Source organism: Scatophagus argus, chromosome 13 (genome assembly GCF_020382885.2).
Source record: "Scatophagus argus isolate fScaArg1 chromosome 13, fScaArg1.pri, whole genome shotgun sequence".
Classification (NCBI taxonomy): domain Eukaryota; kingdom Metazoa; phylum Chordata; class Actinopteri; family Scatophagidae; genus Scatophagus; species Scatophagus argus.
This window is the reverse complement of record NC_058505.1, coordinates 23528065-23589012: the sequence shown is the minus strand read 5'-3', so window position 1 is coordinate 23589012 and position 60948 is coordinate 23528065. Positions and strand designations below refer to the sequence as shown.

General features: G+C 44.2%; 1 protein-coding gene, 1 long non-coding RNA gene and 1 pseudogene across 2 annotated transcripts; 1 reads left to right on the top strand and 2 right to left on the bottom strand.

The window, feature by feature from the left end:
• Positions 1-576: 576 nt before the first annotated feature.
• On the bottom strand, positions 577-1932 carry LOC124069486 (annotated as a pseudogene).
• A 12052-nt stretch (positions 1933-13984) lies between these two features.
• LOC124069569 lies at positions 13985-23953 on the top strand. The gene is made up of 3 exons (XR_006845067.1): positions 13985-13996; positions 22892-22897; positions 23821-23953. It is a non-coding gene; the product is annotated as an uncharacterized LOC124069569 (long non-coding RNA).
• A 6226-nt stretch (positions 23954-30179) lies between these two features.
• On the bottom strand, positions 30180-35745 carry LOC124070036 (proenkephalin-A-like). Its single transcript, XM_046409645.1, has 3 exons — positions 35321-35745; positions 34764-34910; positions 30180-31053 (listed from the first exon to the last, which is right to left on the bottom strand). Exons 2-3 carry the CDS (start codon positions 34905-34907, stop codon positions 30454-30456), a joined length of 744 nt encoding a protein of 247 aa, XP_046265601.1. The 5' UTR covers positions 34908-34910; positions 35321-35745; the 3' UTR covers positions 30180-30453.
• Positions 35746-60948: the final 25203 nt, after the last annotated feature.

Below are 60948 nucleotides of genomic sequence, written 5' to 3'. Positions count from 1 at the left end.
ATCCAGACTTGACTACTGTAACAGCATCCTATACGGCACACCATCCAAACTCATCCACAAACTCCAGTATCTTCCTTTCGTGCACTATCGGTACTGCGAACATCCAATACACCCGGCAGATGCTTTTGAACATCGGGAACCTACACCAGATACCTGTTTCTGGTGACTTTCATCACACGCATAACATCTCAGACAACTCAAAGAGTTAAAGGAATGCATCTGGACTTGTGAAGATTTGGCTTGAGGACGTTTCACTGCTAATCCAAGCAGCTTCATCAGTTCTGAAAAAACTGTCTGGTGAGGAACAAATACATACACCTCCGTGGGAGTGACTAACTAAAACAAAGGATCTGATAGTCCTGCAAATTTGTCTATGTAGTCTGACTGCCAGTGATGGCCCTCTGTGTCTAATAACTGGCTATCTGCGTCTAACGACTGGCTAATGGCTGTGAGACTGTTATTGAGTTCGGGTATGACCGGTTAATGACCTATTGTTGTTATGGCTTTCGTGTGAATTGGGGTGAAACTTCCTAGGTATGGATGGGAGGACAGCATTGTAAGTGCAAGAGAGTTAAGTGAAGGTTTTTCCAACTTAACATAGATGGCTTCCTTGACCCCTCTTTCGTACCACCTGTCCTCTCTGTCAAGAATGTGGACATCACTGTCATCAAAGGAATGTCCCTTTTCCTGATGTAAGTGGACTGCTGAGTCTTGTCCTGTGGAGGTGGCTCTCCTGTGTTGTGCCAATCTTCTATGGTGTGGCTGTTTTGTTTCACCAATGTAAAGATCAGAGCATTCTTTACTGCACTGGACTGCGTATATGATATTGCTTTGTTTTTCCCTGGGGATTTTGTCCTTGGGGTGGACCAGTTTCTGTCTCAGTGTAATCATTGGTTTGAAATGGACCGGGATGTCGTGGTTGTTGAAAATTCCTCTTAGTTTTTCTGATAATCCTGATACATAAGGAATAACAATGTTACTCCTCTTCCTGTTATTGTCCTTTTTATTGTTGGTGGGTCTTCTTTTTGTGGCTTTGGTGAGTCCCAGTTGGGGTAGCCACATGATTTTAGGGCTGACTTGAGGTGTTGTTGTTCCTTCATCTGTCCTGCTGAGCTGGTGGGGACTGTCTCAGCTCTGTGATGCAGGGTTCTGATGACTCCCATCTTGTGTTTCAGTGAATGGTGTGAGTCAAACAGTAGGTATTGCTCTGTGTGGGTGGGTTTCCTGTATACTTCCACATTAAGGCTTCTGTCATCTTCAATGTGAACAGTACAGTCCAAGAAGGCTAGATTGTTATCACTGGTGTCCTCCTGTGTGAACTTGATGTAGTGGTCCACTGCGTTAATGTGAATCGTTTCACTTCCTGGGTCTTGATCTTGACCCAAGTGTCATCCACATATCTGAACCAGTGGGAGGGAGGTGTTCCAGGAAAGGACATCAAAGCTCTTCTTTCATATAAAGGTTGGCCACAATGGGAGACACAGGTGATCCCATGGCACAACTATGCTTCTGTCTGTAAAAATTCTCCTTATAATGAAAGTAAGTAGTGTTCAGGCAAAGGTCTAATAAATCACAGATGTGGTCTGGAGAGAGATTGGTTCTGTCCTTAAGTGTGTTATCCTGTGAAAGGCATCTTTTTACCATCTGTGTGGCTTCTGAGGTGGGGATGCAAGTAAACAAAGAGGTGACATCAAAGAAGACCATGGTGTCCTCTGGGTCCATGATGATTTCCTTAACTTTGTTCACAAAATCCTGGGAGTTGTGGATGTGACGAGGAGTGTGTCCCACCAGTGGCGCCAAGATGTTGGCCAGGTGTTTGGCCACCTTGTATGTGACCGAGTTAGTGCTGCTGACGATGGGTCTGAGGGGGACTCCGTTGTGTATCTTCGGGAGTCCATACAAGCGTGGAATGGCCTCTCCGGGGTAGATGTATTATTATAATGTATTATTATTCAAGGATTCAAGGAGCTTTATTGTCATTTCACACACGTAGAACATGAGTGGAACGAAATTAGTTTCCCCGGTCCCAGTATAAGCCCAATTGCCTAACAAATAAATATAAATATAAACAATGCTATGTAATATAAAAACAGTAGAATATAAAAAAAATGACTGACAGGGTAGTGCAAAAGACAGTAGTGCAATGAGAGAACATGAGTAGTTTAAGAGTTTTGTGCAAATGGCTGCATTGTGCAATGTTCCGTGGGTATTTGTTGGTGTGTGTGTGTGTGGGGGGGGGGGGGTTTGGCAGCAGGGGCTACAGAGGGCCTCCAGAGTTCAACAGTCTCACAGCTTCTGGAAAGAAGCTGTTCCTCAGTCTGGTGGTCCTGCTCTTGATGCTCCGCAGCCTCCTGCCTGAGGGGAGAGGGGCAAACAGTTTGTGTGAGGGGTGGGTGGGGTCCTTCATGATGCAGGAGGCCCTTTTCCTGCACCTGGAGGTGTAAATGTCTGTGGTGGTGGATAGGCTGTGTCCCACAGTCTTCTGTGCAGCTTTCACCATCCTCTGCAAAGACTTTTTCTCTGCTGCAGAGCAGCTGCCGTGCCACACAGTGATGCAGGAGCACAGGACGCTCTCCACCACACATCTATAAAAAGATGTCAGGACTGAGCTCCCCAGTCCGGCACGCCTCAGCCTCCTGAGGAAGTAGAGGCGCTGGTGTGCCTTCCTGATGAGACAGGAAGTGTTGTTGCTCCAGGTGAGGTCGTCCATTATGTGGACGCCCAGGTACCTGAAACTGGAGACCACCGCTGTCCCTCCGATGTACAGGGGAGGAAGGGGGAGATGTCTGCCCCTTCTGAAGTTCACGATCATCTCCTTGGTCTTTTTCACGTTGATGCAGAGGTTGTTCTCTCTGCACCAACCCTCCAGGCGTTCCACCTCCTGCCTGTAGTCGGCCTCATCACTGTTGGCGATGCGTCCAACCACAGCTGTATCATCCGCAAACTTCACGATGAGGCAGCTCGGATGTTGCGCTGAGCAGTCGTGTGTTAGCAGGGTGAACAGGAGGGGGCTCAGCACACAGCCCTGGGGAGAGCCGGTGCTGAGGGTGATGGAGGAGGAGGAGATATCATGGATCTTCACTGTTTGCGGCCTGTCTGTCAGGAAGTCCAGGACCCAATTGCAGAGGGTGGAGCTCAAACCGAGAGCACTGAGCTTGTGGATCAGTGTTTGCGGAATGATTGTGTTAAACGCAGATGTGAAATCCACAAAGAGAAGGCGGACATAGGAGTCTTTATTCTCTAGGTGGGTGAGAGTTGTGTGGACCACAGAAGATATGGCATCCTCTGTGGATCGGTTCTTCCTGTATGCGTATTGGTGTGGGTCCACAGTGACGTCGATGCAGTCTTTGATGCGGGCCATGACCAGTCTCTCAAAGCACTTCATGACTATCGGAGTGAGGGCTACTGGCCGATAGTCATTCAGGCTCGTCACTGTGGAGGTCAATGGGGATGATTGTAGCGGTCTTCAGACAGGTGGGGACCGTCGCTTGTTGGAGAGAGGTGTTGAAGATGTCCGTCAGTACCTCTGTGAGCTGATGTGCACAGCCCTTCAGCACCCGCCCCGGGATATTATCGGGACCTGCAGCTTTGTGTGGGTTTATCCTCTGGAGGGTCCTCCTCACTTCTGCTGAGGTCACACTGAGGGGCTCTTCACCAGGTGGGGGGGTGAGTCTGGTGCTGAGGGGGGTGTCCGGGTCCTCAAAGCGGGCAAAGAAGTTGTTGAGAGCTTCAGGCAGAGAGGGGTCCCTGGGGCATTGTGCATCTTTGGTGTTATAGTCTGTGATGCACTTAATGCCCCTCCACATGCTCCTTGGATCGTTGGATTCAAAGTGTCCCTGGATCCTCTGGGCGTATGCGGTTTTGGCCCTCTTCACTCCTGCCGTCAGCTCTCTTCTTGCCGCCCTGAGTGCCATTCTATCACCTGACCTAAACGCAGCATCCCTGGCTTTCAGCAGAGACCGGACCTCCGTGTTCAGCCAGGGTTTTTGGTTTGGGTAGGTTGTTACTGTCCTGGTACTGGTAACATCCTCTGCACACTTGTGGATGTAACTGAGGACAGCAGATGTGTAGTCCTCCAGGTCCACCTCTCCCTCACAGACAGCTGCTTCCCTGAAGACCTGCCAGTCTGTGCGCTGGAAACAGTCCTGTAGTGCAGGGACTGCATCGCTGGGCCACACGGTGATGGTCCTCTGTGTCGGCGTGTGGCGTCTTATTATTATTATTATTACAGTATCATATCCCGATATTAGTGAATGTTACAACAATCCCTCTCAAATTGATCATTTAGGCTGTATAGGAAGGCCCTACGTACTGCCAGAGCAGCCTATTACTCGAATTTAATTGAGGATAACAAGCATAATCCCAGGTTTCTCTTCAGCACTGTAGCCAGGCTGACAGAGAGCCATAGTCGAACCTTGTATCCCTGTGACTCTCAGCAGCAATGACTTTATAACCTTTTTTAATGACAAGATTTTAAATATTAGAGACAAAATTCAACACCTACTGACCTCAGCTGGTACTGATCTACCATGAAACACTGGTGCCTTAGAAACAGCAGTAGAAACAGATAATCATCTTGACTGCTTTTCTCCTATTGACCCCCATCAGCTACATTCACTTACAACATATTCATCCAAGCCAGTGCTTCTCAATTATTTTCTGTTACGCCCCCCCAGCGAGAAGAAAACAATTCGCACCCCCCCCCACACTCTCCGCTGCGACTATAAATAATAGTAATAATAATATGTAATAATATTTAATAACATGTAATAATATGATGCTAACAGTGCTCGCTGGTTTACTGAAGTAGCATTCACAAAGCGGGATGGTTGTTGGCAATACTCGGCACGTTTTCGCTGAAAAAACTCCAGCGGCTTATCAGCACGATTGGGACCTAATGTCTTCAAGTGGCCCCTTAATTTATTTGGCTTCATGCTGTCCGCTGCCAGCATGTTTAGACACAGTAAACACACCAGTCTTTCCTCGTCTCCCACTGCAGTCACAGTGAAGCCAAGCGCTACATATGCTTCGTCATATTTCCTCGAGTTACTTTTGTCTCATTATCTTCGTCTCTCTCCGCCTTTCTTTTCATCCCTGTTAAAAATTTCTTCATGTTGTCTCTTAAGGGTTCGTTTACTGCACTTCATATTGCCTGCTCGGTGCAAAAAAATGCTACACCTGCCCAATACTCCCTGCGCACACTCTGACAATGAGAGCGCCACTGCCAACTACTGTAGTGGATGTGCAATTACACTTTATTCTAGTACGGCAAAAAAAGCATGTTCCCCAGGGTCACACGCGCCCCCCTGGCATCGCCCCACTATTTGAGAAGGACTGATCCAAGCCAACAATATGCCTCTTAGATCCCATCCCTGCTAAGCTACTCAAAGAAGCTTTACCCTTACCTAGTACCTGTCTATTAGACATGATCAATCTGTCCCCAATAGGCTATGTACCCCAGTCATTTAATGTAACTGTAGTCAAACCTCTCCTTAAAAAAACACACACTTGACCCAGAGGTTTTAAGCAATTATAGACCAATATCTAACCTTCCAAGATCCTTGAAAGAATGGTCGCCACTCAGCTATGTGACTTTCCTCAAAATAATAACTTTGATTTGAGAAATTTGAGAATTTTCAATCTGGCTTTAGAGCTCATCACAGCACAGAAACGGTATTGGTCAAAGTCACAAATTACCTCCTAATGGCATCAGACAAGGGACTTATCTCTGTCCTTGTACTGTTAGATTGTTAGCTAACAAGTTTTAACATGTTAGCTGCATTTGACACCATTGATCATTTTATCTTATTACACAGATTGGAAAATCTAATTGGCATCAAAGGAACTGCATTGAGCAAGTTTCAGTCCTATTTATCAGATAAGTCTCAATTTGTTCATGTTAATGATACATCGTCCACACTCACAAAAGTTAGTCATGGAGTTCCCCAAGATTCTGTCCTTGGGTCAATATTATTCACCCTTTCATATAAAACGGTCAGGCACCAACCTATCCCAACCTATATAGCTCCCTATTATCCCACCAGAGCTTTGCATTCCCAAAATGTGTCACGCTGTGTGTTTAGGTTATGTTATGTCTTTTGATTTCTGGTCCATGTGTCGTGTTTCATGTGTGTCTTGTCATGTGTTTCCATGTATTATGTTCCAGGTTTTTGTCATGTCCTGTTTTATTTTGAAAGTGTTACTTCCCCTGTGTGTCTCTCTTTTATGTAGCTTTGCTTTTGGTTTATCATGATTGCTTTCTCCTCCCTTAATGTGTTTCACCTGTCTATTTAGTCCTCCCATCACAGTAAGTGTGTGCCTGTTTTGAGTTTCTTTTCTTAAAAATGAAAGAATATTGTTTTGGACCTCAGCCTGCCTGCTGATTTTTGAGATTCTGCATCGGGGTTCAGCCCTCTGCGTCAGCGACGCCGCTTCTTTCTGACAAAATGCAGGACTACATGTGGTTCCTAGAGTCTGCAAAAGTGGATTGGGAACCAGAGCCTTTAGTTATCAAGCTCCTCTACTATGGAACCATCTTCCAGTTTCAGTCCAGGAGGCGGACACCCTCTCTACATTTAAGAGTAGACTAAAAACTTTCCTGTTTGATAAACAGTTTCATAAACTGTCCTTGTGCTTTCTTGTCTCGCAGGTTCCCATGGATCGTGGTTGGAGCTCCTGCTGCGGTCCTGCTTGAAACTCAGTGATTACTACTGTTTAGTGATAATCTAGTTTAATACTACCATTATTACTGTTACTAATACTGCTATCATAATCACCGTAGTACCCCCTGTATACTTCATTATCATTATCTACAGTTCCAATATTTCTAGTATTATTACTTCTCTCACACCCCACCCCCTCTCCCTCTCTCTCCTTATCTGTCTATCTCTCTCTCTCTACTGCTCTCTATTTCTACCCAATCAATCAAGGTTGAGGTCTGCTCTGAGGTTTCTGCTTTCTAAAAGGCAGTTTTTCCTTGCCACATTCAATGTATAAGACAGGCGAACTACCGACTCATAAAGTCGAACCGAGACACAAGGCTTAGAAGGCTATAGGGCTCGAAAGTGTGACGTAGTGGAGTGGGAAAACTGCAATGTATTGTGGGCAACTGAAAAGTGTGTTTACACCAGCTTCATGCATGATGCTGCTCTTGTGTTATGGTGTTTTGTTTAATCAAGTTAAAACATGGTGCAAACGTGTTGTGTCGTTAACTGCCACAATCGTTCACATGATCGCTTCGATTAAAAAAAACGATGGGGTGAGATTTTTCTTATCTCCAACGTGGAAGCAAAGCCAAGGACCTCACCTGATACTGGTATCTCCATGCAACTGACCAGTGTTTACATTCTTAAAAGTCTTTTTGCTGGAATTTTGCTACATCACAGCCTAACATAATGAGTTCATTACAGTAAGTGGACTTTAGAATATTTTATGCAACGTAAGATTGTAGCGTTGTCATATATTCCCACCAGTGTATGATAAAGAATATTATCCATATCCCCATATGGTTGACAAAACAGTAAGGACGTTCATTCTAGAAAAAAACACTATGCAAAACACTTGAAAACACTATGCATAACATAACAGATTTAAAGGTACAATTACTACATTTTTGGAGCTTTCAACTACATCTCATATCTGTAACAGGAAGTGGAATAAGATTAAATAATCAAACAACCTAATGTCTTACAGCTTATCAGCGTCAGGTTTGGACAGAATGGCTTGGACCCACAGAGCAGACCAGATTCAAATAGGTGTGGAGGAAGGTTTATTTCAGTCCAAGGTCGATGCACAGAAAGGTGGTCAGCACAGGCAAAGGCACAAAAACGCTAGGCAAAAGGTAAGTCCAAAAAACAGGCAGGAGTCAAAAACACGGATCTAGGATACTAGAGTGAAAGTTTTAACACAAAGACAAATTGCCAGAAAGCTACTCACGAGGATGCAGGCGATCTGACAACAAACAATGGGCAGGGCAGGTCTATAAAAATACACATGAGGGAAGGGCTAATGAGACACAGGTGAAAACAATAGACAATCAAGGAAAGACACCAACAATGATCACAAACAGGAAATGATCCTAAAAAATAAAACAGGAAATCAAACAGAGAGAGACCTGACAATTAGACTGGACGGATAAATGTCAAGTGAAGTCAAGTCAACTTTATTTGTATAGCCCATTTTTACAAGCAGTTTGTCTCAAAGGGCTTAACATAACATCAGCAACATCCTCTGCCCTTCGACCCTCACATAGACTAAGGAAAAACTCCCAGAAAAACCTTTAACAGGAAAAAATGGAAGAAACCTCAGGGTGAGCAACAGAGGAGGGATCCCTCACCCAGGACGGGCAGACGTGCAATGGATGTTGTACAGGCAGGAAAGCAATTTGCAACATGAGAAATGACATAGTAATGAAAATTATAATGAACTGCTGTAACATTCATGTATTCTTTTTTTTATGTGATGCTGAGAATCACTATCCTATCAGTTCGATTTCGGCCCGTAGGGAGAACCACCCCGCCGATAGTCGGTGCACAGAGGAATGACAGGCAGATGTCAACAATACATATTGGGTTGGTCATAGAGCCGGCTACAGTTCAACTTGAAGATCTGGATGGAGAGATACCTGCAGAAAGATACAGAGAGAGAGAGAGAGAAAGGGAGGGAGAGACACAAGACTACGAGGAGCACTGGACACACAGTTAGTGACATAAAATAATGAACTGCATGTTAATCTGATGAGGGGAGAGGATAGAAGAGGAGAAGGAGGAGGGGAAACTGCTTGGTGGATCATGTTTGTGTCCCCCGGCAGCGTAGGCCTATAGCAGCTTAGCTATGATAGAGATTTAAAGATTAACAGTTAGTCAGACCTATTCTACCTGTGGCTATATAGCATGAGGTGAGTGAAACTATGCCTACCAGCCCTACACACTTTATTTGGTGCTAACTATATGCTTTACTAAACAGAAAGGTTTTAAGTTTAGTCTTAAAAGTGGAGATGGTGTCTGCTTGTCGAACCCAGATTGGCAACTGGTTCCACAGAAGGGGTGCCTGATAGCTAAAGGCTCGTCCTCCCGTTCTACTTTTATGAATTCTGGGAACTGCAAGTAAACCTGCACTCTGTGATCTGAGTGATCTATTGGGAATATATGGGACTATTAGATCCTGCAGGTATGATGGGGCTAGTCCATTTAGGGCCTTATATGTAAGTAGAAGAATTTTAAAGTCTATTCTGAATTTTACCGGAAGCCAGTGAAGAGAAGCTAAGATGGGGGAGCTATGATCCCTTTTACTGATTCCTGTTAAAACTCTAGCTGCTGCATTTTGGATCAGCTGCAGGTTATTAATAGAATAATTTGGACATCCTGACAATAGTGAGTTGCAGTAGTCCAGCCTAGAAGTAACGAAAGCATGGACAAGTTTTTCGGCATCACTCTGAGAGAGGACACTCCTAATCTTAGCAATATTACGGAGGTGAAAGAAGGCGGTCTTAGAGGTCTGTTTAATGTGATGAATAAATGACACGTCCTGATCAAAGATAACGCCGAGGTTCCTCGCAGTCGTACTGGAGGCCAAAGTAATGCCGTCCAGAGAGAGAATATTATCAGCTATTCTATTTCTAAGGTGTTTGGGGCCTAGAACAATGATCTCAGTTTTGTCTGAGTTTAATAATAAAAAATTGGAGGTCATCCAGTCCTTTATGTCCTTAAGACATGCCTGGAGTCTGGCTAGCGGCTCTGTTTCTTCAGGCTTTAAGGATAAGTACAGCTGAGTGTCATCAGCATAACAATGAAAGTTTATGCCATGTTTCTGAATAATATCTCCTAGAGGGAGCATGTATAAGGTGAACAGGATCGGCCCAAGCACTGAACCTTGTGGAACACCAAGGCTAACCCTTATATATGAAGAGGAAACATTATTAACTTGAGCAAAGTGAAATCTATCTGTTAAATATGATTTGAACCAGCGTAGCGCAGTCCCTGTGATCCTAGTCTCATGTTCTAATCTGTGAAAGCAGCACTGAGATCTAGCAAAACAAGTATGCAGACAAGCCCGCGGTCTGATGCCATGAGGAGGTCATTTGTGACTTTAACCAGTGCTGTTTCTGTGCTGTGATGGGCTCTGAAACCAGACTGAAACATCTCAAAGAGACTGTTCCTGTGTAAGTGATCAATCAACTGATTTGCAACCACTCTTTCGAGTATTTTAGATAAGAACGGGAGGTTGGATATGGGCCTATAGTTTGCTAAGATGTCTGGGTCAAGTGAAGGTTTTTTAAGTAAAGGTCTAATGACAGCGGTTTTAAACGCCTGTGGTACATAACCTGTTGTTAAGGATAAGTTGATCTGATCTAAGAAGGAAACGCCAATCAAGGGAAAGAGTATGTACATGATGCAACAGCAGAGCGGCACTGTTGTTGCATCATTTACTTTTTACACCTTTTTCACTATGCAGTCCCACATGGAAAGAAAATATATTCTTATAAATATATATGTTTTTTATCTTTGCCACATATATTTTCCAACATATGCGCACATAGGTGAAATTGGTCCCCTACCTACATGTCTTTCAACTATATGTGCATATATATCCATACATGCACACATATATTTACATATATGCTATACATACATATGTAAAACCAGTCTAAAGTTTGGACACACCTTCTCATTTAATGGTTCTTCTTTATTTTCATGACTATTTTCATTGCAGATTCTCACTGAAGGCATCAAAGCTATGGATGAACACATATGGAATTATGTAGTAAACAAAAAGTTTGAAATTACTCAAACATGTTTTATATTTTAGCTTCTTCAAAATAGCCACCCTTTGCTTTGATTACTACTTTGCACACTCATTCTCGCGATGAGCTTCATGAGGTAGTCACCTGAAATGGTTTTCCAACAGTATTGAAAGAGTTCCCAGAGATGCTGAGCACTTGTTGGCATTTTGCCTTCACTCTGCGGTCCATCTCATCCCAAACCATCTCAATTGGGTTCATGTCAGGTGACTGTGGAGGCCAGGTCATCTGGTGCAGCACTCCATCACTCTCCTTATTGGTCAAATAGCCCTTACACCGCCTGGAGGTGTGTTTGGGGTCATTGCCCTGTTGAAAAATAAATGATGGTCCAACCAAACACCAACCGGATGGTATGGCATGTCACTGCAGGATGCTGTGGTAGCCATGGTGGTTCAGTGTGCCTTCAATTTTGAATAAATCTCCAACAGTGTCACAACAAAGCACTCCCACACCAAGACACGGTGGGTGGAACCAAAGATCTCAAATTTGGACTAATCAGGCCAAAGCACAGATTTTCACTGGTCTAATGTCCATTGCTTGTGTTTTTTGGCCCAAACAAATCTCTTCTGCTTATTGCACTTCCTTAGCAGTGGTTTCTTAAGAGCTATTTGACCACAGAAGGCCTGATTCCCGCAGTCTCATTTGAACAGTTGATGTAGAGATGTGTCTGCTACTAGAACTCTGAGTGGCATTTATCTGGGCTCTAATCTGTGGTGCTGTTAACTTGCGATATCTGAGACTGGTGACTCGGATGAACTTATCCTCAGCTGGGGCGGTCCTCATGTGAGCCAGTTTTGTTTGATGGTTTTTGCGACTGCACTTGTCACAATTGGGACACATTCAAAGTTTTTGCAATTTTGTGGACTACCTGGCCTTTTAAGAACTAACTGTTCTTTAAATAATAATGATGGACTGTTTCTCTTTACTTAGCTGATTGGTTCTTGCCATAATATGAATTCACAACAGCAACAGCAACAGTTGTCAAATAGAGCCGTCAGCTGTGTACCAACCTGACTTCTGCACAACACAACTGATGGTCCCAACCCCATTAAGAAGAACTCTGACAAGGCTAGGGTTGGGCGATATTGGCAAAAAATGTATCCCGATTATTTAGGGCATTTACCTGATAACGATTAATTTATTTAATGATAACTCCGTGAACAGATGCATTGCACAAAGCACAAATCGCTTTAAAACAAAGCAAAAAGTTAATAACTTTAAGTTAATAAATTTTCTCATCTAAAGGTCACAAAGGAGTGCATATCCACATTAAAATTAAACAGGACAGTTAAGTTCAGAAAAAAGTCACATCGGTTTTCCTGCTACTAGAGGCATAGAACTCGACTGAAGACGGCTCTTTTTATCTCTCTTCTTGTTTATTCATAGATCGCGTGTATGACTGTCTGGGAGAAGTGCTTTCGAGATGGTAAACTTTATCTTGGGTCCATTTTTGTCATTAGATGTTTGAAACCCACCTTTTCCACTGTATGGAGTGGCAGCATATTTTGTAAGGCAATATGCCACGGCCCGCGTTATGTCCTTCCAGTGCTTACTTTGCTGTCGTACAGGACAGAATGACTAAACGCATCGTGGATTTTCGGCTCAGTGGAATTCTTTGCAACATTTACCGGAGGAGACTTCAGCTGTAGCCGACATTGTGGCCTCGTTGCGCATTTTTTGGCTTTCATCATACTCCGGCTTATGGTGATGTTTCAGATGATTAAACAAGTTTGTTGTGTTACTTCCTCTGGTTTTCACTGTGTTTTTGCACACCTTGCAAACAGTACTACTCTGCTCAAGGTTCCATGGGATGTGGGATATTGGGTGGGTAACTGTTCTAATGGAAGCGCAGAGAGGCGTGTAGGACTGCAACTCTGTCTCCTGGTCTCAAATCTGGGTTATCAGGGTTTTGGTTTAGTAAGAAACTCCCGTCCATCTTGTCTGTGCGCATGCGTCGATACGTGTGCAGTCTGTTACAGATGGTCCCGACTTTCTTCACTGTTTTCTATTGTTTTTTATTATATTACCGTGTGGCCCAGCGATGCTGTCCCTGCACTGCGGGACAGTTTCCAGCACACAGACTGGCAGGTCTTCAGGGAAGCAGTTGTCCGTGAGGGAGAGGTGGACCTGGAGGACTACACATCTGCTGTCCTCAGCTACATCCACAAGTGCACAGAGGATGTCACCAGTACCAGGACAGTAACAACCTACCCAAACCAGAAACCCTGGCTGAACGCGGAGGTCCGGTCTCTGCTGAAAGCCAGGGATGCTGCGTTTAGGTCAGGTGACAAACTGGCACTCAGGGTGGCGAGAAGAGAGCTGACTGCAGGAGTGAAGAGGGCCAAGACCGCATACGCCCAGAAGATCCAGGGACACTTTACAGCCAACGTTCCACGGAGCATGTGGAGAGGCATAAAGTGCATCACAGACTATAACACCAAAGATGCACAATGCCCCACGGACCCCTCTCTGCCTGATGTTCTCAACAATTTCTTCGCTCACTTTGAGGACCCAGACACCCCCCTTAGCACCAGACTCACCCCCCCCCCCCACCTGGTGAAGAGCCCCTCAGCGTGACCCCAGCTGAAGTGAGGAGGACCCTCCAGAGGATAAACTCCACCCTCTGCAACTGGGTCCTGGACTTCCTGACGGACTTCCTGTTTTTATATTTATATAGTGTTGTTTTTATATTTATAGCATTAGTATTTAGGTTATTGGGCTTATACCGGGACCAGGGAAACTAATTTTGTTCCACCTCATGTTTCTACATGTGTGAAATGACAATAAAGCTCCTTGAATCCTTGTTTTTGTTCATTGCTGAACTACTCTTTTCAGTGCAGCAATGCAACTCCTCACTGCCCCGCATTGTTCACACTAGGGATCAGCATATGTACCTTAAGCCAGCCACCGTTCCAGGGAAAACAAAGAGAGTAATCGCTGTTGAATGCTGGATCAAGACTCACAGAGGATGTAGGGGAAATAAAAAGCTACGGAGAAGGAGGGAGGTTTTGAGACAACGGAGGCTATAGGTCGTCATAGGAAATGTGAGGTCACTTGTGAACAAGATGGACGAACTGACAGCACTGCCTCAGAGTCAGAGAGAATAGTGAGAGTGCAGTTTGATGTGTTTTATGGAGACATGGCTGCACCAGGATATACCTGACGACAATACGACAGTAAGGGGCTTCCATATGGTCTGTGTGGACAGAGACTGCACTGCTAGTGGAAAGAACAAAGGGGGGGGGGGGCGCTTGCCATGCTCATTAACAACCGGTGGTGTAATCCAGCTCACATCACAGTGAAGGAGCGCATCTGCAGCCCAGATGTGGAACTGTGTGTCAATAGACTATGTCCATACTACTTGCTCAGGGAGCTTGCGTCAGCTTGCAACTTCAAGTACAGTGAGAAGTTGAACAGATGAGTGCATCACTGCCTACATAAATTTCTGTGTGGACACCACTGTCCCAACCACGACTGTAAACAACAACAACAACAAGCCGTGGGTAACCAAGGACATCAAAGCCATCCTCAACGACAAGAAGAGGGCTTTCAGAACTGGCAATAGGGAAGAGGTGAGAGCTATTCAGAGAATCCAGAGATTAAGGATCAGAGAGACAAAGGAGAGAGCAAGGACCAAGGAACTGGTGGTGGACCTGAGGAGGACTAAGGCTCCAGTGGCCCCTTTGATGTTGATAGGGGCCACTGGAGCCTTAGTCCTCCTCAGGAGGTGGTGGAAGAGTACAAACACCTGGGAGTACTTGGATCACAAACTGGACTGGTGCAAGAACGTGGACACTGTTTACAGAAAGGGCCAGAGCCACCTCTATTTTCTGAGGCGACTGGGGTCCTTCAACATCTGCAGGATGATGTTGAGGATGTTCTATGAGTCGGTGGTGTCCAGTGCCATCACATATGCTGTTGCCTGCTGGGGCAGCTGCCTGAGGGTGAGGGACACTAACAGACTCAATAGAATCATTAAGAAGGCCAGCCATGTTGTGGGAGAGGAACTGGACTCTGACAGTGGTGTCTGAGAGGAGGATGTTGTCCAAAATAAGGACTATACTGGACTTTCCCTCTCACCCTCTTCACAATGTTCACCTGGTCTCTCAATACCAGTTTCATCTCCAGGAAAGCCCAACAGCATCTCTGTTTTCTTAGAAGGCTGAGGAAAACCCATCTTCTACCCCCCATCCTGACATTTTTCCATAGAGAGCATTCTGACCAGTTGCAGCACTGTCTGGAGGACCACAACTCCCTGCAGTGGCTCGTGAAGACAGCTGAGAAGATCATCAGTCTCTCTCTCCTCCATGACAGACATTTACACCACACGATGTATCCGCAAAGCCAGCAGAATTATGAATGACACCGCACACCCAGCACAGATGCTCTTTACCCTCTTGACGTAGGAGGTACCAGGGCATTCAGACTCTCACATCCGTTTTCTTCCTCCAAGCCATCAGACTCCTCAACTCCCAGGGACAGGACTGACACAAATACACACATACACTCACGCACTATTCACACTGACTTGCACACAGTCCAAAACTTACTAGCACACCACTCACTTTAACTCTCATGCTGTCACCCTGTATTTTATTTATTTATTATTGTTAAAGGATGTAGTTTTTCTTTGATTTTTGATGTTTGACTTTTTATTTTATTTTATTTTATATATATATATATACTCAACAATGTGTACTCCTTTATGTAGCACTATGTAGCATCCTGGAGGAAGATGACACTGGAGGTTGTTTCATTGTTCAATGTACTACATCTACATGGTTGTAATGACAATACAAACTCTTTGTATCCTTATAAGTGGCATCCTGAATGCCCTGCTTCCACTTTCTGTTTTCTGTAGCAGTCCAAGGCTACGTAGACTGTTCAGAGTGGCCGTGCCTATGGTGTCTAAGCTGCTCCTAGGATTTCCTGGTACTTGAATGAATCCATCTTGCCTTCACGCGCACACGCTGCAGCTTTCCAGTGCCAGAGGAAGCAAAGCAGTCCCAGAGCATCACAGAGCTACTACCATGCTGATAGACAGGGTGTTTTTTTCAGCATATGTTTCATTCTTCCTGCTCCAGACATACTGCTGTTCCATGGGCCTGAAAAGTTCCAGTTTTGTTTAATCGCTCCACAGAACAGAATCCCAAAACATCTATGGCTTATTTATATGATATTGAACATATTGGAACATATTCCCAAGATGCAGGGTTACTTGTTCCCAGAGTCTTCAAAAGTAGATTGGTAACCAGAGCATTTAGTTATCACGTTCCTGTACTGTGGAACCTTCTTCCAGTTTCGGTCCGAGAGGCGGACACCCTCTCTATATTTAAGAGTAGACTAAAAACTTTCCTGTTTGATAAAGCTTATAGTTAGGACTGGCCAAGGCCGGCCCCTAGTTATGCTGCTATAGGCTTAAACCGCCGGGGGATCTCCCACGACGCACTGAGCTCTCTGCTCCTCTCCTCCTTCTGCACACATTTATATCCCACGAATGCATGTTACTAACTCAACTTCTTCCCCGAAGTCCTTGTGCTTTCTTGTCTTGCAGGTTCCCACGGATCGTGGTTGGAGCTCCTGCGGCGGCCTTGCTTGAAACCTACTGCAATTACTTCTATTTAGTTATAATCTATTTTCGTTCTATTACTACTCTGTACAGCTACTACCACTATTATTGTTACTACCATTGTTATCATAATCAGTAGCTTCTAAAGAAACTAAAGAAAATGAGCTTTAACCAGTTCACCTCTAGACCAATCACACTGATCAGTGGATCATATGTTTTATGACAAAGGATTACCAACCCCCTAGGTGTTCTGTCACACACTTATGTTCCCTTGCATAGATCTGTTGTAGTCTTCCTTGCTCCATGGAAATCATCAATAATATCATGAAGCTTATCTATGTCTTGTGTAGCCAATACGTTCTCTTGTATACACAAAATGTCATCCTTTTACAGGCGCTTGAAAATAACATTGTGGTTTGTCCCCAATACTCAGTTCTAGGCACAAGTCACACAAGTTACATGGCAAAATTCTGCTAATCCCTTCAATACAACAAATGCCCCAGCCTCAGACACACACACGTTTATTGCATTAGTTAGTGTTTGTTTTTTGTTTTTTTTTACTTCCATTGGCCCTGTGGTAGTTCAGGTTCACCCACGTTGCTATATAAAAGTGCATTCTGGCCAAAACTGTGATTTGTACATTGCACCCACCTCATTGCACTGTGGGGTTATTTTAAAGTAGTTAAACCAACTGAAAACCAACTTTGAGCAGTGTCCAACAAGTTTCAGTACAACAAAGTCTGTCTTTTTAATAAGCCAGTATGTCCAAGAATTTTGCAGAAAAACACTCACATTCACTTGGGGGTGAATGCTCCACACACTGAGCTTGCATCCCAAATACCATAAAGATTTTGCTCAGAGCAGCAGCACCTCTACCAGATGTCTCTGCAATCTTGCATTTGGCCATCCATTTGTTGGAGCCTATTTGAAAGGGACTATTTTCAGTTGCAGATTATTCAGATTGTGCAAGTTTAAAATTCAGTTCAGTTTATTTATATAGCCCCAAATCACAACAAAGTTGACTCATGACACTTTCCAGTTAGAACAGGTCTAGACCAAACTTAGAAAAGGACCAAACTACAGTGAGTGTTTATTCTAATGCAATTTAGGATAACTGAGTTCTACAAATCAAAAGTCATAACCTTGATTTGTTCACACACTTGGCTCTATGTTTCTCAAGGTTGGCAAAGAAGAAAAACAAGGATAATAATACCCTGCCTGTAGGGATACTGGGGCCCCACCTTGAAGCCAAGTCTAGAGAAGGGGCCCCATTGGTGAGCACCCAGTGGCGAGGAGTCAAAGGGTTCAGGTGCAGTGCAGACTGGGGAGCAGACAAAGGCAGGGACCTTGGTGGTCCAATCCCCAGTTATTGAAGCTGTCACCTCCCTTATGGAGAAGAAGTGTGAGCTTGTTTTTGAGGTCAAGACATACCTGCCAGATATAGTTGAGCTCACCTCTAGGAGGAGTTGTGTTGGAGCCACATTTGCATTCTCGCATGCTTAGATGTTAGTTCCCCAGTTTGCCCAGTAGGTGGGGCTGCAAGTACAGAAAAGCTATAAGTAGGCAAGGAAGTAATCAGAATCAGAATCAGCTTTATTTGCCAAGTATGTGTGACCATACAAGGAATTTGACTCTGGATTTTTTCTCTCTCCTGTGCACCATACAAAATAACAATAATAATAATAAAAAATGAAGAAAATGAAGAATAAAGTATTTACAAGAAGAAAAAAAAACCAAGATAAATATATATATACATGTAGTGCAAACAGTGGAATGATGTAGTGCAAACAGTGTGATGGTTCATACAGTGGCAGGTGGATTATGGGGAGATCAGGGAGACAGCCTGGGGGAAGAAACTGTTTTTGTGTCTGGTAGTCTTGGCATACAGAGCTCTGTAACGCCTACCAGAGGGAAGCAGATCAAACCGTTTGTGTGCAGGGTGTGAGGGGTCTGCAGTGATGCTTCCTGCCCGTTTTCTGACCCTGGACTGGTATAAGTCCTGAATGGAGGGCAGGTCGGCCCCGATGATTTTTTCTGCAGACCTGATTGTCCGTTGCAGTCTGTTTCTGTCCTGTTTGGTGGCCGATCCAAACCAGACGGTGATGGAAGTGCAGAGAACAGACTGGACGATGGAGGTGTAAAAGATGGTCAGCAGCTCCTGAGGCAGGTTGAACTTCTTCAGCTGTCGCAGAAAATACAACCTCTGCTGGGCCTTTTTCCTGATTAGGTCTACGTGGGACTTCCACTTGAGATCCCGGGCGATTGTAGTTCCCAGGAACTTAAAGGAGTCCACAGTAGACACTGTGTTGTTGAAAATGGTAAGAGGAGGTAAGGTGGGTGGGTTCTTCCTAAAGTCCACTGTCATCTCCACAGTCTTGAGCGGGTTAAGCTCCAGGTTGTTCTGACCACACCAGAGGACCAGCTGGTCTACTGGTGTGGTCAGTTGTGTCGTCCGCAAACTTAAGTAGTGTAACGGACGGGTCCCCTGAGGAGCAGTCGTTAGTGTATAGGGAGAAGAGCAGCGGGGAAAGAACACACCCCTGGGGGGCGCCGGTACTGATGGTTCTGGTGCTGGAGGTGATGCTCCCCAGCCTCACCTGCTGCCTCCTGTCAGTGAGGAAGTTGTAGATCCACTGAGAGGTGGAGGTCGGCACTGTGAGCTGTGAGAGCTTCTGGCGGAGGATTTCTGGAATCCTGGTGTTGAACGCAGAGCTGAAGTCCACAAACAGGATCCTGGCATATGTCCCTGGGGTGTCAAGGTGATGGAGGATGAAGTACAGTCCCATGTTGACTGCGTCATCCACCGACCGGTTTGCCCGGTAGGCAAACTGCAGGGGGTCAAGCCGGGGGCCTGTGATGAACTTCAGGTGGTTCAGCACCAACCTCTCAAAGGATTTCATGACCACAGACGTCAGGGCGACGGGTCTGTAGTCGTTCAACCCCGTGATGGTGGGTTTTTTGGTGACTGGGATGATGGTGGAACGTTTGAAGCAGGAGGGTACTTCACACAGCTCCAGAGATCTGTTGAAGATCTGGGTGAAGATGGGTGCAGCTGGTCGGCGCAGATTCTCAGGCAGGAGGGGGACACTCCATCAGGTCCTGGAGCTTTCCTGGTCTTCTGCCTCTGGAAGAGCCGATGCACCTCCTCCACATTGACCTTCAGTGCTGGTAGGAGGTCTGAGTTGAGGGGGGAAGGATGTGAAAAATGGCAGTAGAAGCTCTGGCTCCTCTGCCAGTACCTTGTTACCCACAGGGTGGGGGGATGGTCTCCTGTAGTTGTTGATGTCTTTCAGGCCCCTCCACACTGAAGTAGGGTCGTTGGCTGAAAACTTGTTTTTCAGCTTCTCAGAGTAGCACCCCTTTGCAGCTCTGATCTCCCTTGTCAGTGTGTTCCTGGCCTGTTTGTACAGGGCCCTGTCCCCACTTCTGAAGGTTTTGGTCTGCACACATGAGTCCTCACAAAAACTGATGTAGGATGTCACAGTGTCAGTCAGTTCATCCAGGTCTGTGGCAGCAGCCTTGAAGACACTCCAGTCAGTGCAGTCAAAGCAGGCCTGTAACTCCAGCTTTGACTCAGCTGTCCATCTCTTAATTGTCCTCACTACAGGCTTTGCTGATTTTAACTTCTGCCTGTAGGTTGGGATGAGATGGACCATGCAGTGGTCAGAGAGTCCCAAGGCAGCACGGGAAACAGAGCGATAGGAGTCCTTTAAAACAGTATAACAGTGGTCCAGTGTGTTAGCATCCCTGGTGGGACACTTTATCTGTTGTCTGTATTTTGGGAGTTCTTGGCTGAGGTTTGCTCTGTTAAAATCCCCAAGAAAGATGAGCAGGGAGTCTGGATGTTTTGGCTCCATGTCTGATACCTGGTCAGCTAGGTGTTGTAACGCCTCCGTTACACAGGCCTGAGGTGGAATGTAAACACTGACCAGGATGAACGAGGAGAACTCCTGCGGTGAATAAAACGGTTTACAGTTTGTGAATAAAGACTCAAGATGAGGACTGCATGATTTCCTTAACACTGTAACACCTTTACACCAACCTTCGTTGACAAAAAAGCACGTTCCACCTCCCCTCGTCTTTCCAGAGAGCTCTGAGTTACGGTCCGCATGGAAATGCTGGAAGCCGGGCAGCTGGAGAGAAGCGTCCGGGATGTGTTCGTTGAGCCAGGTTTCAGTGAAACACAGGGCGGTGGAGTTCCTAAAGTCTGAGTTTTTGGAGATTAGAAGCAGCAGTTCGTCCATTTTGTTTGCCAGGGAGTGAACATTTGCCAGGTGAATAGACAGGAGCGCGTAATCCCCGCTGCCTCAGCCTGACGAGCGCTCCTGCGTGCTTCCCCCGACGGCGTCTCCATCTCCGCGTAATTCCATAGAGAGCCGCCGCTGCGCCTCTGACCAAAACCCCCGGAAAACTTCCAGAATTGAGGAAAAGTGGTGGAAAATTGGGTAGAGATGTATCTCTTATGCTCAAGAGTTCTTCTCTGGTGTATTGGAACTACCGGAAAACTAACAAAAAGCACAAAAAAAATCGTCCACAGGGCGGAGAGAAACTCCGAGGCGACTGTCTGCGGCGCCATCGTGTTAAACATCACAGGAAGGTGTTTGGTAACTGTAGGAAGCACACAGTTTTGAAAATCAAAGATTGTCACAGCTGCAACTCTGAATGCTCTAGAGGTGTCTGGTTTGGACATTGATTACTTTTACAGTCTCCCACAAGTCCTCACACAAAGGAAACTGTGACCACCAACAATAAAATCACCACATGGATGGGCAGCTGCACAAAGCAGGACCTCTCGGCCCTTAGGAGGGTAGTCCGCTCAGCTGAGCGGACAATCAGAACAACTTTACCCGACCTGCAGGACATTTACACCAAACGATGCAGGTCGAGAGCTGAGAAGATCCTCAGGCAGCCCCATCACCCCGGACACTCACTCTTCTCCCTGTTGCCATCAGGCCGTCGGTTCCGCTGCCTGAGAACCAACACTGAGAGGATGAGGAAAAGCTTCTTCCCCCAGGCCATCCGCCTGCTCAACAGTGAGCATTAAACTGGACAATCCTACTCCCACTTGCACTACATGTAAATACTGCACATGTAAATACGGCACTTTCTCACATTTTTAATTTTATTTTTAATAAGGTTTCTATTTTACAATATTTAATTTTTAATTTTTACTTACCTATTTTTTGGTAGGGACATAAAAAATTTCACTGCACATTGTACCGTGTATGATTGTGTATGTGACAAATTAACCTATCTTGTATCTTGTATCTTGTAAAATCACACAAAGGGAGTTGGAAAGATGACCATATCTCTCAGAGGTCCAAATACCCCGCATAAAGGCTGAAGCTGATTTGTGGATTCTACAAGGAATACACCAGTTTTTTTAGTGACATGGTCAGGAAAGGCTATACAGATTAACTGTCCCAACATCAGTTGGGTCCTGGAATGGAAAAGTATGGTATATTCCCCATCATGGAGTACATCATCAAAGGAAGGGTACTTTTGGTGTTCAACTGTGGTTGCTGGATTAAAGGAAACCTCCTTTAATAGTCAACTTTTGCAAGGTCCTCACCAGTTTACCTCTGGGAGTCCTTACAAGGTTCAGGAAAGAGCCTTTAGCATTCATGGTGGGCATACAAGCTATGTTCTACCAGATGAGGGTGGCTGTTTAGGATAAGGATTTCTTTAATTTCCTGTGGTGGCCTGAGACTTGAAACTTGAATGACTTTTGGAATATTGTATGACTGTTCATTTGTTTGGAGCTGTGTCATCTCCAAGTTGTGCTAGTTACGCACTTAGGAAAACAGCTGAGGACAGAGCGTAATCACTTTCCAGAAGAGGTGGTTAAAATAGTCAGACGAAACGTCTATATGGATGACTGCTTGAAGAGCATGCCTTCAGAGCAGGAAGCAGTCCTTATGGTCAAGGATGTAACAGATATTTGTCAGAGAGGAGGTTTCAATCTGACCAAATGGATCAGTAATAGCCGAGCTGTATTGCAGAAGAGCACAGAGCTAAGGATTTGAAGGAGTTAAATTTGGATAGAAACAAGCTTCCAGTTGCAAGAGCTCTTGGGCTACAGTGGTGTGTGGAAACATCCATCCATCCATTTTCTATACCGCTTATCCGTCAGGGTCGCGGGGGAGCTGGAGCCTATCCCAGCTGACTACGGACGAGAGGCGGGGTTCACCCTGGACTGGTCGCCAGTCAATCGCAGGGCCAACACACAAAGACAGACAACCACACACTCTCACACTCACACCTAGGGGCAATTTAGAGTAGCCAATTAGCCTAAGGTGCATGTTTTTGGTATTGTGGGAGGAAGCCGGAGTACCCGGAGAAAACCCATGCAGGCACAGGGAGAACATGCAAACTCCACATAGAAGGGCCCAGACCGGGATTCGAACCTGGAACCCTCTTGCTATGAGGCGACAGTGCTAACCTTTGCACCACCGTGCCGCCCTGTGTGGAAACAGACTCTTCAAATTCAAAATGATACTGAAAGAGCAACCTCCTACTAGGAGAGATATGTTGTCTGTAATCAGCTCTGTTTATGGGTTTCCTTGCACCAGTCACACTGCTAGCCAAAATCATGTTGCAGGAGCAATGTAGAAGAAACAGTGCATTGGATGAAAAGATACCCAAAAATATTGAAAACAAATGGATAAAATTGCTGGGGGACATGGAAAGGATGGCATTATTTGAAGTCAAGAGATGTATCAAGCCCAAAGCATCACTTTTCTGACGGAAGTGAGCAAGGATATGGCACTGTTCTCCTACATCAGGATGTAAAATGGAAGGAGTGTTCCTGTCTCATTTCTGCTTGGCAAGTCCAGAATCACCCCGCTTAAGCAGATAACCACTCCTTATCTGGAATTGGCTGCTGTAGTTCTTTCTGAGTGGATCAAATGTTGAGAGTAGAGTTGCATCTGACATCGGAGCACTCAGTGTTTTGAGCAGACAGCGCTTCTGTGCTGAAGTACCGTATTTTCCGCACTATAAGCCGCACCTAAAAGCCTTCAATTTTCCCAAAATCCGACAGTGCGCCTTATAATCCGATGCGCCTTATCTGTGGATCAATATTGGTCAATCGTGGCTACCGTAGTCAGGGGGCGTGGCCGAATTAACAGATTTAAGCGCCGGTACGGCTAAGAGGAATTCCAGTACAACACCATTTGTGTGTGTGTGAAGACCCCGAGATGGCTCCTTGCAAGAGACACGCTTACGACGCAGAGTTCAAGCTGAAGGCTATCAGTCATGCAGTAGAACATGGGAACAGAGCAGCGGCGAGACACTTCAACATTAACGAGTCAATGGTGCAGAAGTGGAGGAAGCAGCAAGATGAACTGCGCCAGGTAAAGAAGACTAAACAGAGTTTCCGAGGGAACAAAGCGAGATGACCACAGTTAGAGGACAAACTCGAACAGTGGGTTGTTGAACAGAGAGCAGCAAGTAGAAGTGTCTCTACAGTCACTATTCGAGTGAAGGCAACAGTGCTAGCACGCGAACTTAACATCAGTGAATTTAGAGGCGGTCCTTCCTGGTGTTATCGGTTTATGAAAAGATGTAATCTCTCCATCCGCGCACGCACTAGTGTTTCGCAGCAACTACCGAAAGACTACCAAGAAAAGCTGGCCATTTTCCGCGCATACTAAGAATTTCCCTCCAGGGATTAATAAAGGAATTCTGATTCTGATTCTGATTCTGATACTGCAAAGACAAGATCGCTGAAAAAAAGATCCGGCCAGAGCACATCATCAACATGGACGAGGTTCCACTTTTGATATTCCTGTGAACCGCACTGTGGATAAAACGGGAGCACCACCAGGTGAATGTTCGCACCACAGGGAATGAGAAGTCGTCCTTCACTGTAGTTCTCGCTTGCCAGGCTAATGGCCAGAAACTACCACCCATGGTTATTTTCAAGAGGAAGACCTTGCCCAAAGAAAACTTTCCAGCCAGCGTCGTTATCAAGGCTAACTCGAAGGGATGGATGGATGAAGAAAAGATGAGTGAGTGGCTGAGGGAAATTTACGTCAAGAGACCGTGTGACTTTTTTCACACAGCCCCGTCCCTATTGATCTGCGACTCCATGCGCTCCCATATCACCGATGGTGTCAAAAAACAAGTGAAGCACACTAATTCAGTGCTTGCCGTCATTCCGGGTGGATTGACAAAAGAACTCCAACCGCTAGATATTGGTGTCGAGAGTTACTATATTGTTATTGCACTTACGTTTGAGTTACCGTAACGGTATCGGACTGTTTCTTTTACGTGTTTATTGATTCGAGGAAAAGTTTCCGTCCACTACGTGTTAAAAATGTTGCACTACCTGTTATACCTTGCTCCCGGGTTTAAGCCCTTTTTGAAGATCCATGACATCTCCTCCTCCTCCATCACCCTCAGCACCGGCTCTCCCCAGGGCTGTGTGCTGAGCCCCCTCCTGTTCACCCTGCTAACACACGACTGCTCAGCGCAACATCCGAGCTGCCTCATCGTGAAGTTTGCGGATGATACAGCTGTGGTTGGACGCATCGCCAACAGCGACGAGGCCGACTACAGGCAGGAGGTGGAACGCCTGGAGGGTTGGTGCAGAGAGAACAACCTCTGCATCAACGTGAAAAAGACCAAGGAGATGATCGTGGACTTCAGAAGGGGCAGACACCTCCCCCTTCCTCCCCTGTACATCGGAGGGACAGCGGTGGAAGTGGTCTCCAGTTTCAGGTACCTGGGCGTCCACATAACGGACGACCTCACCTGGAGCAACAACACTTCCTGCCTCATCAGGAAGGCACACCAGCGCCTCTACTTCCTCAGGAGGCTGAGGCGTGCCGGACTGGGGAGTTCGGTCCTCACATCCTTCTACAGATGTGTGGTGGAGAGCGTCCTGTGCTCCTGTATCACTGTGTGGCACGGCAGCTGCTCTGCAGCAGAGAAAAAGTCTCTGCAGAGGGTGGTGAAAGCTGCACAAAAGACTGTGGGACACAGCCTATCCACCACCACAGACATTTACGCCTCCAGGTGCAGGAAAAGGGCCTCCTGCATCATGAAGGACCCCACCCACCCCTCACACAAACTGTTTGCCCCTCTCCCCTCAGGCAGGAGGCTGCGGAGCATCAAGAGCAGGACCACCAGACTGAGGAACAGCTTCTTCCCAGAAGCTGTGAGACTGTTGAACTCTGGAGGTCCTCTGTAGCCCCTGCTGCCAAACTCACACCTCACACACCAACAAACACACAAACAACCACCCATGGAACATTTTGCACAATGCAGCATTTGCACAGAACTCAAACTGCTCATGTTCATTGCACTACGGTCATTTGCACTACCCTGTCAGCCATTTTGCACTACTGTTTATACTGTGTACACTGGTGTTTATATCATCTACTGTTTTTCACTTATATTACACTGTTTTTATACTATATAGCATTGTTTATATTTATATTTATTTTGTTAAGAAACTGGGCTGATACTGGGACCGGGGAAACTAATTTCGTTCCACTCATGTTTTACGTGTGTGAAATGACAATAAAGCTCCTTGAATCTTGAATCTTGAATCTGTTGTTAAAAGATAAACTGTGTTGCGAAAATACTACGTCGCCGACATTACATCGGGAAAAATAATAACACAGCTGTTTATTCATTTTGGGAGTAAACGGAGTTGTCAGAACGCTGGTTTGTATTCTATTAATAAAGTTTGACTGACTTATCTGACTGTTTTGTTGACATTCCCTTTAGCGCAGCTCCATCTAGTGGACGCAAAACGCAACCCGAGCCACTGCTGTAGCTTCTATCCTATGCACCTTATAATGCGGTGCGCCTTATATATGAAAACAGTTATAAAATAGAACATTCATTGAAGGTGCGCCTTATAATCTGGTGCACCTTATAGTGCGGAAAATACGGTATATTTGCAATAAAATTTACTTGATGATCGCCCCATGTAGAATTTACTTCCATGTCTAAGTGCAAAAACTTTCCTAGGTTTTCCCAAATAAATAACTTTTTTTTCAGTGCACCTGCACACCTGTCCTGCATCCTGCACTGAAAAAAATGTGGAGTGATATTTACTTAAGAAACCTTAGGAAAGTTTTTGCACTTAGAAATTGCAAATAAATTCTACAAGGGCAATCATCAAGTAAACTTTACTTGCGGATATCAGTTTATTTTACTCACAAAACTCAGGTAATTTACTGTTGATTATTAATATGGCCACTGAATTTTACTCTCTCCTTCTTTGTAAGTTTTACTTAGACAAAAATCAATGTTTTTTTTTGGAAATTTTAAAATACTTCTTTAAGCTTTTATTTATGGACTATAATTAAGTAATATTTATACATTTTACATAGTTTTTCTGCAGTTTTAATTGCCTAAATTTGTTCATAATATTTTGATCATTTAAACAATCACTTTAAAAAAATGAACTGTTTAATTTAACACCTTTATTTATTCCCCAACAGGGTTTGCATTGCAAAACAACATAAAAAACATTTTACATGCACCTTCAGTGCTGTGAGAAGGTGAGCACCCCCCTTCTCACGGTCTCCCACGAGGGACGCGGTTTTGTTAACTTGGCCTGCGAGGCAGCGTTGGAAATTAAAATTAAAAAGACTTTTTGGACTTTGTGGCGCATGTATACGCGGACGCGTGTGCGCACACACACACACACGGAGAAATGGACTCTGTCGTCAGCTTGTATATATTTTAAATGCTTGGTGACATGTTTTGCGTGGCGTACGCCATGGACGCTTCGGTGCTGAAAATTCAGCCCGCTGCGTCTCTCACTCACCACAACCACAACTCACTCGTGTCAGTTTTCTCCCCGGTTTAGCATCCAGGCGTGTGGTGAGGTACCCACTACTCGTCCACCTCTTCATTTCAGTTTGTAAAGACTCTGGTTTGTCATACACTCATAGTCACCTGCACTCCCGGTCCAGCTCCACTGCTCCTCTGCGGAAGCGCGCGCCGCTGCAGGGGCGGACTTTATTGGTCACAGGGCAAGGGGGCACGTCCCATTGCACTCAGGGGGGTTTATATTTTCTTATGGTATTGGCTATGTGGTGTTTGTGAAAAATTATTGTATGGTGTGTAAATATTTGGTGTGTGGATACATTGAATAATGCCTTATTTATTTTTTTTGTATTTATTTATTATGATTAGTGTATTGAATGGACCATTATGTTTGTTGGTAGTCCCTTCCATAATGGTTTGGACCATTTGGGATCAACAAGCAGCCCTATTTAAAGGAGCCTCATTTTGCTCTTGTTGTTCTTTGGGAGAACTACCATGTGCTGCTGTGAGAGTTTGTTATTGGCATTTTTTGGTTCCTGCATTGTTCCTGTCTGTGATAACCTTGTGTTCCGGGAGAATAAAAGGGCTTTTCCTGGCACCTGACGCTTTGCTGCCTCCTACTTTCAATCTCTTCTGCCTCAATCTTGCCGAGATCCCGTTATTCGAGGAGACCACTCTGGTCCCTCACAAGTGCATTTTAAAAGACATGCTTATTTGTGTTATTTTAAACAACAGTGTTGTGTGTATACAGTGGAACAAGTTGAAATAAAAATTACTTTTATAAAACGGGAGAAAAATAAGAACATAGACAAATGGCCACATAAACAACTGTGGCCTTTTGTGACAGCTCTTGGGTCAAACATGTGCACTCAAGCTCTAAGTTTGTTTCGCAGAGACAAGATTTTTGGGGACAGCTTAAGGACATCAAGCTCTAGAAGAAGCCTTTGAAATACTTCAAAAGTGTACTTCATTTTCGGTGGGTAACTCAAGTTCATGGCATAAATGATGCCCATCAGCAGGAGACAGGCCTTTGCAACACTTTCACAGTTGTCAAGTACCTCAGTCCCCTCAACGACAATCGACACATCCACGTGGGATGTACCTTCATCTTCCTCACGTGTGGAAAACACAGACTCTCAGGACTTGCTCAGCCTGGTCCTCTTGAGCTGCCTCTCTGCTGATATCCTGTAAAATATATGTGAATCCATGTTCAGGTGCATAGTACATTGAACATTGCATTGAACGTCTTAAATGAACAAGGGCAATCCTTATAAAGGCAAGACACTGTCTGGCCATGGCTAACCATTCCATGTTTTAGTCTGTAGTGTTTCAAAAGTTCTGTCCGTGTGTCAGCCTCGAATCTACGTGTTTTGCAAGACCATTTCATCTTTTTTTTAAATCTGGAAAAAAAAACAAAGAGAAAAAGATAAAACCTTATCTGAACTAGATTTTCATATCAGTATAAAACTCGACTCCAGATACTTACAATTAGAAAATAAAAATTGTGACAGTTAACCTAATAAATATTACTACCACCACAAAATCATTTTTTTCAGTGTGGCCTATCAACTCAAAGACTGTCTTTGACTGTTTAAGGACCAGTGCTCTCATTCCACCTTCTCTAGATTTTACCATCAGTTTTTGTGGTATACATGTTGTTGGTGTTTTTTGGATTTTGGACTAACCTCTGCTTCTTGTGTTCAGGTTTGCTGCCTTACCTCTGCCTTTCCTGCCCAGTCTGCTCTGGTTTGCTGCTGGACTCTCCGTTTGGGCTATTCAGCTTCCTCGTACTCACCTGCAATGAACCATATGCACTCACTTGCCATCTGGCTCCAGTGTTGGACTCTGCTTTTTGAAAAGCTCTGTGATCTCTTACTTTGTCCTTTATTTTGTAAACGGATTAAAAGCAAATACTTCACCTTTAGTTTACTCCTGTTGTTACTGTCTGCTTTGTGGGGTCCTAGTCTTTTTGGTAAATCTTAACACAAGACCATGCAAGAAGACTGGTTATTTCTATATAGCTATTCTCAATGCCAATCACTAGGTTGGATTCCCTGCAAAATAATATGTCCTAAAATTAAATTAAAGTTAATGGAGGAGAATTGAGGATGAATTAAGGTGTCTCGCAGTCTGGGGAAAAAAGCTGCTCTGTGGTCTTCTGTGGGCACATAAAAGGCTATGCTAAAAAGAAGTACAGCATTAAAATCGTTAGAAATAAGCTGCTTTTCTTTCACTTGCCTCCAAAACAACAACATGCATATACTGGCAGATCGAAATCTTTACCAGTGGACAGTGGTGCCAACACCACTTTTGTACACAGGGGCGCCAAGAATCAACAAAAAACACAGTTCCTTGTAACTACTAACTTGTTCAAATGTGTCATAAGTTTCACTTCCAGTCAACATATTCCAGAAGTTCTGAGTTTTGATATCCATGAAGTTTTAAAGCACCCATCAACTTCCCTTATTACTGTGGCTCCAGCTAATTAAACATTACAAGCAGGAGTGCAGTGATTCTCAACCGCTGCCGCGGGGGGCCTTGTGGCTTCACCTGATTGACACTCTGGGCGGGCGGTATGCAGTGGCAGCCAACTGATCTAGACATTTTTGCCTGGCAATCAGACAGTCTTTCTAATGTATAATATGTGCCACGGCTCTAAAAAGGTTGGGAAACACTGCAATGAATACCTTCAAGACATGTTTGCCCTTGATAGGACTTTCCGGTTACACTGTGAGAGTGAATTTAGATATCAGTCCAGGATGAAGCAATAAAAATATGTCTGAAAAGATAAAAATACAACACGATCCTGTCATTTAGAATCACCATGAAAACAGCCAAGCTAATTGTATGTAATGCGCTATTGTGATACACTTGTTATTACAGCAAATATTTACATATTTGAATACTTGAGTCATTGACTTTATTGTTCCCTTCTTCGTACGCACACCTTCGGGGATAAATAAAGGAATTTTGATTCTTATTCTGATCATTTTTAAAAATCATACACTTGACGAGCACACCTCGATCAACATGTTCATTTAATAAATAATAACATGACAACCAAAAGCAGACCAAAAATGATTTGTGTACATCTGAACCACATGTTTCTCTTTTTTATCATTACAGAATTAATTGAACCAATGAAGTCAGCAGCAGCACATTATACAAAGCCAGATGACACAATGTAATTGGCAGAGCAGATGGGCTATTGATTCAAACAAGTCCAGACTACAAAGTGATTAGTTGAAGAGACGAGACAGGAGGGATGGGAGGAGTGGAGGAACATAGTGGTGTCCTAGTCCATGAACCCCCCATACCTCTTCTGTAGCTCGCTACCATTTTCCCAAGCCCGTTTCAACACCCCCCCACTCTTGCTGCTGTCTACCAACCATTCAGGCCTGCCCACACGCCTCATGAACCCCCCATAGCGCTTCTTGAGCCCACGGTCTAACACTGCCTCCAGCAGGTCGCCCTGCTCCACCCCTTCTTCAGCCCGACGCATGAAGCCTCCATACCTCTTCACTGGCTCCTCTACCTGACCATCACCCTCACTGCCGTGATCAGACACTGCATTGAGAATCTTTAGGATTTCCAGGCGAACATTTTCTTCCTCATCATGGTTTCCAGGATCTTCACGCACCCCCTCTGGAGAGAAGGAACGGCGTGACATGAAACCACCATAGCGCTTCATAAAGCCACCGTATTTCTTGGCCAGCTGGTGCTCTGGTGATGTTTGATCCTTATCGTCAGCTGTCATGGTACCCACTGCTTCCTGTTCCTGCTGTTGAAGGAGGTTAACATTCAGTGGAATGTGGTTTTTCTCCTCCAACAGGAAGTCCCGGCACAGGTGGAACTTCTGGCGGTCCAACCCACCCTCACACTCAAGTGAGCATGCCTAGAAATATAGTAAAATCCAGCATTATAAAAACCATCAACTGACAAAAAAGTTGTTATTTTGACTTTTCATAATAAATGTTGTCAGTATGAGTACAATGTTACAATATACTGCCAGGATTCCATTGAAATATTAGGACTTGAATCACTGGTTTCATCAAGGAAAAATTCCGCTGATTTTCTACAATTTTTCAGCTAACCCCTCAAACATTACAGATTAAGGATGTTGTACTGATTTGGTCACTCAATATGGTGATTTAGTATTGTCAGTTCTACTACTACTACCACTACCACTACTGAATACCCAGTATTGGGGTATCCATTCAAAAGTGAATGCTACCTAACCCTAGGTAATATGTATGCATGCCATGTTGGTATTTTCCCTGATTAGTGGGTCAAAAGCCATTGAAACTGCTGTGCTTGTATCCTAAATATTAATTTGTACATATATTTGACAGGTCTAGTTTTGTGGCTGTAGAAAGAACTGCATGTTAAATTTAATTTCTTGAGTAGTAGAATACAGAAAGATGCAAAAAGGGTCTAATGAAGAGAAGCTCTTGTTATGCCTCATACAAAATGTAGGATCCTTTTTATTTCAATCATCAAGATGTGTTGGCCTCTGCTGCTTCAGTTTCTACCATTCTTCAAGACTTGTCTCTTAAAAGTTGTCGTTTTATGAAAACAGAGCATTATGTTCTAGACTGTTCATTTAATGCACATAAGATTGATGCAAAAAACATTATTTTCAAAGGTACTATTTGGATGACTCACTATCTTTAATTTCAGCCCAATATATGCTGAAGGTATTCAGAAATTTATATGAAAAAATAAATCAGAACTATCAGAATCATAGATAAACAGAAATGTAATTAACATTTTTAGTGAATGATAATTGATTCACCTTTTAATTCATTTTTAACATAATAAAAATCTCATTCCAACTTTGAGTTTTTATATTATTGGTCCGAAAAAACAGTGTGATGGGCAACTTTGATGATTTTGTGGCATTTTATAGACCAAGTATAACTGATCTATTTCTATTAAAGACCAATATCATCAAATTTTTCCGAATACCGATATCTGGTAGGAATGCATAAAATTGACATTCAATAGGGAGGCATATTTTATTTTTGCTGATATGCTGATATTTATATTTTGATATTTTTCAAATCATTTCAGACAGCTGCAGATGCTGACACCAATATATGCACATATTCTTTTTTGCACCTAAAGTTTTGCACCTGTAGAAAACATCAAATCTCTTGTTAAGGAATTAACATAATTATGCCATCTCTTATCATGACAGCACACTGGCAGAGATGCAGACATGCAATGCAACATTCACATAATTAAGAGCTATCAGTCTGACAGATCAGCAGAAATGTACATTTCAGACAGATGTCAATAATGTGCAAATATTGTGGTACATTCTGCAAGTGTGCGGTTGTGTCTGTATCTGCACATGTAGAGGTCCAGCCCTCTTATGTGGCGTTGTGTAAAATGTTTCTGCGATTCAACCTTACATACATGTCTGTTGCCCACAGCCAGGAACTTCACGTCTCCATTTCTCTCTACTAAAGTCAGCCTTTTTGGCTGTATTTATTTGTGCTTTAAGATAAGATAATCCTTTATCAGTCCCATAACTGGGAAATTACAGATTAGGTTGTAATCACTGTGAAACAATCTGAAAAAAACTTTTTATTACTCTGTAGAATGCTTTGTTTGCACTGACATTATTCCCTCTTTTCATTCACTCTCTATCTCACTTGACCCAACTTGGAATAATGCTTGCGAACAGCAGCCCACAAATCCTGCAGAGTATACTCAAATAAACAACTGAAAAAAACAAGACCTAAATGGATTGAAGGCTTTATAAAATTAGTACATATAATTTTTGTGCTTTCATGAACTGAGAATGATTCTCCCACTAACCTGTCTCCTACATCATGGCAAAATCAAACAGCTTAAGTATTATGTAAATGTTTGAGGTAATAGATAGGAAACTGAAATGACAAGTTATTCTTTCACAAAAAAATAAAGACCAAAAACAGATATTTTCAATCATGTATTGCATGTGTGTGCACACCACTCCTACATTGTCGACACAAAAAAAAGCAGAAGAAGAAAAGCAGTCAGTGAGGGAACGATTACAACAGTCGACAGATGGTTTGGAGGGATGCAACAGCCGATTTTATCTATGCGATCTCTCACATATCACCTTAACAACTTAGTAAAACATTATTTCTACTTTAAAAAACATCTGTCCCAGTCTGTTCCTCACACACTGAGTAGTATCCTGTTCATCTAATGAAAGCATCCTCCATAAAAGCTGTGTGCCCCCCCCCAGCCCATTGCCCATTTATCCCAGTCATCCTTTATATATGTGAATCCATATATCCCAGAAGTATAATCAGACTAAAGGCATCTGCAGGCCCTGGGGCATACCGCCAAGATAACCTGCTCCCAACCCCATATGTGTCATTGGATTTTACTTATTTGAGCCATCATAAATTTCTGTTGGATGGCACAGAGGAGGGATTCTTGCTGAGCTTTCAGTGCCGCTGGCTTATGAACACAGAATTAATGAACAGGAAAATTGAACTGAGGACATATTGGCACTGGAGGGGTCTGGGGGACATTAGCTCCCTCTGGTGGCCCTAAAATAGACATACAACAAGTAATAAAGGTGCAATGACCCAAAGGGGACAGGAAAGACCTTATGGCTTGTCAGATTTCAAGCCAAAAGAAAAAATTCAATTTTGATTTCTATTGATATGTAGCTTTTTTGTCTGAATCTTTATATTATCATTTCAAGGAATTTACAAACCTCTGAACTTAAAGAATCTTTTTAATAAACTTAAAGGATGGGCATGCTCTACATCACTGTAGACTGGAATTATGAATTATCTATATATCTATCCCAGTCCTGTGCTATGTTCTAATGTTTAGAAGTTAAGTTAGTTTAAGAAGAAATTTTGTTTTTTATTTGCTCCCAGTCAGACACCACATGGGAAATCTCAAAGAAGTCATGAAACCAACAGTGTGTTCTTTGAAAGCTCCAAAACGTAATATATATGTACATGTTGCAAGTCAGCATATTATTTCAGTTTTGAGAGAACACTGACATGTACTTTTATTTATTTATTTATTTATTGGAATCCCTCATTATTCTGACCTAAAAACTGAGGGTTAGTACAGGAATTTATTGGAAAAAGGAAAAAGAAAAGGAAATAAAATTTCAGAAATGGAAGGGTGGCATTAAAAATGAAAAAAGCGAAAAATTAAAAATGCAGAGCAAACTAACAATAAACAGATTTGGAGTGAAAACAAATTACAGAGGTAAAGGAAAGGAAGGAGAAGTCTCAAGAAAAGAAAAATCCCTAGTACTTAAAAAAGTGGTCCCTAGGTATTTTCAAAATGACTCCACTTGTATTTTGCTTAATGTATTATAATGTTATAGACTTCAAAAAGGAGATACCCAGTTTTACATTTTAGCTGATAAAATGATTTAACAAGCTTTAACAAGGATAAGTAACCAAATTGTTGTGTCTGTCACCCATTTTAGGTCAGTCTATAAAACAATAAATGTAAGACACCATACTGTCTTTGTCACCTTACTGATTCCACCTGATGAAAATTTGTCTCTAAGAATGTTACTAACATAAATAAACTTATATTGCTTATAGTAGTATTCAAATATAGTGACATTACCAGGGAGGAGAAACCAGATTGCTGTTCCAATAGACGGTACACACAAAGTGCACATTCCTTTTCACAGTCTGTTCCAACCACCAGCGACACGTACATGACCAGAAACAACATCCACACGGAGCTGCTGTATATGGGGGCAGCCATGGACTAAGGACAGAAAATCACATATTTTGTCATAAAAATGACAAAAACCAAAAATGTGACATTACACTTCACATTAAACCTGTAGCTCTAAAGATAATATAAAAATTAGACAATAAAATCCATTTTTTTAAAAAAGGTGAAAACCATTAGAGCAATATGTCACTTAGCCATTTCTTTTAGTAATACTATTAGGCTGTCTATTGCCACTATTAGTAATGCTTCTTAATGAATTTGTATGGAAGCCATACATCAAATGTAGATATATCTGCATAGTAAATGCTGTGTACGTCTTCAGTGAATTACTATGATCATTACTAGTTGTATTGACAGCTGTAATAGTAAATTGTGGAAGTAGCAATAGTATTACCAATACCAGCGACTGTTTCTTGTTAATGAAGGGGCTATTATCTTACCTCTGTGTTAACTCAAACGATACTTGAGCGGTTCTGTGCTCTCCTCGTCTGCGTGTGCCCTTGGGGGTACAGGCGGAGTGGGAAACCGTTGAGTGGCGCGAGCTTGTGCACCTAATATATCTGCGCGCGGCTCCCTGTGTGGCAAAGAGTACGATTTCTCTCTTTGTCCAACTATCCACGTTCTGTCCTAGGTTCTACTGGACGCAAAACGAAGTAAACTACCGGAGGTCGTGAGTGTCCCGGTTTGGAGAAAAAACGAACATATACCCGTTTCACTACTCTGGGGTCTGAACAAAATACCCAGTGTAGTTCTGCCAGCTCCGCGGCTTGTTTAAATAGTTTCTGTGGCTTACGTCACTGACAGTAAAGGGGAGGTGGTGGAGAGGTTAATAAGCGTGATGATGTGACGTAACAACCTTCTCCCTTTCTTTACCACACGCACACACCTATTTTTATGTCACATATTGACTCATCATCTTGTTTCTCTTAAGGTCTTTGACATAGGGTAATGGCAGAAATCCATGTAGGCTCTGTGAGGGAATAATATTTTGTGTTCGGCTTTGTGTCTTTAGCCTGCGTGTGCGTGCGCGCGCGTGTGTATGTGTGTGTGTGTACGGGCTTGTATTTCTGTAGATATGGGGACAAAAACCCGATTTAAAAAGGAGGACCTATGAGGACAAAATGCAAGTCCCCACAACGTAGATCTTTAAATATTAGAGTGAAGACTTGTTTTAAGATTAGGTTTGTAAGAGTAATAATTGGCTGAAGTCAGGGTTAGGTTAGGTTAGGTTTAAGGCAGGGGTTGGAATTAGGCAATTCAAATTTATTGTTATGGTGACGGGGTGGTTAAGCATCCAGGAAATTAATAGAAGTCTATAGTAATGTCCCACAACTGTGTCTGTGTGAATGTAAATCTGAGTAAGTCCTGTCTTTTATAATTAACAAAAAATAATAAAGATATACCAGCTTTGGATGCATGCATGAAAACTGTAAAAACCGCCACTGCAGGGTTTGGGGTGAAATGACACATTACTTCATGGATTGTATTTTCATTCCATCCATTCATCCATTTTCTTCCGCTTTATCAGAGACAGCAGCTTGAGCAGGGATGTCCAGACTGTCCAGATTTTTGTTAAAAATCCGATGTGCTCCAGTCAGCACTAGCCTGACGACATCTGTCACCATGTTTTTATGAGTATTATTTTTGCTTTAAAGTCCGATCAAAAACAGGAAAATCACTCATGTCCTCTATAAATCTACTTCACAGTCTGTAAAACTGACATACTGTTCTGTATAGCATATAAATCTTAGCAAGCCTGTTTGTACATGCCTGTAGCATGAATGGAGAGGCAATATGCCAGAAAAGTTTGATAACAGAAAATATTTTCAAATGTAAAAGGGTTTCATTTTTACTGAAATACATTAAATAAGACACTTGAAAGACACATTTTGTAAAGTTTATGTATGTCCATAGGAGTGTCTTTAGAGACTTACTGGGGCAACCTGATGAAAGGGAGTTACAATTATTCAGCCTGGAAGTAATAAATGCATGGACTAATTTTATCACATTTTCTGATTTAGAATGTGCCTAATTTTCACAATACTGCAGAGGTGAAAGAATGCAGTCTTTGAAATGTGTGTTATGTGTGAGTAAAGATCATGTCCTGATCAAAAATGACTCCTAAATTCCTTAGCCATCTGGAGTTGCTATATCATCTGATAACTTGTTTGTTTGGTTTTTAGGACCCAGAACAATAACTTCAGTTTTGTCTGAATTTAGAAGTATAAAATTATAAGTTATCCAGGTTTTTATGTCTTTAAGACACGCCTGAAGTTTGGCCAGCTGATTTGTTTCATCTGGTTTAACTGACAAGTATAATTGTGTGTCATCTGCATAACAGTTAAAATGTATCGAGTGTTTCCTAATAATATCACCAACGGGGGACATATAAAGGGTGAATACTATTGGCCCGAGCACAGAACTTTGTGGGACTCCATGACTAACTTTTATGAGTATGGACAATGCATCATTAACATGAACAAACTGAGATCGATCTCATAAATAGGGCTGAACCCAACTTAACGCAGTTCCTTTAATAATTAATTATTAATTAATAATTAAGTGTTCCAATCTGTGTAATAAGATAGAATGGTCAGTGGTGTCAAAGGCAGCACTAAGGTCTAAACTTCCTCTATGGCAGAACCACCTAAATCCTCAGGTCACCAATAATAAACCATTTTACTCCTTAACCTGTGCAATACCTCAGTTGTACATATGTATAAATCCTTTCCACACAACTGTATATTTTTTGGACTTGTAAATATAAACTTGTATTTCTTTATTTTTACATATTTTTTTTTGTTTGTTTTTTACAATGTTTTATATCTTTTTATACCCTATCTGTTCTTTTTGCACTGTCTTGTCCTGCTGGCTGTAATGACCAAATTTCCTCTTGGGGATCAATAAAGTCTCATCTAAGCTTATTTTTTATCCAATACTCTCAGATCCTTTTCAGCTGCAACAAGTGCTGGATTTCACACATCAATTCCTGGTACTCATGGTATGATGATTGTTTCTACTGCAAAATTTTGAGAGCACATTCAAACAGTTTGGGGAATGCCTTTTTTTATTCCAGCATGACTGTTCCCCAGTACACAAAGCAAGGTCCATAAACATATGGATAAGTGAGTTTGGTGTGGAAGGACTTGACCAGACTGCAAAGAGCCCTGACCTTAAAACCTTCATGATGAACTGGAACAACTGGAACAGAAATTGCAAGCCAGGTCTTTCCTTTCAACGTGAGTGCCTGACCTCACTATTGCTGTGCTGCATCATGATTGGGCAAAAATCCCACAAAATCAGGAAAATAGCCCCCAAAGAAACCTAGCAGTGATGAGGAGGAAGATGATAAACCATCATGGAGGGACAAGAGATAGAAGAAGTGGCTGATATCAAGAAATCCTGCCAATGGCTGGAAAAGGCTGGATTGAAGGACAGGGCAGAAGCAATAATCACACAAGAACAAGCACTCGGTACAAGATCAATAGAGGCTGTCTGTCACACCAGACAGTTTCATATTTATTTAGAAAGGAATTTCCACTGTAAGGCATGTGGCCCAAATCAGCATCAGTAGTCACAATTCCATGTGTAGTATTTTTTATCACTATATTTATTTAACTATAGATATGTGTCACTCCACACTGATCACATTCCCATTACACTGCCTGCTACATTTATGTATCAAATAGATATTTACACGTTTATTTAAAGCACTGCATTATTCTGTAATATTCCTCACACACACAAGCAGTGTCACTCCTTATGTTCCCTGTCATAAACCCCCCACGTCTCACCTTATCTCAGTCAGACAGATAGCTGTTATCAGTGGTGCGTGTATAACAAAGACAAGCTTTTTAATTAAAGGTGGCCTGCTAACATCATCACACTGCCACTGTTTGTTGCTAGCACAAGTTATCAGGAACAATAAAGATTAAACGGCAATGCCAGTCATGAGCTTTGTGTATGTGTTTGAGGGCATCCACACATGTAGTTTGTGTGTCTCAATGTTTGCATAGTTGATGTTTGTCTATGTGCTTATTTATGACAAATTAGGGAACAAAACAAAATTTTAAATTTTATAAAGGCTGCTGAGACAGGTAGAATGTAAAATCATTAACAGTAACAGTAGCATTGCACCAGCTGTTGTTATGATTGTAAATGTGAACCCTAATACAAACTCAGACTTTGGAGTAAAATGAATAAAGAGGATTTATGGAAAGGGAAGGGGTTTTTGGGATAGGATAAGTAGGGAAGTCAGCTAACACAGAGGCCAGCCAGGAGGTGCCGAATGGCAGGACTTGCTGGGCAGGGTGGATGAATGAGGGAGAATGGGCAGGCCAGAGCTTTCAGGTAATTAGTGGGTTGGAGAGCTAATGATCCTAGAGCACAGGAACTAGAGAGAACGACTGGCCGGGAATGTGGCACAAAGAAATAATTCAATAAAAACACGAGAGAAGCTTGAAGTGTATTAATTAGCGCTGTGGTTGAAACAACAATTTGTCAAAGAGTAGGTGAAGAGCTGGAATAAGTATATGGCAAGACGATGAACTTCCATGCAAGTAAGGTGTGTGTAAATAGCGTGCAGTCAGAAACCAGGAGAAAAAGGGAAGCAGTGCCACACCCACAAAGAACATAAGAAGGTGGAGACAATAGACGAAAAAGTGGTGAAGAAAAGGAGTGACAAACAGTTAAAGTGCCAGATAGAGATGTAGAATATGTATTTCATGTTTTTGAAGTTTATTATTATTATCTTTATACTTTTTTATGCTTCTGTACTCGGCACGGTGGTGCAGTGGTTAGCACTGTCGCCTCATAGCAAGAGGGTTCCAGGTTCAAATCCCGGCCCTTCTATGTGGAAACTCCACATAGAAGGGCCGCATGTTCTCTCTGTGCCTGCGTGGGTTTTCTCCGGGTACTCTGGCTTCCTCCCACAATACCAAAAACATGCACATTAGGTTAATTGGCTACTCTACATTGCCCCTAGGTGTGAGTGTGAGAGTGTGTGGTTGTTTGTCTTTGTGTGTTGGCCCTGCGTTCGACTGGCGACCAGTCCAGGGTGTACCCCGCCTCTCGCCCGTAGTCAGCTGGGATAGGCTCCAGCTCCCCCGCGACCCTGACGGATAAGCGGTATAGAAAATGGATGGATGGATGCCTCTATACTGCCAACTCTGTGTAGAGGCATTAAGTTTCACTAAAACCAGTTCAATACCAGTGCATATTTCCACGATTTCACATTATATTCATATATGAATTATATAACATATGGGGCACAATCTCATCTAAATGAAGATTAAGAAAAATGTCAATTAGTCTATTTGAAATATTCACTCACTTAATAATTTCACCCTTTATTCCTGGTAGTTCAACATATCTTTTTATTGTTTCTTTTGTTTCTGTTTTCTATGCACAAAGAAGAAAAATGCAAAAAAGGGTGGATGGACACCTACAAAGAGGCTGATATATGATGTGTAAAAATAAACTGCAATTAAAGTCAGGAGAGGACATTTCTACACAAATAAAATTTAATGTTTTTTTAATGATTTATTTAATTAAATTCAGTTGAATTCAGTTTATTGATATAGTGCCAAAAACAGTTGTCTGATGACACTTTCCAATTAGAGTAGGACTAGACCAAACTATTTAATTTAATTTTTAATACAGAAAAAAAATAACAAAACCCCTATGAACAAGCATTTTGTGACAGTGGCGAGGAAAAACTTCCTTTTAAAAGGCTGAAACCTCGGAGCAGACCCCACCCCACTCTGGGTGGCCATCTGCCTTGTCCGACTGGATTGTAAGAGGGAGAGAGCAAGGGGGGGAGAGAGAGAGAGAGAGAGAGAGAGAGAGAGAGCGCAACATCGATAACAAAAGAGTATTGGAACTATTGGAACTAACTTATTGGAGCAGATTGAGTTGCAAGTGTCCAGCCTGGAGGTAATAAATGTGTGGACTAGTTTTTCTGCATCTTTTTGAGACAAAACCTGCCTATTTTTTTGCAATATTGTTAAAGGTTAAAGAAGGCAGTCCTTGAAATTTGAGCTATGTGTGAGTTAAAGGACATATCCTGATCAAAAATAACTCCAAGATTTCTTACGGTGGTGTTGTGCAGTAGTAGGAGCAATTTGGTTATTGGTAAAAGAGTCAGTGATTATGGGGGATAATCATTAAAGCAAAATCAATGTATGCTTTATACACGCAAACATCGGGGCACCACCCTGTCACCAGGGACCAATAGCCAAATTAATAAGTGGGAAATAACAGTCTCTTAAAAATATGCAGGGTAAATCCAAGCACTGACTGTCATGAATCCAGCTGTTATTACAAGTACATTCGCAATAACCACAGACAACAACAGGTTAAACAATAACAGGATTTATTAACCAGCAACAACCATCCAGTAAGTATCACTTTGTAATAAACACTATTATAATCCAAGTTTTATCAACACACATTAACTATTAACTAAAGATAACACAGGTACAGCAGCAAGAGTATATCTATACATGTATATGCATATATACAGGAGTGTGTGTGTGTGTGTGTGAGAGAGAGAGAGAGAGCAATGGCGATGGAGACCAAGATGGCGGAGGGATGACGCGGGGGGGGGCGTGTCCCTCAAAGTCAAAATGAGTGACGTCAGCAAGACCAAGTTGCCAGCAGAGTGGCACGCAGGGCGTGCAGCTCAGAGCCAAGATGGCGATTGCCCACGTAATGTGGCTAACGTGGCAAACAAAGACTACAAAGGCAAAGACCCTTGAGCGCCACGTGTCTCGCGAGGAGATTCGTGATCGCATACTCAGACCTCTAACTCATGCCCATGTAAAAATGTGTGAGAGAGATAAGGATAGAAGAGGAACTACAGAATTAAAAGCCTAGTAAAGATCACTACTTCAGTTTTTTTGGATCTCACACTAACACCACACAATAGCGGAGTCAGTAAACCGGAGTTTAACTGCTCAGATATTGGTCTTTTAACCGGTGATGCACGAGCTCACTGAACTGATGAACTTGGATGATCGGTAACAGAATTAAACGAATGCAGGACTTACAAGTGAATCAGAATCAGAATTCCTTTATTTATCCCTGGAGGGAATCAGATCAGAATCAGAATTCCTTTATTTATCCCTGAATGGAAATTCTTGTTCTTACAGACATTGCACATGCAGTATTCCCGACCAAGAAAGGAGAAAAGTGCGGAGTATAAAAATAGGATAAACAAATAAAGATAGGATAAACAAAAAACTAAAATCTCAAAGTATAGGTATTTACAGTGTATTCAAGTTTTTTAAGAAAATTTAAAATGCAGGTATGTACATGTCTAAAAAAACCAATATATACATTGTATATATAAAGTGAGTGTGTCCGTCACAGTGCTGAGTTTAACAGTTTGATGCCGACAGGCAGGAATGATTTCCTGTGTCGCTCTGTGGTGCATCGTGGGAGTAAGAGTCTTTTGCTGAACGAGCTCCTGTAGCTGATCAGCACATTGTGGAGAGGGTGAGAGGGAAAGTCCAGTACAGTCCTTATTTTGGACAACATCCTCCTCTCAGACACCACTGTCAGAGAGTCCAGTTCCTCTCCCACAACATGGCTGGCCTTCTTAATGACTCTATTGAGTCTGTTAGTGTCCCTCACCCTCAGGCAGCTGCCCCAGCAGGCAACAGCATATGTGATGGCACTGGACACCACCGACTCATAGAACATCCTCAGCATCGTCCTGCAGATGTTGAAGGACCTCAGCCGCCTCAGAAAGTAGAGGCGGCTCTGGCCCTTTCTGTAGACCATGTCCACGTTCTTGCACCAGTCCAGTTTGTGGTCTAAGTACACCCCCAGGTATTTGTACTCCTCCACCACCTCCACAGTGTCCCCTTTGACGTTGAGGTGGTTTTTCCCGCTCCATGCGACAAAGTTGTCCACTACCGTCCTGTACGCTCTCTCATCCCCCCCAGTAATACACCCAACCAGTGCAGAGTCATCAGAAAATTTCTGAAGATGGCAGGACTCTGTGCAGTGCGTAAAGTCTGTGGTGTAGATTGTGAAGAGGAAGGGAGAGAGGACAGTCCCCTGTGGAGCCCCGGTGTTGCTGATCACTTCATCTGACAGGCAGCATTTCAGGCATACATACTGTGGTCTGCCCATCAGATAGTCTGCGATCCAGGACACCAGTGGGGCATCCACCTGCATCGCTGTCAGCTTCTCCGCCAGCAGAGACACCTGATGGTGTCAAACGCACTCGAGAAATCAAAGAACGTGATTCTCACAGTGCTTGCCGGCTTGTCCAGGTGAGTGTAGACTCTGCTCAGCAGGTAGATGATGGCATCGTCCACTCCAAGGCGGGGCTGGTAGGCGAACTGAAGGGGATCCTGAAGTGGTTGGACCATGGGCCGGAGCTATTCCAAGACTATTCCAAGAGTCTTTCCAGGGTCTTCATGATGTGTGACGTCAGGGCCACAGGCCTGTAGTCCTTGGGGTCGCTGGGACACGGCGTCTTTGGGACAGGAACGAGGCATGACGTCTTCCACACCACGGGGACCCTCTGAAGACTCAGACTCAGGTTGAAGACATGATGAAGTACTCCGCTTAGCTGGGGGGCACAGGCTTTCAGGACCCTGGGGCTCACACCATCTGGGCCTGCAGCTTTGCCTGCACGGAGTCTCTGCAGCTGTCTTCTCACCTGATCAGCTGTGAAGGTCATCGTTGAGGTGGGGGGTGGGGGAGGAGTGCATGTGGTACCATGTGGTATTTGTTTTTTAGCTGATATGTTGTTTAAGTTAGTTATAATAGCACTACATAGAAGAACAACATGGACAGATTTTGATAGTAGACATTGGGTTTGTCAGAGGTGTAGTTCAACATGTAGATCTGGATGGAGAGAGACCTGCAGAGAGAGAAAGAAAGGGAGAGAGAGACACAAAACTATGAGGAGAACTGGACACACAGGTAGTGACATAAAATAATGAATTATATATTGATCTGATGAGGTGGTGGTGGTGGTATTGGGGAGGTGGCGGAACTGCTCGGTGGATCATGTTGGTGTCCCCTGGCGGTATAGGCCTATAGCAGCGTGGCTATGATAGAGACTAAAGATTTACAGAATTGTGAATTGGAAGAATTGTGATTCTGGGGTCTTTGCTGAGTGTTGTGACCGCTTTCCTTTCCTCGAAGGTGAGGTCTCTGTTCACTTGTATACCAACCATGGAAGCTTTGGAAACAGTAAGAGAGCGTCTTACACAGGACGACTCCCTCCAGAACAGAACAAAACTCAGACCAGAACACATATGCCAACTTCTGGATTTGTGCCTAAACACCACATATTTCCAGTTCAATGGCAAATTTTACAGACAGAAACATGGCTGTGCCATGGGTTCACCAGTATCTCCCATTGTGGCCAACTTATACATGGAGGAAGTGGAACGCAGGGCCCTGAACTCCTTTGAGGGAGCAACACCGAGCCACTGGTTCAGATATGTGGATGACACGTGGGTCAAAATCAAAACAAAAGAAGTGCAAGCCTTTACTGAACATATCAACTCAGTGGACAGGAACATCAAGTTCACCAGAGAAGATCCATCCATCCATTTTCTATACCGCTTATCCGTCAGGGTCGCGGGGGAGCTGGAGCCTATCCCAGCTGACTACGGGTGAGAGGCAGGGTACACCCTGGACTGGTCGCCAGTAAATCGCAGGGCCAACACACAAAGACAAACAACCACACACTCTCACACTCACACCTAGGGGCAATTTAGAGTAGCCAATTAACCTAATGTGCATGTTTTTTTTGGTATTGTGGGAGGAAGCCGGAGAACCCGGAGAAAACCCACGCAGGCACAGGGAGAACATGCAAACTCCACATAGAAGGGCCCAGACCGAGATTCGAACCTGGAACCCTCTTGCTATGAGGCAACAGTGCTAAACACTGCACCACCATGCCGCCCACCAGAGAAGATGTTAAAGATAATAGTTTGCCCTTCTTAGACTGTGACGTCCATATAGAAAAGGACAGGAGCCTCCACATTGGGGTATACAGGAAACCCACACACCAATACCAATAATTCTGCCGTATACCTACACCTGAAGGAGAAAGCTAACTCCTTTGAGGACAACAATGTCCACATCTTGGACAGAGAGGATAGATGGTTTGAAAGAGGAGTAAAAGAAGCCATCTATGTGAAATTAGAAAAACCATCTCTCAACAGAGGAGGAGGTCTGCGACACCACCTATCTCCAATTTACAATGCTGCCCTTTCATCTCTTCCCAGGAGATTCCACAACTTAGCCTCTAAGAACAACTGCCATTCACAAAGGACCCCATGTGACTCTAACGACTGTCGTTACAACACAATAGAGCAGTAACGAAGTCGAAACCAACTTTACCATCCCCAACGACTGTCTCTCAACGACTATCGTTTGTCACAATGGGACACTAAACGAGCCTATGACACCACTGGTCATGTGAATGCCTCCACAGAGGTTAAATACCTGGGTCTCCACACCAGCTAGTTGGACTAGTCCCAGCCTAGTCAAGCGAGCATGAACTGATGAAGCCTCTTGGATGAGAGGTGAAACGTCTTCAAAGACAAATAACTAAGTCCAGTTGCATTCGATTGAATTTCCTTGAGATAAAAGTGGAGGTGGTGTCTGCCTGTCGAACCCAGATTGGCAACTGGTTCCACAACAGGGGTGCCTGATAGCTAAATGTTCGTCCTCCCTTTCTACTTTTATGAATTCTGGGAACTGTAAGTAAACGTGCACTCTGTGTTCTATTGGGAATATAGGGGACTATTAGATCCTGTAGGTATGATGGGGATAGTGACCACCCGCTAGTCCATAGGGGGCCTTAGGGCTTTATATGTAAGTAGGAGAATTTTAAAATCTATTCTGAATTTTACTGGAAGCCAAGAACAATGACCTCAGTTTTGTCTGAGTTCATTTGTTCTGAGTTTATTAATTATCGCACTGGGGAGAAGCAGCAGCAAACTCCTCGTGGCCTTCCTGAGACATGGCAGGAGATGCCATAGAAGCCATAGCAGCCGTAGAGGTAGATAGGATCTCCTCATCCTCTGCTACAGATGAGGCCTCTGTTGCTGGAGACTCGTCCTGAGCAGGAGGCGCTCCAAAATATTTTAGCAGTTCTCCTCGAAATGTGCGTCAATGTAAACATAAATGGTATATATATATGTACATATATATAGCTAATGTATAAATACATTAGCTATCACTTAATCTCATTACGCCTATTACACGCTATTAACCTACAGATTAACCAACGGGAAGAAATGCTACATTGCCCAAATTCTATTAACATTACAGAGACAGAAAATAATGGGCAAAATATGGGCAACGTCCGTCTTTTTAAGGTTAGCTTACTGCACGGAAAATTCAGACGGCCAAATACAGTACACAGTGATAACCAAATGGTCACAAAGTAATGACAGCAAAGGTGCTGATGGCTTAATTGTAGACACAGTTATTGGTATGTATGTATGTTAACTCAGATAATGTTCAGATAAACTATAACTAGCACACAAAACAGCAAACAATTAACGTTAGCCCTTTTTCATAACGTAATTACAGTCGCACGCTACAGAGGGAACATTAGCTACATACCTTTGTCTGTGGTATGAGGTCATGTGTATCTCGTGTGCGTTGAAGCGATCTGGGTACCCAGTGACTTCCTGTTGCGGTAAGCGTCCTACGTCATTTCCTGTTGTTGTGTGTTACTGGTGTTACGAGCAGCTCCGGCTGCACTTTAATTAAAGATCGCTTAAATTGTTCTAATATTCGCTGTAGCGAGTAATTTCACACTGTTACCCTGATCATCTGTTCTAGTCATAGACTTCATCACTCACTTTAGTAATTTGACGCTAATCTTATAACCGATTAGCATTTGCTAAATTCCGCTAAGCCAGCTTGCCTGTTCATTAGCGATGTCTTCTCTGTCTCCCTCTCGCTCTCCTGCTCTCTCCTGCTTGGTGTGTCAAATGTTTAGTTATTCCTCTGCCTCCTTTAGTGAAAGTGGTAAATGTAATAAATGTAGTTTACTTGTAGCGCTGGAGGCAAGGCTTAGTGAATTAGAAGCACGGCTCCGCACCATGGAAACAAAGTCTTTAGCTACTGTTGTTAGTCAGCCCCCATTAGCCGGTGCGGACCGATCTAGTGTAGCTCATAGCCCGCCCTCGGTAGTTCCCGAGCAGCCGAGAAACCAGGGAGGCTGGGTGACTGTACGGAGGAAGCATAGTCCTAAGCACAGTCCCACGGTTCACCCCCAACCAGTTCACGTTTCCAACAAGTTCTCCCCACTCAGCGACACACCCGCTGAGAAACCAACTCTGGTAATTGGCAGCTCTGTAGTCAGAAACGTGAAGTTAGCGACACCAGCGACCATAGTCAAATGCATTCCTGGGGCCAGAGCGGGCCACATTGAATCTTATCTAAAACTGCTGACTAAGGATAAGCGTAAATACAGTAAAATAGTAATACATGTCGGCGGTAATGACACTCGACTGCACCAGTCGGAGGTCACTAAAATTAATGTGGAATCAGTTTGTACATTTGCAAAAACTGTCGGACTCCGTAATTTTCTCTGGACCCCTACCCAATCTGACCAGTAATGATATGTATAGCCGCATGCCATCATTCAATCGCTGGCTGTCGAGGTGCTGTCCAGCAAACAATGTGGGCTTTGTAGATAATTGGCAGACCTTTTGGCAGAGTTTCTTATTAAACCAAAACCCTAACAACCCTGAGTTGAGACCAGGAGGCAGAGTTGCAGTCCTACACGCCTCTCTGCGCTTCCATTACAGTTACCCACCCAATATCCCATAGAGACTGTGTCTGTCCCCCGACCACTTAAATTAATTGAACCAAATTCAAAAAGAGGAGTTATACATAAAAATCGAAAAAAGATTAACACCAACACCTCCACAGCTACAACAAATAGGAGAATTAAATGTGGACTGTTAAATATTAGATCTCTCTCATCTAAAGCTGTACTAGTGAATGAGTTAATATTGGACAATAATATAGATTTATTTTGCTTAACCGAAACCTGGCTTCGGCCAGAAGAATATGTCAGCTTAAATGAATCCACTCCCCAAAGTCACATTAATACTCACATTTCTCGAGACACCAGCCGAGGAGGTGGAGTTGCCGCCATTTTTGACCCAAACCTATCATTTAGTCCAAAGTCAACTACCATTCATTCGAAAGCCTTACCTAACCTTCCATTTCTTTCCAAGATCCTTGAAAGAACAGTCGCCAATCAGTTACGTGACTTTCTTCAAAATAATAACTTATTTGAAAATTTTCAATCTGGCTTTAGAGCTCATCATAGCACAGAAACAGCATTGGTCAAAGTCACAAATGACCTCCTCCTGGTATCAGACAAGGGATTTATCTCTGTCCTTGTACTGTCAGACTTTAGTGCTGCATTTGACACCATTGACCACTCTATATTACTACACCTAATTGGCATCAAAGGAACTGCATTAAGCCGGTCTTATTCATCAGATCGATTTCAATTTGTTCAGGTTAATGATACATTGTCCACACTCACAAAAGTTAGTCATGGAGTTCCCCATGGTTCTGTCCTTGGGTCAATATTATTCAGTATGTGTATGCTCCCCATTGGTGATATTATTAGGAAACACTCCATACATTTTCATTGTTATGCGGATGACGCACAGTTGTACTTATCAATGAAACCAGATGAAACAAATCAGCTGGTCAAGCTTCAGGCATGTCTTAAAGACATAAAAACCTGGATGACCTGCAATTTCCTACTTCTAAATTCAGACAAAACTGAAGTTATTGTTCTGGGCCCCGAACACCTTAGAAACAAATTATGCAGTGATATTGCATTGCCAGATGGCTTAGCTGTGGCCTCAAGCTCCACTGTAAGAATGTAGGAGTTATCTTTGACCAGAACATGTCCTTTAACTCGCACATAGCAAATATTTCAAAGACTACATTCTTTCACCTCCGCAATATCGCAAAGATTGTCACATCCTGAGTCAGAAAGATGCAGAAAAATTAGTCCATGCATTCATTACCTCTAGACTGGATTACTGTAACTCCCTTCTATCAGGCTGCCCCAATAAATCTATAAAAACTCTCCAGCTAATCCAGAACGCTGCCGCATGACTACTGACAAGAACCAGCATGAGAGATCATATTTCTCCTGGCTTCTCTACATTGGCTACCTGTAAAATTCAGGATAGACTTTAAAATTCTCCTCCTCGCATATAAAGCCCTGAACGGTCAGGCACCATCCTTAATAGTTAATAGTACCCTATTATCCCAAAAGAGCTTTGCGTTCCCAAAATGCAGGGCTACTGGTGGTTCCTAGAGTCCTCAAAAATAGATTAGGAACCAGAGCCTTTAGTTATCAAGCTCCTCTACTATGGAACCATCTTCCGGTTTCGGCCCGGGAGGCGGACACCCTCTCTATATTTAAGAGTAGACTAAAAACTTTCCTCTTTGATAAAGCTTATAGTTAGGGCTGGCCTAGGCCGGCTCCTAGTTATGCTGCTATAGGCTTAGACTACCGGGGGCCCTCCCATGACGCACTGAGCTCTTTCTTCCTCTCCCTCTCCTCCTGCACACATCTATGTCCCATTAATGCATATTACTAACTCAATTTGCTGCTCAAATTGGAAAGTGTCATGACATAACCTTTGTTGTGAATTGGCACTATATAAATAAACTGAATTGAATTGAATTGTTTCCTCCTCTTCTTCTTTCCTTTTCTTTCTGAATAAGCACCCCATAGCTTTGGCCTTTTTCTATCCAATATGTTTATTACCTGAATCGGAGTCGCCTCGGGAATCAACAGGTTACGCTAATGCCAATGCCCTCTGACGTGACGGACAGCAGGGGTCAAGACTAAACCAATACATTGGTGGTGTACAGATAGTCTCATTTTTGCATAGTAAGGCTATATTATTGGCCTTCGCACAACCCACAGATGAAAAACAAGAGTGTATGGAATTTGAAATAGGCCTACAGTAGGCAACCATCTAGTGTTATGAATGAAATTTACTTTGAGTGCTTTTTGATTCCATAACTGTCGAACAATTAGGAGGATCCCCGTTCCTCCACCTCCTTATTTCAGTGGTTTGACCTCGGTGAGTGACCCTACCTCCACCCCCCACCCCTGCAGAGTTGCAGTAACTGCAGCGGCGCTCTCGGGGCGGGGGGGGGGTTAATATGAGAAACCACTACTGCATCAGCTGGACAACGGACCGTTCAGCACCCCGTCGAGGACCGTATGCGGATGTTCAAAACAGATTACTTTTCCAAACTCTGAAGGATCAGAACAACACAAAGTAAGAGGCTTATGTCTGGGCAGAGGCATTGTTAGAATAGAGTTGTCTAATTATGACTTTTAACTTGTAAGTGCTGCATTCATTTATTTGATTACAGATCGTCCACCCTTATCAGTCCAGTGAGCTCACATATCACCAGTTAAAGGACCAATACCTGACCAGATAAACTTTGGTTTACTGATTCTGCTATTGTGTGGTGTTAGTGTGGGACTCAAAAACTGAGCTGGTGATCTTTCTTGAGCTCTTTGTTCTTCTTTAGTCTATCTCTTTCCCTTCATACTTTTACACCGGGCATTGAAGCTGCCACAGGGCAGAGCACGCAATCATGAATCTCGAACACATGACGCTCGAGGGTCTTTCCCCCTTTGTCCCTTTGTTTGCCACGTAAGCCACACCCCGTGGCCACCCACCATCTTGGATATAAGGAGCACGCTCCACACATCACTTCGTCGCCATCTTGGCTCTTACTGATACGTCACTCACGTGACTCCATCGCCATTTTCCCTCTCTCTCTCTCTCTCGGTCTGTCTTCCCTCCATGCACGCGCCCACAAACGCGCGTGCACACACACACACACGCTTCCTGACCTGTACATGGACTGAAATGGAAATGACGTAAAGATGAGAGAGAGGGGAGAAAAAGACATACAGAAGAGGTGAGTGAGAGAGAAAAGAGGGTTAATGCTATAATGTAATACTCATTTAAGTTGACGTGTACAAGCTTAACCATGAAAATTAGTGGTGGAGTGGTTAATGCTGTCACCTCATAGCAAGAGGGTTCCAGGTTTGAATCCCGGTCCCTGCATGGGTTTTCTCTGGGTTCACCTGCATGCTGTTCTTTGGAGGTATGAAATGGGAACCCATCCTTGTAAAGAGGTCAAGCAAGTCTTCTTCATCATTTTCCTCCATTGTGCCCTGGAGAGTCTTCTCAACAGCTGATCTCTCAACAGGAGGAAGGTAGTTGAGAAATGTCATCGGGATGTCTACATCAACTGAGTCAATGTCATGAATGCAGGCTAAAATGAAAGCCTTTGATAGTTTCCATGGCATGACACCATGGTCTAATAATCCTTTCATCCAGATCCATCCAACCGCTTGCCATTCGGTCTCACAGAAATCTGGCCTCAACCTTAGCACATGCTCGGTTTCCCCTTCACATTGTTCAAGAAATTGTTCCCAGAATGCAGTGTAAACATCCCTTGACACTCCAGCATCATCAATAGTAAGTATAGTAGATCTTCAACAACCTTAATCCTGCAAATTGATGCACGTCGTGTGCTCTTTTGATTTCCTGTGTTGTAAGGTGAGGTTGATGGGGAAAGCTGGCTGCTTGGACTTGAGGGCAAATCTTTTGGTAGAAGATTCAGCCCACAAATCTAATTTTTATATCAAATTTTTTTCTCTGATCTTCTATTTCTAATGTATAGTGCTATATCATGCACAACTTGTCTTAAAAACCAATAAGTCAACAGAGTCCCTTTGAATCCCCGGGGATTGTGCAGCAGCTCAAAAATGATTTGTGACTTTATGATGCTTTTTTGTTTCTGGAATTTTAGGTTTGCTTTTTTTTCCCCATTTCCCAAAATCTATGTGGATTTTTTATGACTATATCATGAGTGTTCCTTGTTTTAACTGGAAGATGTAGAAGATTAATTTAGAAAGACTCTTATAAATTATAGTCTGCAATCACATCATCTGTATGTGTGTATTTATATATATACAGTATATAGATATATCCTCAATGCTGTACCTCTTTGCCCATTGTAGTTAGTAATTAATGTGTGTAGATAAAGTTAGAATAGTAAAATAGTACTAAGTAATACTTATCTTCTGATAATTGTTGCAATGTTAATAAATCCTGTTATAATTTAACTCGTTGTCTGTTGTTATTGTGAATATATTTGTGATAACAGCTGGTTTCACAACAGTCAGTGCTTCCATTAATTCCTAAGAGACTCTTTTTTTCCCACATATTAATTTGGCAATTGGTCCCTGGTGACAGGGCGGTGGCCCGATTTTGCGTGTATAATGAATAACCTTATTTGTTTCAATGATTATTCCCCATAATCATTGATATTACTTGGCAATAACCAAATTGTCCAGACTAATGCACAACAACAGCAACAAAATAAAGGCCCGTAGCAAATAATCCCAAAAAAGCTGCTTTGTATCAGAAAGAAAGAAGCTATTTTGTCCAAACAGCATTCATCAGGGGTCACTGACTGAAAAGAGCTGCTATTCTGCCAAAGCTAAGTCAACTATGTTGTGATTAATGCTGATGGCTGTGTTTCTGCAGGCCCTATTGAAAATCTAACAGTGTTTATATTTGCTCTTCAAATTGACTGGCTTTGTCTGTTTGATTTGACAGACTGGGGTATTATGTAGGTCAGCAGTACCAGTCCTGGCCTGTTCTTTACCGCACGTCACACATACTGCTTTCCCACCAACATGCACTTTAATACCATAGTGTATGGATTGTATATTTAAAAAAAAAAAAGATAAATATTACACAAAAAACTATAAATTCATCTGGCCAGGTTGTAACCTGGACATTTCTGCCACTGAGTATTGAGGTTTTGTTATCAGAAATTGAAACTGCTGAAGCCAGAGAACAGAGAATCAAATACAACGCATCTGTAATCAAGGCATTAGATGAGAAGTAAATTACATCACTGATCAGACTGGAGAAATTGGAGCTTAGCTTGTATTTGAAACAGTTCTGTTGTTAAGGACATTGAAACTGACCTGGGATGAGTGAGATTTATTTTAGGCTAGAGTTATAGTGGTAACTGTTCACACAAACCAGTAATTCAAAATGCTTCATGTTTTTATAGCTAGACCATTCCATAAAATATAATATTCTATATATTTTGTACATGACTTTAGTGACATGTCCCTAGTCTTCATTCTGGAACTGGCAGAAGATCAATGGGCAGTAAAATATGATATATATAAGATCATACTGTATAGCCCAACCAAATGCAATTACAGATATGTGAAACAGACATGATTCCAAACTCTGTTTTGCTATTTTCCAACTTTTATTTTGCTATCCTTTTTTTTGCATTTGTCTGGCAGAGGATTGCTAAATAAATGATGCTGGTTTTGCCCAAAAATTCTTAATTCTTCTCTTATTTCAAAATATTTGGTTCACTTAAAGAAGCTCTCTCATGTAGCTGTCCATGGTTCTGACAGATGTTTTATGGCCCACGTGTCACCTGAATGCTTCTCTGAAAGGAATAAGCTTACCTTAAAACATTTTGAGGCCTTTCAGTTATATGCCACTATTTTTGTCTACATGTACACTTTTAGTAACTATTAAAAAGTCATACCTGAAAATAAAACATTGTGCCACTTTGTCCTAGCATCTTGCTGGATTGTTGTTACTCTATTCCTAGATACATTAAGAGTGTGTATGGCGAGCTGCATAGATAAAAACAGAACATATTGTCATGTGCAGTTATTTTTTTTACAGAGAATTTTTCCTTTCTCATCTGTATTGCTTTCAGTTATCGTATAGTTCCGCCAGAAATAGATCCTAAAGATTTTATTTTAGCAAATGGATAAAAAGAGTAATCTGTGTCTGTGGATTCTCCCATGCTGTCTAAATGCCAGCCCATGGCGGACAGAATACTCTACTCACACCACTTTCATCTACCCAGTCACTGCCATGCTTAATTGCCGGTTGTCTATCATGGCCCCAGTCTGTATGTATTTTCTGTCCAGTCCTGTCAGTCCCCTCAGAAAAGGAAGCCCTCAGTTACAACATGCAAAAGGTCTAACATTCACTGCCTGTCCTGTCAAAGCCACGGTCATTCCCTAAAAATGAACTATGTTCTGAACCTTCATACTCATGCAGCAAAGTGTACTTTTCCCACTGGTATACCTCTAACCATGTGTGGCGGCGCGAGGGGGGGCGCGAGACCTCCGCGTGCTAGAGAAAAAGAGCTATGGATATCAATACCAGTTGCCAGACAACGCCACCCTGGGAATTTCACCCAGGGAACTCTTTCCAGGGGACTAACTCCCCAAGACTAGATAGACTTCAGGTTCGTCCACAGCTGAGGCAGAGACCGTAGCTTGTAAAATTAATAATTTTATTTACAATAAAATTAAAGGAACCAAACACTGAAAATACATAAATTCAAAAAAAAAGAAAACACAAACCTGTCACTCAAATACAAAACAAAACACCAATCAGGGCTGAACCTCCTGGGCTTGATCCAGACAATAATAATAAAAAACAAGAAAACCCCTGGAACACCACACGTGAAGCAAACCAAAACTGGGACAACAAAATCCACCCGACGTGCAAAACACAAAAGGGACACCGCCACCAGGACCATCCACCACCGTAGGTTCAGCACCTGAATGGGGGAAACCACAAAAACCACAGGTTATAAAAAGAAAAACAAACAACCACTAACCAAGAAAACAAAACAAACGAAAAGGAAAAAACGAAACTATAAACACATACACACACACCAGAATAATATCCCGCTACTCACTCGTCGCCATACACACGCACACAATAGTGCACGCAAACATATACATATGGATGTATATCGGCTACACCGCAGGGAGAAGCTCCAACCAGCCGACGGCCAGCCAGAGGCCAAGCCGGCTGCAGTGGGACGGCGCAGGCCCGGGGCGAAGCAATCGAGCCCAAGGCGAGACAAGCAGTTAATCCCGCTGACGGCACGCCGTATCCAGCGCAAAGCGGAAGCGGGCAATCTCTGTCACCAACGACGATCTCCGGTATGAGGCAGAGCAGTTAGTCGCTGTTACAGCCAACGATCTCCGGTATGAGGCAGAGCAGTTAGTCGCTGTTACAGCCAACGATCTCCGGTATGAGGCAAAGCTGTTAGCCGCGGTTGCAGCCAACAATCCCCGGCAAAGCAGCAGTGGTTTCCCTCGCGATCGGCCGACACCGCGCAGCAGCTGGATTATACTTCCCCCTACAATCATAATCATAATCATACAGCATAAACAACTCAGAAGTGGCTGGAGGAGGGACCAAAGCGCTAGCTTACATACCAATCAGGCGTCCTGGACGACACAGCGTGGAGGAGAGGAATAAACGCCGCACAGAAACAACCTGCAAACAAATGCACAAGTTGCCACAAGTACAACGCCAAATAGGAGGACACCAGAGAACAACACACCTACCCGCAGCGAGCAATCAGTGGAGCATAGCGCACCCCCAATGGCCTCTACCACCACGCCAGGACGGAACTGGGGGAATGCCAGGAAGTACTACGACCCAGCCTCTGACAAGCCAAAAGAGGAAGACAGGTGCTCTCTACCCGCTTTTAAGCAGTCTCCTCCCACAATGATTGGCCAAAATCCCAACCCAGCTGAAACTGATCGGACCACCGATTGCGTCCTGCCACAATCCACCCCCACTGATTAAATCGTCGTCCCGACGATGGGGTAGCTGAAACCAAACAACCTTAACTCCAAGGCCTAAATAGCGCGGCTACTGAATTAGCCACCGGACAAGGGGGTCCGACTCCTCCTTGCTCAGTCCCCACCACAGACCGTGGGAGTCGATGGACATTGGGGTGGTAACCGGCAGTCGACCTCATGGTCCGCCGGGGAGCAGCTCCTTCAGTAATTACAACAGAAGGGGCAATACCTGTCGTTGCAGGTTCCACAGATGAAAACTGCACAAGGGAGGCTGGTTCAGATGGTGAACCCATCCGTGGAAAGATGGGATAGGCCACTGCTTCTGTTTGAACAGGAGCAGGCGAAGGGCTCTGCGGCCTTAAAACCAACCAATCACCATTACCCAACAACTCATCCTCCAACGGAGACAGCTCCGGAGGAGGTGGAGAGGAAGCAGCAGCACCACCTACGGAATCAATCCCTAACACCACCTTCAACAAAGATCGGTGGACCCTTCTGATTCTGACTGGATCATCCCGAGGGGCAATGGTGTAAACTGATCCCCCTTCCTTCGGTGCCCTCATGACCCGATACATGACTGAGGCCCACTGATCCTGAATCTTGTGGCGCCCCCGTACACCCAGATTTCGCAGCCATACCATCTGGCCCACCTTCAGGGGAACATCTCTGACATGTTGGTCATGATTTTTCTTACGGCGCTCGGCAGCAGCCCTCAGCCGGTCACGGGCTCCCTCGAAGGCCACCTGCAAGCGAATCTGATGTTCCTGAACCCACTCATGAACATGGCCGCCAACAGGATCCTGCACTCGGCCCAACAGGAAATCCACCGGGAGTCTCGGCTCCTGACCAAACATCAAAAGAAAAGGAGACTCACCCGTTGCCTGATGCGGAGTGGTATTATAGGCATACAGGACCTGAGGCAAACAAGAACTCCAATCACGCTTCCGGGACGAAGGCAAGGTACGCAACAGATCGTGAAGGGTACGGTTGAAACGTTCGCATTGCCCATTCCCTGAAGGATGATAGGGCGTGGTGCGAGACCTCTTTATGCCATATAAATCACATAGCTGTTGAACCAGGGAACTCTCAAAACTCCGTCCCTGGTCCGAGTGTATCCGGGCTGGAACACCGAATCTCAAAAACCACTCCGTAACCAAAACTTGAGCTACAGTAGCTGCTCGCTGATCACGGGTGGGAATGGCCCATGTGTATTTACTGAAGACATCAGTCATAACAAGAACATCTTCCACCCCATTCTGACTGGGCTCCAGGACAGTAAAATCAATGGCAAGGATCTCATTAGGACGAGAAGCCAACAGATGTCCCATAGGACCACGAGCAGCTGGTTGACTCACCTTGGCCACCTGGCACCTTTCACATGCCAGACACCACTGTGCCACCTCAGCAGACATCCCTGGCCAGTAACACCGCTGGCGCAAAAGCTCCAACGTCCTCTCGACCCCCTGATGACCATGCCCCTGATGGACCTCAGTCAGCACATCTGATTTTAGAGCCGCAGGCAGCAACAACTGAAGCACAGTTTCGGCCCCGTCTGGCCTAAAAACCTGGCGATACAAAACGTCATCTTTTTCAACCAACCGATCCCACTGCCGAAGCAAAACCAAGGCTGCCGGTGACATCTGTTTCCGCTCCTCTCTATTAGGCCGCTGGTTACGGGTCCAGAAACCCAGGACCTCCTGGATGACTGGATCGGCGTGCTGAAGCGTGGAGAGGTCAGACGGAGAATGATGGGGCAAGGCTGCAACCACTGCTTGGGTCGCCTCTACCCTGTCCACCTGCGGGACATGCTGCAAAAGCTGAGGGAGTAGCGTACCACAGGATGTAGACTGCATGCCCTGTGCCTCAAAAGGATGCTGACGAGACAGAGCATCTGCATTTTTATTGCTTCGGCCTGAACGGTATTTGATCTCAAAATCAAAAGAAGCAAGTTGGGCTGCCCAACGTTGCTCAGTGGCCCCAAGCTTAGCTGATGACAGGTGACTCAATGGGTTGTTATCAGTGTAGACTACACATTTGTGCCCCAACAGGTACTCTCGAAACTTTTCCGTCATTGCCCACTTGAGCGCCAGAAACTCCAACTTCATAGAACTGTAGTTCTGCATGTTCCGCTCAGTGGGCCTCAAACCACGGCTTGCATAGGCTACAGGCCTCACCTTACCATTCTGCTCTTGTGACAACACTGCTCCAAGACCACTATAGCTGGCGTCCACCTCCAAAATGAATGGAAGGGTGAAATCAGCATACGCCAACACCGGTGCTGAGGTGAGTCGGGCTTTCAATTCCTCAAAGCCATGACAACACTCCTCGGTCCAACGACCAGAAACTGACTGGTCCTCCCGCTTGGACTTCACCCGTGCTAGCTCTGCCACCAGCTTATGCAGGGGTGCAGCCAACTGGGCGAAACCCTCTACAAAGCGACGATAATAACTGGCAAAACCAAGAAAAGACCGCAGTTCTGAGAGGGTAGATGGAGGTGGCCAGCGGGAGACTGCCTCGATCTTACTAGGGTCTGTGGAGACACCTTTGTCAGAGATAATGTGTCCCAAATAACGCACTTCCTGTTGGAAAAAGGCACACTTACTGAGCTTCACCTTAAGCCCTTCATGCTGCAAACGCCCCAACACCACACCCAGCCTCTCCAGATGTTGCTCAATGGTAGAGGAGAAGACCACAATGTCATCCAGGTAAAGAAGCAGGGACTGGCACTGCTGATCACCAAAAATCCGCTGCATCAACCTCTGGAAGGTGCTGGGAGCGTTACAAAGCCCAAAAGGCATGCGGTTCCACTCAAAAAGACCAAATGGAGTACAAAAAGCCGTTTTAGGACGATCAGGCTCTGCCACAGGAACCTGATTGTAACCACTAGCCAAGTCCATGGTGGAAAACCAACATGCTCCAGTCAGAGCATCTAAAGATTCGTCAATACGGGGCAATGGGAAGGCATCCTTCCTGGTTTTACCATTCAGGAGCCTGTAGTCAACACACATACGAAGGCTGCCATCCTTCTTCTTGACCAGCACAATGGGAGAGGCGTAGGGACTACTGCTCTCCCTAATGATCTGAGCACCCAGCAGTTGATTAATGTGGTCTTTGACAACCTCATACTCTGACGGAGGAATGCGCCGGTACCGTTGCCGCACCGGGACATCATCCAAGAGTGGAATCTCATGAGAGATCAGGTCAGTACAACCAAGGTCCCTGTCATCAACTGCAAAGACAGAACCAAACTGACTCAAAAGAGCTCTGACCTGTCCCTGTACTTCTGCCGACAAATGACCCAACTCCAGAGCTGCGATCTGATCCTGCACTGGAGGGGAAACAGATTGGGAAGCCATTGTGGCCACCACAGGTGGAACCTCAATGACACCAGCTGGTAAACTTGCCACATGTACCTCCTGTAGAGTCCCAATAACAGCACGGGGATGGAGCAACATATCTGAAGATCCTACATTCACAATGGGAATGTAGGCAGTGCCACGTACCACCGGCACCAGGGCAGGGGAGGCAAGGAGCCCAGCAGGCAGACCGGAGTCAAGGGGCTCAAACAGCACGGTAGTCCCAGAGTACTGCCTTGAGCATGTGGCCGCGATGACCTTCATCACACCACCTGGAATACAACAAACCCTCTTTCCACGGACCTTGACTCTCCCCATTCCTCGACCAGCCATGACACTGGCATCATGACACCATTGAAGGGCTTGCATGATAAACTTGGGGGCCTCTGCCACCACCGGCAGATCAAACAGAGCCAGGCCATGCTGCCCAAAAAGTTCCACATAACACCGGCGGATGACATTCATCCCAAGAACCCCAGACGCCTGTGGAGACACACCCCCCGGGGGGTCCTTGACCACCAAAATCCCACAAGCTGGCAGGTGCTTGCCACAAAGCTCCACATCCAGCTCCAAATATCCAATGTAAGGGATGGCCAAACCATTGGCTGCTCTAAGCTGTAGCCAGTGACAGGATTTAAGCCGCTCCTGACCCCAGGGCTCAAACTGCTGACGAAAGAGGGACTCAGTAATGGTTGACACCATTGACCCGGTATCCACCAAGCAAGAGACCACTACCCCTCCCATACTCACACCTAAATGAGGACAAGACGACATGAGCTTGGACACTTCCACGTCACGTGCCTCTAAACCTGAGCCGGTGGCTGCCCCCTCCGAACTGTGGCTCTGCAGTTCGGCGGGTGCTAGTTTTCCGGCACCCGGGCAGAGTTGAATGGCCTATCTTGGGGAGGGGCTGGCAGAGAAGACTGGGTGCAAGTAGAAACCCGAACTCCACCACACTCCCTGGCGATGTGACCTGGTTGCTGACATCGCCTACAGATTATAGGGCCATGAAAAGCTTTTCGGCTATGCTGCTGAGTGTCTGACAAAGGCGGCGGAATGCATGTCGACACCTGAGCTCCAGTACACTCCCTGGCAATGTGACCTGGCTGCTGACATCGCCTACAAATTATAGGACCACGGGAAGCTGTTCGGCTATGCTGTTGGGAGCCCGACAACCGGGAAATGCACTGAGTCAGTTGATTCAACTGCTCTTGCTGCAACTTGAGCATCTCCCTAACCTCATGCAGCTCAGAGGCTTGAGAGGAACTAAGGCCTACCTGACAGCTGCCCTGGACCACACACTGAGCACCAAAGACAGAAGGAACAGAATGGCTGCGGCCTCTAACACCTCCAGGTAAACCCTCACGCTCCCACCGGATCGCCTCACTCCTGGCGTCCAGCAAGGTAGCGGTGGGCTGTCGACGTACCAACTGCTTCAACTCTCGACGAAGCGACCCATCTAGCACATGCTCCACAAACTGATCGCGTAGCAAAACCTCTGCATTGGGGATGCCACCCGGTGCATGCTGCTTCACCGATGTCATCAGGCCCATTAAAGCAAGTGAAAATTCTAACAGAGTCTCTCCCTCCTGCTGCCGGCGGGAGAAAAAGGCCTCTTGTAACGCCACATATGACTCGGCACAGCCATATAACTCCTGTAACACTGCAATGATCTTAACTGGGTCGGTACGCTCCTCACTGGGGCGATATTTAATTTCCTCCCGTGCCTCTCCCTCCAAATGGTCGAATAAAAAGAAGGCCTGATCAGGAACTGACAAGTGGCGAGCTCTCATACAGGCTTGGACCTCCTCCAGCCACTCTGTTAGCCCTATGCCTGATTTTCCCCTAAATATAGGACATTTTCTGTCCCGGGGCACAAAAATCAGTCTCTCCGTTAAAGGAGCACCGAGAGTGGAAGAAACAGTGGATGGAACTGGGGCCGACGATGCTATACTAGAGCCAGGCACGGCTGCGACCT

Coding starts and splice junctions, on each gene's coding strand:
- LOC124070036 (XM_046409645.1), bottom strand. CDS start 34,907: ATGGCTGCCCCCATATACAGCAGCTCCGTGTGGATGTTGTTTCTGGTC. Junction 31,054..34,763: donor AATCTGGTTTCTCCTCCCTG/GTAATGTCACTA, acceptor CTATATTTCTAG/GCATGCTCACTTGAGTGTGA.